The sequence below is a fragment of the Delphinapterus leucas genome, chromosome 12 (genome assembly GCF_059928025.1).
Source record: "Delphinapterus leucas isolate spDelLeu-1000000601 "Yukka" chromosome 12, BTC_Dleu_Yukka2, whole genome shotgun sequence".
In the NCBI taxonomy this organism is placed as follows: Eukaryota; Metazoa; Chordata; class Mammalia; order Artiodactyla; family Monodontidae; genus Delphinapterus; species Delphinapterus leucas.
The window spans coordinates 74,663,127-74,735,215 of record NC_143140.1 but is presented as its reverse complement, the minus strand read 5'-3'; positions in this window follow the sequence as shown (position 1 = coordinate 74,735,215).

Sequence of the window (72,089 nt, the reverse complement as noted above, 5' to 3'; positions counted from 1 at the left end):
CTCCATCAGAGGTTGCATCAGAGTTCCAAGCTGGACAATCATAGTTTTTCTCTTAGGAATTTGGAATTAAAGAGAGCTCGTTAGCATCTAGGTTTGGCTCAGACACACATTTTGGAGCAATGGTGGTCATCTGCGGGGAGAATTGGAACAAGTCAGTCTTGGGAGGCGGGGGGAGGAAATGCAAATATGCAGAGTAAAGCAGAGTCAAAAGAAGCCTGCTTACAGTTCCTTCCACTGGGTTCTGAAGGTGACTTTGGGTCTTTAAATTCCTATTGATTGATCAGCCTACCACCACTGCTTTCTGACACATGTAAACAAAAAGACTTTAAAAAGACAGTAACAAGTTTCACCATAGACATCTGTGGCTCTAATCTACGCTGCAATTCCTAACCCTAACCTTACCCTTTTTCATCATATCTTGACTCTAAGACTCTACTCAAAGTCAGGGCGAAGTTCCCAATTGCCTATGTTACCATGACAACGACGCTTTATCTAGCTCTCGGTGAACCCCCTGCCTGCCCATCCCAAATGATTTCCCCCTGCCACTGCAACGTGCAGCTTTGCTTGAGTCTCGGCATTTTTTCACACTTCTCTGAACACACTCCTCTGGTCCTTCCTCTGTTTCCACTGGGATTGCTCGCTAGGCTTAGAATGGGTTTCCCTCTCTCTGTGGCCATACAGATACATCTAGATTGGATACTGGATGCTTTTGGTTTTGTTTTGTTTTTGTTCTTGGCAAATGCAATGGTTTCTACTTGCTGACTTATGGAAACAGAAATTTTGGTGATGAAAAAATTGACAATAGATGGGGCACAGCACCTATAGGCACTTGGCTTTCACGTGCCTGGCACGGTATCTGGTCCCTGCTAATATCTGTATGGTAATAAAAGAATTACCCAATTAAAAAAATAGAGGAAATGAATGAGCTAAAAGGAGTGGTTGCTTGTGTCCTTGGCTTATCCAGGGATCCTGATTCTCCTCCAGGACGGGAAGACGTGACGGGTCTCCAGCCCCTGGGAAGTTAACTGGGCAGTGCCATTGTTCTCCTAGGGGTAAAGGGGTGAAGAGGTTTGAGGAAGAACACACAGTATATAACACTTCATCTAACTTCTTTTTCTGTTTGATGTCAATAAACTACATCATGAAATGAAAGCCCATGTGATGGGGGGAAAGACCCGTGAATGGCTGCTTAACCATCTGATGAAAATATAACCAAGGAACTTACAGAGATGCCCTGTTCTCTTGCTCAGAGACCCAACAGGTGAACATAAATGCTTCTTTCACACAGAGCACAGTTGAGGACTGAGCATTTCAGGACACATGGGGCTCTGCCATGAGTGTGGGTCACACAATATTTCATAATATTCATGATGATACTTATGGTGAGAAGCCTGAGGAAGCTAGTTCTGAGTTTCTAACTGTATGCGAAAGAAGCCTGCTCTGTGTCACAGGTATGCCTAAGTCTACCATTGTGATCCACCTGTGTTCACTGAGTGTAACCTGGGTGTACCGTTTAGCCCTGGGTCTTATTTTATTTTTTTATGTTTCTTTCTTCATCATATTCTTTTTCTTCTATGAGAAACACTCTTTGGTAATATCTGCAGGAATGGCAAAAAAGACTTTTTATTGTGAGATAGAGTTGTCTCCTGCATATGCTACATAAGGGATGGTAATAATTTTTTTAATGGCCACACATATGGAAAAGGTCTCTCATTGCTTTACACTCTCCACTGGATTTCTCCTCTACTCCTTCTGGCTTCCTGTTGTTCCCTGCCAAAAAGATGTTTTTCTGTCATTCTTTGAAGCCATTTAAATTTTACTTTGGAGTGGGCTCCAATTTGTTGAAGTGTGGTACACTGATACAAATCATCATAATTTTTAAGGTTTGAAATAGAGCCTATTAGGAATAAACACAGTTAAATAATTGTTTAAAGGATCCCACCAGGAGGAAAACTTTTAGGAGGTGGAAAACCCATATAACACTGAAAATTTACAATCATTTCCAAAATGCATTTGTGAGTCGCTGGCTGCCAAAATGCTGAGGGCACTGTGTATAAGCGATAAACATCGTGGACTCAGTAAATGAGCTCTACTAGAGACTTTCTAAAAGAAAACCCCAGAGAGTAATGGGTTCCACTGGAGAAAAGGGAAGTCCTTTTAAAAGAATGAAGCATTACATTTTCTAATTAGGTTTCAGGCCAAAGGTTGAGTAACTTAGTGGGGAATCCAGAGTCATCCCTGGATTTCTCATCCTCACACCACTTAGCTACTTTCTCTCTGGAAGTTTCTAACATTGTTAAATGAAAGAACAAAGTGGAGCAGGAGTTTTGAAAAACTGGATTATAAAAGACTGTGGCCTTCTGAAATATTTGAAACCTGGGACTCTGAAGAGAGGAGGGTGTGTGTCAAAAAGTCTCAAGACTGTACACACGAGAAAACAAGAAACTCATTAGAAAAGAAAGTGGCAGTATGCCCTGTAGTCCTCTGACCTGTCCTTGTGTTTAAACCTTTTCTTCTCTGGGTCCCCTATTCCAGGCAGGATGCCCCAGAGGCGCTCCTCCAGGTGGGGAGGTCACCGTGTGCCTATCCTGTGGTAAAGAGGACAGAGCAGCCCCGGTGGAGGACAGGCCTGGTTTGTGGGTGTAGGGGAGGTTTCTAGTAGCTCTTTTCATTCTTCCAAGTCATGACATTGGAAAACCAATTCTGAAGAAAGGGGACAGTAGCTGATTCAAATCACTGTGGAGAAGATGGCCAAGAAAATTCGGAATCTTCGTCCTCATGCACCCCCTAGTGTAGGATGAAAGGTAGTTCCTTGGTTACTGGGCTGAAGCTGAAAATCCTTCAAGCCATTCTCAATCACCCCCTTTGATAAATAGGACGTATTAAGGGGAAATAAATGGGAAATAAAGTCCAGTAATGAGTTAAATTTGCAACTGCAACAATTGCAGACTACAAACTAATAATCATTTAAAGAAAGCAAGCAGCTTTGATATACTCAGGACTCAAATGTGAAGAAAGTGGGCAGACTCTAACTGTTTAGACCAGCTTCTCAAATGTTAATGTGCATGTGGGTCACCCAAGGATCTTGCTAAAATTTTTGATTTGGTAGTTCTGGGTGGAGCCCTCAATTCTGCATCTTTAACAAGCTCCAAGTGGTATAGAGGATGCTGGTCCACAGACTACACTTTGCTAGCACTTCAAATAGCATGCAGGGCTAGTTTGTCCCCTCTGATTGGCCTGTGTGTTTTATAGTATTCTGAAGTTCTGCTAGAGCTGCCGTCTCCACCAACACTCCAACCAGCCCTGCTAGCACACTGCAATGATTCCCTCATTCATTCGGTGGCACTGTAAATTTGTCAGCTCAGAGATAATTCTTTTTTATTTTCTGAACTTAAATAATATTTACCAATTTGCATTTAACTGTTTGTAACGCTGGATTGTTAATGACTACATATTACTGTGTGATCTCATGATTTATGAGTTGGTTTTGTTTTCCCAGCTAAGTTGTCTGCTTATAAGAATAGGGGCTGTCATACCACTTTGTTTCTTCCATGGGGGCATGCACAGTGCAGGGCATATAAGAGACAATGACAAAATTTGTTGATTCCTACTGTCAGCTTTGTGTGTGTGTGTGTGTGTGTGTGTGTGTGTGTGTGTGTTTTGCGGTACACGGGCCTCTCACTGTTGTGGCCTCTCCCGTTGCGGAGCACAGGCTCCGGACCCGCAGGCTCAGCGGCCATGGCTCACGGGTCCAGCCGCTCCGCGGCATGTGGGATCCTCCCGGACCGGGGCACGAACTCGCGGCCCCTGCATCGGCAGGTGGACGCTCAACCACTGCGCCACCAGGGAAGCCCCCTACTGTCAGCTTTGATATGAAAAAATTTCAGATCTCTTTCCTAAGACTGAATTTTGATTCTTAGGTGGCAGAGAGAGGAAGAGTTGGGAAGGCACCATGTTCCTGTAAGAAGTGAACAGAGGATGCTGGGGAAATTTTGGACCTCTTCTAGCAATCAAGATAAATATATCCCGGACCTCAACACTTTGCCTAAGGCTTTCCTTAGAGTTAGGTGGCTTGTTTTGAATTCTATTTAGGTTTGTACTTAAGATGACATATGTAAAAATGTTCAGACATCCTGAGCAGAGGAAACAACAAAAAATAGATTTGAAAACAGTACACATGACATGACTGAGGAAAAAGTTAAGTGCTTTGAAGAAATATAAGATGAGATTTTCAAGTCAGGAGAAAGATATTGTATAAATAGGATAAATAACCCTTCTCTATTTTCATTGTGAAAGGTGAGAGAAGGGTTACAATGCCACAGGCTTGAGTACAAGCTATACTCTCATGCTTGAGAAATGAACAGATTAGGTGGCTTCACATTCCATAGGGCTGGGTGTTTTTAAGACAGAAATGTCTCACACTTTCCAGAGCAGACCATGCTGAAATGGGCAACAAGATAAGATGTGAGTTCCTGGCCATAGGCAATCACTGAGCTGTCCTTGTTGCCTAAAGACTTTTTAATTCTGCCTGTATGGGCTAGGAAAGATGACTTCTGAGTTCCCTGACAAATCTGAGAGTCAGAGAGTTTTAAAAATAATTAACACCTATTATTAATGACTATGTATTGTACTGATTGATAATTATAATAGTTATTCATAATTATTTTGTGCAATAGACTTTCAGAATCTAAAGGCTCCCTAGAGGCCAATAGAAGCAATACACATCTTTTTTCTATAGCAGCGTCTCTCCTTACGTACCCCTGAGAGCTACAACATCTATAGGTTCTGCTCAAACACCTCCAGCTAAAAGGAACTCCCTGTGTGCCAAGACAATCATTTCTGTGGGACAGTATTTTTCTGTCATTAGAAAAATAACTCATCTTCGCTGTAATAATTTTAGAAAACAAAAGAGAAAAGCACAAAATGAAATTTAAAAATATCTACAATACTATCACCCAGAGAAAACCACTATTAACCTTTTGATGTATATGCCCAGGTGTGTGTGTGTGTGCACGCGCGTGTGTGCACATGTGTATACTTTCATTTTGAAAAAATCATACTACCCATATTTTAGAACCAGCTTTTATCATCCTTTGTCATTAGTATTTTTCCATAACGTCAGTTTCAGAGGCTGAATAAGCATATATATATTTTTTTAATAGCTATAATTACTAAAAATTATTTTCTTTCTATCAAGTTGAAACTTACCTCTTTATAATTTATATACATTGGTCCTTTCTCTGCCCTCCAGAGCTACATGCAATAAAAAGTGTCATCCTTCTTTTCCACACAGCTCTTCAAATATGTGGAGACTGCTTTCAGATCTCCCTGAGTCTTATTTTTGGGTTTCGATCAGCCGCAGGTTTTCAGGCCTCTTTACGGTTCTCAGGCTCCACTATCATGAAAGCTCTCCTCTGGATTAATTTCAGTATGTCATTTTGCCCAAAATTGGATACAATATTTCAGGGAAGATTAAAAGATGACTATCACCTCCTTTTTTTGGTGGAATTTGGAATATTTGTATGTAGCCAGTGTCCTGTTCACTTTTTGAAGTCTCGACTTGTTGTTGACCTACTGTCTTCCATGTCTTACTCTCATACCTGCTGCTCTTGAGTTATCACAATCTCCACCACCACCCTGCTACATCTTCTAATCATGCACTCAGGTTGCTCTTAGCCTGAATGCATAACTTTTTGTATATTCTTTCATTAATCCAACACATACTCATTGAACACTTGTTATGTGCCAGGAACTGCTGGGGTACTAGGGATACGATGGCGTTCTCTGCCCGTCAACAGACTTAGCAATCTGTAATAAAGAAAGGGACAGAGCAAGATGCTACAGAAGCACACAGGAGTCCTTACATGGTCCAAGCCTTGGGTAAGACCTTGCTGAAGAAATATGATTTAGGTGAAGACCTGAAGGAAGATTGAGATTCATTCTTGTGAGATTCAGCCCATTTTCCCAGCCCACAGAGATAATTCTGGATCTCAATTTAATTATATTTTTCTTTTTTTTTTTTGGTGAAGGATAAAAATGGCAACTACATTATCGTATGAATTGTCAAGAAATGGTAAACGTAAGAGAGCCCAGGACAGGTTTTTGTGACACCATAGACCTTTCCCCAGACTTTTCCAGATCTATCTAGTTGTGTTTTGCATTAAGAAACTTTTCTCAATGAATCTATTTGCAGTGGGTAAAGAATATGGTTAATATGAATTTACTTAATTTTTTACTTTAGGATTCCTTGCTTAAATCGCTAATGTGCTTAGCCTCCAAAGGCTTGTTTTGGATGGAGTGTGGACATGACATTTCACACAAGCTCCTGATGCTCTGGAAGTGAGCTGTTGATCGCGAGCTCTGGCTTATGAAGCAAATGTCTGCCATTAAAGCTTCTTGGCTCCTTGCGTGGCGTTCCTAGAAGTTGCTCTCAGCTGGATGACGAGCATATGTTAAACTGTGTTTTCCTTCACATACCGCAGGCTTCCTCCATTATTCTTGTCCATGTTTCCATGCTCCTTTTTGCTCTTTTAAATAATCGTGGGCTCATCATTCCTCCAAGTCCCACTCTGGCTCTGCAATATCCAAAGAGACCAATTCAGTTCCCAAAGAGTCAAGCATTTGTTTACACCCCAAATACAAACAACTGAGAGACTAAATGAATCTTTCATTTTCCAACCTATTTTGACATTGTGGAGACACATATTCATCTTTTCTTGTTCTCACTCACCTTGAGCAACTACCTGGATAGAAAAAATGTAAAGCAATATTTTCTAACAGCAACATTGATTTCTTTTCCTGAATTGTTGCTTCATTTTATCATGTAGATGTGCTTTTGATACATTGATTGTAAACTCCCAGAAAGACTGGGTGGCTTGCTGTAAAACGTAGTGAGTGCGACCCAGGGCCTCTGGTTACTATCAGTGACCATCTCAATCTCAGGCATGGGCTGGGGACACAAGAAGGAATCTCTGTCCTTGCAAAGTAAATTGCTGTTGAACATTATATGGCTGATATACTTCTTTGTGTGGAATGGTAATTCTTTTTGAAATTACTTCCAAACTTGGTTTAAATACAGTCTTGCCAAAAAAGCCAGACTGTCCTTCCCCTCTCGGAACTCTGTGCCTTCATTCAGTTAAAGAAGCATTTTTCAGGGACCATCTCTTCTGTTTTGCTGCTGCTATTTGATATTATCTAATGTTTTTCCATGAACTTACTGGAAGATTAGGCTGTTTTCTTTTCGGATTTATGTTGTAATGCCATCATTTATACAAATTCATGGTAGGCCTGTTTTGGGAGTTTTTAATTTTTAATTTTGGCCATAATGTTACTGAGTTTCTGGGCAGAGAATGCCTTTTTTTCTGTCTGGCAGTGAGTCACGGTTTTAACACCTTGAAAGACTTACCAGAGGCTCCTTTCATACACGTGGGTGCACTTTGAAAAAGCATTGGGTTGAACTGGCTGATGCGACATTTAGGGTAGCTCATTGGCAGAGAGCTTAGAGAGCAGAGGTAGAGGGGTATTTTATTGGACGTCTCAGGTGAGGTGAAAGTTCGCCTCGATCTCCACTGCCGACTTTGATGACACAAAGAAAGTGTTTCTCCCAGATACCAGGCATGAGGCAGACCCTCAGCAGGAGACAGGAAGACTGTCAGGTTTTCACATTTAGCAAGAAATTTTTTTTTAATGATACTTTGATGTCATTCTTGGAGCTATCAGACACGTAGGATCACTGAACATTTCTGCGCTCTTCTGAACCTGTGATGTACAAACTAGCAACTATTTTCAGGTCACATTCTTTTAGCACAGGGTGCTACATTTTATTTTCATCTTAGCAATGACTGAGTCCTCTTGCACATTACTGAATGTTTTACTCATTTAGGAAAATAACTCTGGCTGGTCAAAAATACTCATTGAAGTGTTCAAGTGTGATATTTATTGATTCTCTAATATTTCACAAGTGCTCTGTCGAAACATTAGATTAAAATGCTACGAGCAATTAATAAATTCTTGGCAAAGTTTATTTATTCACCCATTTATCTATTCATTATGGAACACATACTTATTGAAAAGTTGTTCTGTACCTGGCATTGACGATATAAAGATGAACAAGACACTGGTTTGCCTTCAATGAGTTCACAATCTACTGGTACATCCAGGAATGTCAGAAGAAAATTACATTCAGTGTGAAGACTATCACTCTAGAGGGGAAAAGAAGGTGATTGGGGAAATCACAGAAAGGGTTCATTTTATTGTTTATAAGGGGAGGAGGCAGAGGACCAGGGAGGACTCCAAGAACTAGCTACATGCACACAGCCTTCTGGGAAATGCTAATGTAACTGGTGAGACCACAGTACCCCACCCAGAGCAGCAGGTATCAGTTTGACACAGGATCTGATTACGCGCTAACTGTGGGACACAGGGCATTGGTGCTGTGGGACTGCAGGGGAGATGGTGGTCCATGAAGGTGGGAGTCATCATGAAAGCCTCCACGCTGGAGCTTATGTTGAGCATTAAAGACGGTTAGCATTTTGATAGGCTTTTCACTTGTATATCTCATATAGGACAATCCAAAACAAGAACACTACCTATTGTAGGGGATGGAGGTACCATATATGTTTCCTGGAGATTATAGAGTATATGATACAAACCCGATTTCTTCTTAAGTGATAAACCCTCAGGTAGGGTTGGGGGACTCTACATGCACCACAAACAGATGCCTCCTAAGGTTGAAACTGAACAAATATTTATAGTGAAAGTAACAGAACTGTCACACATTTTGAAGGGAACAAACGTGGGGATACATTGTAAGGAAATGCTGAGAACGGGTCCGTTTCTCAGCAGAAAAAAGAAGTAGCCTTTCACAGTTTTACAATTATTTATATGTTTTTGTTGATCACATGAAAAGCACAAGATGGAAATTCAGGAATGTTGAGATGATATGTAACTTTCTGGGAAGGGAATTTAAGGACCTCTAGTTCACTGAAGGGGGCAAGGGATGTGATGATAGAGAAATGGAACACGGACTGCAGTACTCACGGACCATACATCTGTGCCGCAGGTAGTGAACAGATGAAACGAATTAAAATCATGTTTCTACTACTCATTTCAACCCACTTGCATAATTCTGAGCCAGCTTCTGAAAGGAGGCTTAGCTGAGCTTCCTCTTCTGTAATTCCTGATAAACGGCGATATGCTGGCTGCATACAGATAACTATGAGTTCTGAAGACATGAACTAAAGAAGACAAATCCCTGACAGCCAAGAGAGTATAATGGGGAATAAGCTGGGTTAAAGCAATTAAACCAGAAAATCCTTGTGACCAGAAAGTTCATGGTTTTACTCACAGCTGCTATCTTTCTGGGGCCATTGGCTGGTGAGATTCAGGAAGTACCTTGGAGTAATGGCTTCCACTTAGTGGGGAAGAATTCTTTAGGCAGAGCTCGTTCAGATGTTCTTTTCTCTCCAAAAGTCAGGGTGATCTGTCAAAGCCCTTCTATGGCTGTGGGACAAAGAAGAGAAGGTATTCTGTAGCAGGCAAGTGGCAGCAATCCCTCCCAAGCTGTAGAGTGGGCCCTGGAGACGAGCCATGCTTTCCACAGTTCTTGAATTTGCATGAGTCTATGCATTCACAAGTAGGAATCGAAATAGCTAGAGTTATATAAAGACAACTGATGCAGACTCTGAACTTTAATGTGTGAATATCGTGAAATCATAGAAGACACTAAGAATTCTCCAAATCAGTCTATAAAGAAGGTCACATACAGACTGGTACAGAATATTAGGAGGATTTTTGCCCTGTTCTGAACAAGGCTTACAAAAGGAAGATAAGGACAGGGCAATGATAGAAATACTTGCCTTCCAGGTATCCGGCTAAGTGTTTTATCAATACTTTAGTGAGGAAATTTTGGAGGTAATACAACAAACCACCCTATATCAGTATGTTAGTTGTTGTAACTCAGAATTTTTCAGCATAATATTAATAAATTATACATTTTATGTTTATAACATCAGTTCACGATCTAGCTATCTGTCTGTCTATCTATCTAATTTAAATAAAAATAATCCTATCTGAACCAGCTACAGAAAGATATTCTAACTAGGTGGGTCCAACTGATATTGGCAGAGACAATAAGCAGCAGACTTCACTAAATGGTGCCCGAACAAGGCGGATTCCCCGCTGGGTGTGCCAGATGGACAGCTACAGGTTTATGCTTGTTACATAGATCCACGGAGTGTTTGAGAGCCGGAACAGACCCCAAGTCCAATGCCCTTCTTTATATAGGCAAAGATGCCGCAGGCCAAGGGGACTTCCTGAGGAACGGAATTTCACCCCCAGGACTCGAACCCTGGGCCTCAGCTCCCAGTTGGGAGTACACCAAACAGTCTTGAAACAAAGAAAGGGGAATCAATGTTGATGTCCAGTAGGAAGGTACTGTGAAATATAAGCATTTTGATCCACTCTCCAAGGAATGACATTTCCCAACTTGATAAACGTATCCTGGATATTAAACAACCATGACAAAGAAGCCAGCAGAGAACTTAGTTAGAAGTTCTCTTGCTCTTTTCGTTTACTCTGACTACCAGAGAGAGTGTATATCTCTTCAGTTACTTCTCTTTCCTCAGCATGGCTGGGAAACAATGAATTTGAGAAGGCTGATGGTGAGAGCGCTGAGGGAATGGAGCCGTGCAGGGAACTGGGTGGCGGCGGCTCATGTGTCCCATTGTCTAGGTGGGCACAGCCGTGGCCTGACCAATCAATCAGCACTCAGGAGGAGCTGGAGTTCCTCCTGCCTGTCTTTCTAATCAGAAGTAAATCCTACTAGACTATACGAGTTCTCATCATAAAACAGGGGGAAGTCCACTTTTATTTATTATGAGAAAATAAATACCACTTTCTCTTTTGAGCAAATACGAGTATTTCTAAAAACACATCAGCAACACCTTTTAGAAGAGTTTTGAGCTTATAGGGATGGAAACACCTAGGGTGGAAATTCCTTACTGGGAGCGAGTTTATGAGATGCAACCTCTTTGCTTAAGAGCTTAAGGAAAAGTCTTGGGAATTCCAAGCTGTCAAACATCTCAGAACGAGGAGTGAAACACGGAGGGAAACATAAGGAGAAATGTCTGGGAACTCGTGGGTGATCACACTGCAACTAACCAGGTTCCCCCGAGTCTGCAGAGACTTCCTGCTCCCTCTACGATCCAACACTATTCCTTAAAGGAAATATTCAAGTTGAGAGAGATTCAGATTTAAAGAAGTTGTGTAGCGTTGTGTGGGGAAAATAGACCAAGGGCAGGAGATGGACCTCAGAGGCGCAACAAGATTCAGGTTGGAGAACCAGCATCCAAGCAGATGTCTGTGCTCGCCTACTGTGTTAGAAGATTCTGGAGCACAGCAAGCATTTCCTGCCTCAGTGCATTTGCATCTGTTCCCTCTTACTGGAATACTCTTCACCTAGCTCTTTACAGAGAGACTCTTCTGGCTGTATCATCCTTGTTCCCTGAAGTCCTACTCTTCTTTTAGAGGATGCCATTCACATCTTTAATAACATGAATCACAGTCTACGCTTTGATTTTATTGCAGTCATTCCACAAGTACTCGTGAGCACCTATTCTATCTCAGGCACGTTCTACGCATAGGGAATAAGGCAGAAAGGAAAGTGGCAAAAGACCCCTGATCCCTGGGCTCACCTTCCGGGGTGGAGCGCTACCAAGAGCCCACACTGAGGTAAGGCTTTCCCTGTGCCAGGCCCTGCCCTTGGCTCTGGCCCAGCAATTCATTTACCCCACACCGAATCTCAGAGGTGGGCACTTTTAATACCTTCCTTAAGCAGACGAGGAAATGGTGGCATAAGATGGTTAAGACAATTTGCCTTGGGTCACACAGTTTGTTCATCATTCCTTGGTTTAAGGACAGATCTTTGCTTATGATCTGTCTTTCCCAGTGAAATATAAGCTCCATGAAGTTAGGGACCATCAGTGTCTTGTTCCCTGGTGTATCCTCAACATCTGGTACATAGGAGGTGTTTATAAATACTTACAGAACGAGTGAAAGAAAAAGAAGTGTCCTTACAAATACCCATTAGGACCGTCTGGGCTATTTTAGTAAAAAGGCTGCACATTTAAGAAAATGCTATTTCCATCCCTGTTGGCTGTACAATGGCAAAATCGGGCCATCTTCATCCTTGCCTTCTACCACATAGAAATGCATTTATTGTATAGCCATGTTAAACTACTGTGTGCTTGTCGGTTAATACTGAAACTGAAGTTTAAATTCTTCCTTTATTACTGCCTCTTTTCTCCCCTATTTATTGATGCTGCTGGGTTTAGTCTTCAGGAAGCCAAGCCGAGTTCCTGAAATGAAAACCACCTTCCCTCAGCTTGGATTTGGGCTGCATGACTCAGGGGCTGGCTCCGACACCCTGACATCAGAACTCAAAAACCAGAAGTTTGGAAGAGGCTTTATTCTGGTATCTAAGTAAGAAGGAAATACCTGGTGCATCTTGTCAGCCTTGAAGAGGAAAAAGAGAGTAATCGTCCTAATAAAAGGGTGGTCTCCTGGGTGAAGGTGAGACTGTTTACAAGCATATGTCTTGTGCGCACTTGGCTTTGCACCGTGGGGCAGGATGTTCATTGTAGCTCCATGGAAGCTGCTCTCTGTTGTTTGTGAACTTTGACACCTTGGAGCTGCTTTGGAGTTGCTGATAATTATTAGGATTCCAAATTAGTGAATTAATGGAATTCACACATGATTGAACATAATCAAGAAGAGGCTAAAACCAACTAAACCAAAAGGAAAAGTCTCCATAACTGGTGTATTTATGGAAAGGTTTCTCAGCAAGTGGACAGAAGATGTTAATGACCACGATAATAGGCGTGCTGCTATGATTGTCTGACACTGGGCTAAACCTTTAGTGACACCTCCTTTTTTTTTTACAATATTTCTTGTTGTAAAGAGGATTATCCCTGTTTCACACTTCAGTAGGCTCACTCAGCCTGTCGAGATGAAGTTGGGATCCAAACCTGGTTCTGATTGACTCCAGGGCTTAGTTAGGGCTTAAACCACCATGTCATGTATTTTTGAGGATGCTCTTCAGGGCCTCAGGGAAAGGAGAGGGGGTGGGAACGGTGACCTCTCGTTCCAGGTATCTTCCTTTTCACCTGCTTGGTCTGGCACGTGGACCTTGCTAAGACATTGGGCTGGAGAGGAAGATCTTCTGGGATTTTTAAGATGTTCCCCCTGGCCTGCCCTGCCACCCTGCATCCTAGAGAGTCATTTGGTACATTTGGGAGAGGAGTCAAGAGAGAGGGGGGACCCATTTACTCCTCACGAGTATTTTGCAAGAAGGTGTTAACTACCCATTTTACGGAGAGAACACTAAGATGCAAGACAGAGATTAATTTGCACAGTGTCACATAGCTTCTCAATGGTAGAATTCCTATTTGAGCCCCAGTTTTTCTCAGTCAAAAGTTTTGTTCCTTCCAAGACTAAATCGAGTCCCTTTCCCGTGGAGGTTTCCCTTCTCGTGTCTGGGTGACTGGCGTGGGTGCTTCTTCCTCAGGGGAGGGACACAGGGTGAAGCCAGAGACCCCACTGCCCTGCAGTTTCTTCCACGTCATCCCCTCAGTGAGGCCTCTCATTCCATGTCTGGTTACTTGTGGAGGGATTGTTTATTGAGTTGTTGACTGTTATTTTGTTCTTGGGGCCAGGTCTCTGTGTTCCCTCATCTTGGAAAGGTGTGTGATACAGGGAGGAAAGCAGGAGTTACGAGGCAAAGAAGGCAATTCTTCTTCTTCGATGCTTAGTGTTCATTGGTGAAAACTCGGGCTTGTCACACTGGATGCTCCTGGAAGAGGAGTGGGCAGATGAATTATACTTCTCGGAGTTCAAAAGAAAGAATTGACTGGGCTGGAAAGGAGGAAAGGAAACTGGGGGCCCAAGAAAGTGTCAGATACTTCTCTCCATCACACACTTAGACACAGAGCCCAAGAAGGGGGGGATTTCTCCGGGGTATGGGGGTGAGGTGGGCGGACATATGACCTGAGCCCCTGGGAGTGTAGGCTTGGCTTGCAACTGAGGGATTCCTTGCCTCTGGGGGACGTCTCGGGGCTGGGAAGCAAGCATCTCAATGATGACCACATATGGACAGAAGACCAGGGCTTTCTAGCATTGTCTAATCCATAAGATTACAGGGAACTTTGCATGACTGGGGAGGTGGAACTAAAACCCCAGTAATGACAGTGATTGAATTTCTCACAGCCTCAGAGAAAAGTGAACTTGGAGCAGATTAAGACAAGAAATAAATGTGATATTTCTTGCACTCTAGTTTTGTGGACCAAATTTTATATCCACTACAGATCCATTTCTTTGGCTGAAGAAAAATTTTTCTTGTAGTTAAACGGACAAATATTCCTGGAAGGAGTTGTATTTATAATCTAGTGTTCCCACCTTGCTAAGGATAAAAATCTCATCCTCAATTGTCACAACAGTGACTCTTCCCAAACCTTGGCTTTGAGGAAGGCATGATGAGTTGACAAAATTCCATATGGTGGAAGGGATTCTTCAGTGCGATCTCTTCACTGTATAGGGAATTTGAAAGCAGAAAGGAGCAATAGCAAGAGCCTTTAAAGAAAAAAGGTAAATAAAAGTTTTCCTTAAAGGAAAAAGGTAAATACTCCTGTTTAGTGATCCTTTGATACGGCACTCAACTTTCTCACCTGCTGACCACTGATGGAAATACGGACTGTGTCCCTTCCTCTTTTCCTCTATCTATCCTGTTGTTCTTTCCCTATCCTCTTTCCTCTTCCTTTCTTATTTCATCATTCTTCTCTCTACTACCATTTTTTTTTCCGTGCTCTCCGTGAATGCCCCAGCCTCATTTGGAATTTCAGCCAGTTAATATGATAGATGTATTGCTTGATCAACTAATGTATGGATGAGAAATGGGAGAAATGCAGGGAGGGGTTAGAATAAGGTTAGCACATCACGATCCTCTCTCTAGAGGGGATTGCCCAACGTTGCTGAGATTTCTCACAGACCAGGTAAAGCAGGAAGCAAGAAGCAGAACTCTGTGACTTGCCTCAGTGTTCCCAAGACGAGAAGAAATTGGTACCTTGGGAGAAGAATATCTAGTGCAGGCACTGAGACCGGGGAGAAATTGCATTTTGGTGTTTACAGCATTGAGTGCACTCCAGGAAAATTTTGGGGAGTTTTGAAAAGGAAACAATTATGACATTGACTTCTTAATAGAGGGGCCAGAATTCTTACTATCAAGTCCCAGCATTTTCCGAGTTCTCCTGGCATGGAGATGAATGCGAAGTCACCTGTGGGCTTCCAAGCAGAGGCACAATAGACCATAGTGGTGTGCTAAATTCTACAAGAGCTGTTTGCTTTTTCATGGCAGTCAAAAGATCATTTAATGCCAGGACTTATTTGGATATGAAATAGTCATTTTGAAAATGTTCAGGTGAAGAAACAATGCCCTAACTCTCAACATGTGACTAATGCTTTGAGAAAGGTAATATTAACTTGCAGCATGTGATTCCAAGCAGAGCCGAGCCGTGGAGTGTCTGCTGGTTTCCTAACCATTCTTAAATTAAGGCGCTGCAATCTGTTACATAAATCTCTATTTTCTTATTTTAGGTTCAGCCAGCATTTTGCTAGTGAATAAATCAGACAGCCCAGATGTCATTTCTCCCTGACTAGATATAAATCACAACCAAAAGGCTCGCTAGGTTTGCCAAAAGTGCTTCATATGTCAACGAAATCTATCGTTACTGCCCCAGGATTCTCGCCTCCCCCCCAAAGGAATAAAGAGATCATTTGCCATCAATACAGCATCAAAGAATATTAAATTCCCCTGTTGAGTAATGAAATTCTCTCCCTGATGTTTTACGGTATATAAATGGACAAGATACATCCCTTTCCCAGTTGACGTGGAGAAGCTTCTAGAGCTGCTTGTTTTCTCCTTAGAGATGACCTAACGGAGCCTTGTTGATGAGGATCCACCACTTCACAGGACCAGAAGAAGATATGGAGTTCCTTACCAATTCATTTCTTTAGGTGCTGTATTGGTCAGGGTGCTGTATTACTGTAAGAGACACCTTAAAATCTTAGTGTGTTACCGCAGAGAAGATGTCTTTCTTATTCACAACACACATCCAATATGGATACTCTGTTGCCCTCACTCCCACTAGTGGTTCCGTCATCACCTGGAGCCTCCTGAGATAGCTTCCCTAATCCTCTGCAGCTGGCTGGCCTGGAAGAAAAGGGAAGGAGAATGTGCAGTTTTATTTGGGGAGTTTCATGGGTCAAGCCTGAAGGTGGTGAACACCACTGCCCCATTCCATCCCCTAGAACGTAGTCTAATGGTCACTTTCAAGTGCAAGGGAGATGGTGAATGTGGGGTATTTCTGAGCGCAGCAGGAGAAATGAGATTGTGAATATGTGGTCATCTCCACCACTGATTCCAGACTCCTTCCCTGTCCTTCCCTTCCTTCCTTCCTTCCTTCCTTCCTTCCTTCCTTCCTTCCTTCCTTCCTTCCTTCCTTCCTTCCTTCCTTCCTTCCTTCCTTCACAGAATCTATGGTGTTCTAGTTGCTTTGGTGACAGGTTTCCATGTTCTACCCCTCCTTGATGGTACCTTAAGTGGTCTGGGTACCACTTCTGTACTGGGAAACCTAACTCAGTGTTGGATGGGTGGTCTGGAAGGAGATTCAGAAACAAGTGCTTTAAAAAAATTCTTTTTAATCATTAAGAACGAAAAGGGTAAAAATGAATAAAGTATGGCTGACACATATATGTCTTCAGTATATTATTTTCCACAGAAAAGCTGCAAAACTCCTGACATGGCCTGACATCATAGAAGTGAAATATTTCCAAAATGAATTGAGCCCAAATTTTTTATATATGGTGGAAGCTCTATCTAGTCTAATTCAATATTTAGCAGTATTTATAATGAATAACAAGCAGTAACATTTTAAGTTCAAATTTCCTACTTTAAAAATAATTTTTCAAGTTAGTGAAGGATGGATTTCTACTCTCCATCTTTACCTACCACTGGTGATAAAGGGTACCTTCCTGATAGTGATTCAATTATAGCAACTTAGAAATTTAAATTTTAGAAAGAAAGAAACATTCATTTCATTGATAGCTAATCTCTGGCTCACTACACAGGGGGGAAGGGAGGGGGCTGAATGGTCATGGGGAGGAAGCTAAGAACAGTTAAACTTCTTTTAATTAACAGTATTTTATTCAGTAGATTACATAAGACATAAGTACTTTTTAAAAATTGGGCAATTATCAGTGTTTTTCTCATAAGAATTTTAGTGAAGAAATTAATGCATTGGTAAAGACTGCTAAAAGAGACAGAAGGAATTAAGAAAGGATAGCACATAAATTGAAGAAACATTGGCTTAAGGCACAGAATAAAATTTTATTCAAAGCACAGTTCAGCTATTTCTTTCTGAAAATTAAAAATTTTTATTTTAGTTTATTTAAAAAATGTCTCCCTTATGGGTGAACCAATAAGGTAAAAGAGAATTGTAATAACTTTTCATTTCTGCTTTTCAAGGAGTAATTCATTTTGCTTTATTCACTTGAGAGACTGAAGCCATTTTACTGTTGAATTTTATAAAGCTTGCGTGAACAAGTTCTGTTCACCTATAAGCCCAAGTTGACATGGTTGTAATCTTCCTTTTCTCACTGGCTGCTTCCTTTACCATAGAGAAATCCTTTCTTCAGCATTATTTTCTCCCTAGAATGTAAGCTTCTTCAGGACAAATTCTTGGCTTATTCATCACTGTATTCCCAGCAACTAAAACAATACCTGACACATACAGAGCCCTCAGTAAGTACTTGTTGAAGATTTGGGTTGATACAAGTGCAAGCAAGGTGCCTTTAGTCCCCTTTTATTGTGCCATAATGTCCTGGTTGTTAATCTGAAGATGAATTAGATCATTTTGTGAACTCCATTGACACTGTATTGAAAGTTTATTCACTTACTCTTTCACTCATTCATTCATTGATGTATTTTGTGTTTATGGCACTAAGACGGACATTGAGGACCGCAAGGATTTATAGGATGCAGCCCTTACTGAGCACTAAATTCACTGAAGATTAAAAAGCCTATTCAGGGCTTCCCTGGTGGCGCAGTGGTTGAGAGTCCGCCTGCTGATGCAGGGGACACGGGTTCGTGCCCCGGTCCGGGAGGATCCCACATGCCGCAGAGCGGCTGGGCCCGTGAGCCACGGCCGCTGAGCCTGCGCATCTGGAGCCTGTGCTCCGCGACGGGAGAGGCCACGGCAGTGAGAGGCCCGCGTATCGCAAAAAAAGAAAAAAAAAAAAAAAAAAAGCCTATTCAAACTCAGGTGATACGATGACAAACAATGTATTTGAACAGCCCAAGGTGGAATGTAGCCTTTCTTAGGAATGCTCTTTTATGAGGTATCATTACTTTGTTCTTTTAAAAGCTTCTGTTCATCTTGAAAAGCTAGGGACTCATAAATTTCTGCAACTGGATTGGCAACTCCTTAGGGGCAGAAATAATATCTTTACTTGTATCTCCTATAAAGGGCAGAGTCTTTCTTCTAATTGGAAATCAATAAATATATGTTGGATGATTGAGTTATACTACTAAAAACACACTAACCTGCTGAAGAGATTTAAAGTGGTAATAATGATTCTAGTTTGTCTTCCATATAGAGCAGGGATGGAGATATCTTGCCTTATGAAAACTGACTCTATTGGGTAGCCCTAAGATCTTTACAGAAAGGGATGTATTGCAGAGATTGTTATAATTCTAAAGTGACGATGAGTAGATGTCTCCGTGAATCTTTCCTGTGGGGTACATACAAATTCATTTCCCTGGACTTGTATATGAATAAACTGTGTCCAATTTGCATTGAGAAACCCACTACAAAGGAAATTACCCTACAGTTTGCAAGGCAGCAATAGAGACACAGATGTAGAGAACAAACATATGGACACCAAGGGGGGAAAGCAGGGGTGGGTGGTGGGTGGGTGTTGGGGGTGGTGGGATGAATTGGGAGATTGGCATTGACATATATACACTAATATGTATAAAATAGGTAACTAATAAGAACCTGCTGTATAGAAAAATAAATAAAATAAAACAAAAAAACAACAAAAAAGGAAATTACCCTATGGATAAAAGATGTGAGGAAGATGTTTTCCGAATGGATTGAATTTCTAGTGTTTGTCTTGTGTTATCTGAAGAAAGCAATACCTTCCTTCATCCTTTTAATACATGACAAGAAATTTGACAGGGGTTGGGAAATGATAGCCAAATTTTATTCAGCCTTCTGCCTTCCCAACAGTAAAATCCTAATTAAATAAGTATTAGATCCAGGATAGACTAAAGCGTGAGATAGAATAAAAGAAGACCCTTGCAATAACATAATGAGAAAAGTATTTTAAAACCGAATTAGCACTGTTTGAAAAATGAGGCAAACTTGATTCTTTCAAATGTAGGGCTCTCAAGAGATGAAATTTTGTACACACAGCACAGATGTGTGCTGACAGATATTCAGAAAAGAGGGAAGATCATGCTGTGGAAAAACTGACATGAGTTGGTCATATAAATCTTTGGAACAATCACAGATGAGTCATGGCAAATTCTTACAAAGAATGCATTTTAATAAAAAATGTATGATTTATCTAAGGTGTCTCAATTTTTAAAAATTGTACTGATTAGCAAGAAAGAGAGGGAGGTGATGTGAATTCAGTTTTTTTCAAATCAAAAGGGAAGCAAAGAGGGGAAAAGAGTCAGTCTCTGTAAATGTCTTTTCAGTGGAATCTGGAAAAACCAGCTAGCCATTTCTTTCACTTTAGGGTCTCTCAAAATCATAAATTCTTGGAGGCCTGAAACTGATTTTCTCTACGGATATCCTTGTTTCTAATATAGGCTATAAAAAAGATAAGTTGTAAGAGGGAGAAGAGTTAAGTTGCTGAGTTTGTTTAAATGTGGGTGGCTGGCTCTAAGAATTCATCCGGGACCTATGCTCACTCTGTCTTCTTGTTCGGTTATCCTCACCATGTGGCTTCCATCTTGTGGTACGTCCACACTTCAAGCCAGCAGAGCAGAGAGCATACCCCTTCTTTCTTATTTAGTTATTTGGATTCCTTTTTGTTTTTGGCCACACTGCACAGCCAGGCCCAGCAGTGAGAGCACCGAGTCCTAACTACTGGACCGCCAGGGAATTCCCATATACCCCTTCTGTTTTTTGTTGTTGTTTTTGTTTGTTTGTTTATTTTTAATAAATTTATTTATTTATTTGTTTTTATTTTTGGCTGTGTTGGGTCTTTGTTGCTGTGCGCGGGCTTTCTCTAGTTGCGGCGAGCAGGGGTCACTCCCCGTTGCAGTGCGCAGGCCTCTCACTGTCATGACCTCTCTTTGTTGCACAGCACAGGCCCCAGGTGCGCGGGCTTCAGTAGTTGTGGCACATGGGCTCAGTAGTTGTGGCTCGCGGGCTCTAGAGCCCAGGCTCAGCAGTTGTGGCACACGGGCCCAACTGCTCTGCGGCATGTGGGATCCTCCCAGACCAGGGCTCGAACCTGCGTCCCCTCATTGGCAGGTGGATGGCAGTGAAACCTCTGGTACTTCCTGAGAGACGGCAGGAAGATGGGTCCTTTCCCCACCTTAACCTGGAACCACTGACTGCCTAGCTGATGCCTCCAGGCTATAAACGGCTGCCAGGCTAGGGCTGGGGCTCTTGCTCTGCTAGGAGTTTCCTACTTTACCCAAGGTCCCTGTGGCACTGTTACCCTCAGAGAGGTCATAAAGTACCTGGGCCCTTTTCAGCAAGTGATTCTGGCCAGCCAGAGCAGAACTCTCTCTGTATAACTACCTGCTTATGTTAATTAAATTTAACACATGAGTTATGCATGGTAGGTCCTAGAAATATGAGTGAAACACAATCTGTGTCCACAAAAATCTTACAATCCATGTAGAAGGCAAGCCCAATAAAAATAACATTACAAGGGGGAATAAATTAAGTGCCAAAAGAGGTGAAAGGCAGTAATGTCATATCTGTGGAGGAAGCAAGTGTCCTATCAATCCACTTTGAATGAATTATGGCAAAGCTATATCATATGAGTAATTAATTGAAATACATGCTCTAACTGAAAGGGAGGGGGCAAGAAACAAAACAACTAAATTAGGGCAAGGCCATTTCCATCTGCCCTTCTGTTTAATGAGAATGCATCCTGGAGCGAGCGGGAGATGGGAGCTATGAATCTGCCCTTTCCTCGGTAGCCTCAGTCCTCTTGGCCGGTAGAAGTTTGCTATGACAAATCCGATACTGGACTTTAAATGTGATTTGAGGAGTTATACAGATGGACTGTGACTAAGTTGCTTTATGCCTATGTGTTGATTCTATGACCTAACCAGAAATACAAGAAGTTACTCCACTTTATAGGAGTCTGACAAACAGAGATGAAGAAAAGAACGTTCCTGGTGGAGGAAATGGCATGAACAAAGGCAGAGATGGGGCAGAGTAGACTATTGAGTGAACACAGGGAAGAGCTGGGAGAGGAACCTCAGGAAATGAACTGGAAGCTGAATATTTGCCCATCCGGACACCAGTTTTTCTATACTGTTCAGAATCCATCAGACTTAGGGCTCACTTCACATTCACACACGAGACGTCCGTTCTTGTGATGGGGAGTAAGTACGATGGCTTTCAGCTTTCTCCATCTCCCCAGCACTCCCCATGTTCCACGCCTTCATCCTTCCTGCTTTTTCTTTGAGATAATGAAGTGGAAGTTATGTGATCGTGAATTCAAATCCAGATGCTGTGAATCTGGGTCGTTTTGGGCTCATTTTCTCTTCTCTCCATTAGCATAGTAGCCCCTAGCCCTCAAGTTTGCCTTGAGGATTAAGTGAGACAAGATAATGTATTTGAGACCCCGCATGCTTGGCAAATAGTTGGTTTTCTCACTATCTCGCACCCGTTGGTGGCCCTGTCAAGGTCCTTCGCCTAGGCCTGCTCTTCCCTGCCAACAAAAACATATAGAACTTCGTGATTCCAAGAGTGGACTAGCTGCCCTAAAGCCTTTGCCCCTTTCTTTGACTCACTTTACCTGTCTGAAGTACCGTCTCATCCCCTCAGGGCTTTGCTGTCTGCTTGGGAAATTACAAAGCATTGAGCGCAGATCCTAAATAAGAGTCTGGTAACACACCTGCGTTTTAACTGAGCTTTCTGCACACAGATCCCTACTCTAGAGGGAAAGGGTTGGGATTTGGGAGGCTAAGGCAACTTTGTGGAGGGAATTTTAAAAATCAGAGATACCTTCTTTAGTTTTTTTTTGTTTTGGCCACACCGCACAGCTTGGGGGATTTGTTTCCCGACCTGGGATTGAACCCAGGCCATGGCAGTGAAAGCCCCGAATCCTAACCACTAGACCACGAGGGAGCTCCTCTGAGATACCTTCTTTTGTACTCCTCAAATCATATTGTGTTGAGAAGTTGCCAAATCCACCCATGGGAATGGCAGCCTGATAGAAAGATAAATTGAAATTTATCAGTGAACAGGGAGAATCTATATTCTTTTTTTTAAAAAAATCTTTATTGGAGTATAATTGCTTTACAATGGTGTGTTAGTTTCTGCTTTCTAACAAAGTGAATCAGTTATACATATACATACGTTCCCATATCTCTTCCCTCTTGCGTCTCCCTCCCTCCTACCCTCCCTATCCCATCCTTCTAGGTGGTCACAAAGCACCGAGCTGATCTCCCTGTGCTATGCGGCTGCTTCCCACTAGCTATCTACCTTACGTTTGGTAGTGTATATATGGCCATGCCACTCTCTCACTTTGTCACAGCTTACCCTTCCCCCTCCCCATATCCTCAAGTCCATTCTCTAGTAGGTCTGTGTCTTTATTCCTGTCTTACCCGTAGGTTCTTCATGACATTTTTTTCTTAAATTCCATATATATGTGTAAGCATACGGTATTTGTCTTTCTCTTTCTGACTTACTTCACTCTGTATGGCAGACTCTAGGTCCATCCACCTCACTTCAAATAACTCAATTTCGTTTCTTTTTATGGCTGAGTAATATTCCATTGTATATATGTGCCACATCTTCTTTATCCATTCATCCGATGATGGACACTTAGGTTGTTTCCATCTCCGGGCTATTGTAAATAGAGCTGCAATGAACATTTTGGTACATGACTCTTTTTGAATTATGGTTTTCTCAGGGTATATGCCCAGTAGTGGGATTGCTGGGTCATATGGTAATGCTATTTGTAATATTTTAAGGAACCTCCATACTGTTCTCCATAGTGGCTGTACCAATTCACATTCCCACCAACAGTGCAAGAGGGTTCCCTTTTCTCCACACCCTCTCCAGCATTTATTGCTTATAGATTTTTTGATGATGGCCATTCTGACTGGTGTGAGATGATATCCCATTGTAGTTTTGATTTGCATTTCTCTAATGATAGTGATGTTGAGCATCCTTTCATGTGTTTGTTGGCAATCTGTATATCTTCTTTGGAGAAATGTCTATTTAGGTCTTCTGCCCATTTTTGGATTGGGTTGTTTGTTTTTTTGTTATTGGGCTGCATGAGCTGCTTGTAAATTTTGGAGATTAATGCTTTGTCAGTTGTTTCATTTGCAAATATCTTCTCCCATTCTGAGGGTTGTCTTTTGGTCTTGTTTATGGTTTCCTTTGCTGTGCAAAAGCTTTGAAGTTTCATTAGGTCCCATTTGTTTATTTTTTTTAAATTTCCATTTCTCTAGGAGGTGGATCAAAAAGGATCTTGCTGTGATTTATGTCATAGAGTGTTCTGCCTATGTTTTCCTCTAAGAGTTTGATAGTTTCTGGCCTTACATTTAGGTCTTTAATCCATTTTGAGCTTATTTTTGTGTATGGTGTTAGGGAGTGAGCTAATCTCATACTTTTACATGTACCTGTCGAGTTTTCCCAGCACCATTTATTGAAGAGGCTGTCCTTTCTCCACTGTACATTCCTGCCTCCTTTATCAAAGATGAGGTGACCGTATGTGCGTGGGTTTATCTCTGGGCTTTCTATCCTTGAAAAGGGAGAATCTATATTCTAATGCTAAAAAATTTATGGTATGACTCTCCCCTAAATTTTTTCCTTTCTGTGTGTTTTGTACCTTAAAATGTTTTGTCAAGAATTATAAAATTTACAAAGGAGAAGTGAAGAATTAAGGAAAATCTATAGTAACAGCCTGTGATTGAGTTTCATGAGATTACAGATTATGTAAAAGATACCAGACTTATTTGCAGAAGACATGTTAGAAGTTTGGAGAAATGAAAGTTCAGGGATGCTGACATGAGTGTATTTCTTTTGGAAAAAATACACCATAACAACTTCAATGGCAATAACCAATTTATCCTTCATTTCTGGGTTTTAATGCAGATCTGATTGCAACGAAGTACATTGTCCAAGTTTCTAAAATTGGTCAGCTTAACAAACTGAAGTAATTGCAATCAGATGTAGCATAGGATAAGGTCAGCAAGTTATCTGAATGAGGGGAAAAAATCTGTATAGGATTTTAAAAGGCAATCCCAATATGCTAGAGTTTATTCTTCTGCTTCACACCCCCTCTCTCCTTCCCTCCTTCTACCTCTATGCCTTTCTCCACAAAATCCCCATTATTTGGGTCTAAATCATAAAACAGTTCATTAAATTGACAAACCATTCAAAAATCGAGACTCTGCCTCACTGGAAACATAGGGACACAGCAGGAAATACAGAACATGATCCAGGAGCACGAAGTGATATAAAATGACAGAGAAAATGGAAAGATTTGAAAATGACCTCTGAAGCGCTAGAAAAAAACTCACAGATCCTCCATCAATATGTTCATGAACAAAAATGAAAATTCTACTAAATGTTTTAGGAGGCAAATATTATCCAAGCCTACTGTGTTATAGCTCCAAGCCATCTTTCCTTTGTTCTTTTCATTTACTAGATGTCTCATATAGAAATGTTCAGATGTATTGATCTTGGTGTTGGATTTGCAAGTCCCTTTGCAAGACTATAAAAATAACAACCTTTAGTAGATTCAAAAGCAAATATGAGTCCCTTTTGCATTTGTGGAGTTATTATGCAAACAGGGTCAGTGAGTGGGCAGTGTACAGACAATGATCAATATTTTGGAGAGATGACATAGAGAACCAGAGAGTGCCTGGACAGGAAGCAGCTGCGTGGTCTAATCCAAATTCTGTCTCTGATTTCTGTGAACTGGGAGAACATTTCCCGGTTAAGGAAACTTAACTTCTTTTTGCCTATTATTTTATCTTTAAACTAGAGCGGACTTCATAAATGATTTTTCAACATGCTCCAGAGAGCTCTGGGGGCTCAGAGGAGCTGTTTAGGGACCACAGGAGTCTAAAGGCCAAGATGGGAGGGGCTGCTGAGCAAGAGTCCTGGTACTTTCCACCTGATTCAATCAGAACATCTCTACAGACTTGCTTTACTTCTTTATGTTTCCAGTTTATGGTGCTTTTGAACAAATAATTCTGTGGTAAAAATAAAAAATAGAAAATTGAAAAACTCTGAATGACAGTATCTCTGTTCTGGGAACCACTTTCCCACCCTGTGCATCTGTAAAAGTCTTCCAAAAACTTTACTAAGCTCTTTGAGGACATGAATTATAAAATCATAGATTTATGGTCTTTTACAACTTCAAGAAGACTGAGAGATTTTTTTTACCCATGAGAAAATTGGATCCTGGAAAGGTTTAGATTTACTGATGTCACATAGCCAGTTAGTGTGTTATTCATGTTTGAATGTCTCATGTCACCTGTATATTGTAGTTGTACAATATATACTTTTAAAATGATTCTTTGATTTTTCACATTAAAGCTGAAAAGACTGGGAAAATCTCTATTCACTTGGTGATTGTAGGTCTTTCTGTGTATGTGTGTCCTTTCTATTTTGGTACTTTCCTGTTAAAATGAGTGTATTTCCTGAATTCCGTATCTCTTGTGTTTCTTTGCTTCCCTCCTTTAGCTCATAGAGAATTTATCCAAAGACTGAAGAGTTTTTACAAAAGAACATTAAATGCCCTTGGCTTGTGCTTCTATAAATTCTCAGATTTTAACCTAAGTGGTTTCCTGATTAATGAGAGCCCTAGATTTGTGTTCACCAGTGCCCTGTAGCACATGCCAACTCCCTGCCACAGATTTACTATGATCTAGAAAATGGATTCTTTTTCAGTTTGCATGGTCCTGCATCTTGAGACATTCTTTCCATCTGCAACTTTTTGTTATATTGCAATTCATAATGTGGTGATGGGAAGGCAGGGGAAATTCTGCTATTTTCACTTCCTGGTTGAAGTCGATGCTAAAATCAAATACTTCTCGTGGAACTGTTAGAAAAAAACGTCAAATATATGAAAATTAGAGTAAAGGAAGGCTGTCATTGAGAGAAATGTCTAACTAAAATTTACCCAATCTTCTAGAGGCATATATCTTTGTTTGACTTGCTGTTTGTTTTGATTAGGACCTACCCAGGCACACAGTTTTTGCTTCCCAGAGTGAATTCCAAGTGGCCCTAGAACCTTTCCTTTGTTGAATCTTTTTTCTCTTTTGTTTTTATTTTCCTTCCTGTTTTTCTATTTCTTTCTATTTCTGCATTTTTGCTTCTGGATCTTGCCTAGGTGAGTTGGTCTGTGATGTTTGTCTATATTAGGGTTAGGACTCTGTTTCTTTCTATGGCTGGGACCAAGGATTGATAGTCATCAGATCAACTGGTTATAATTGTATAAACAATAGAAAAACCTGTATATAAAATTTATTGTTTGGGTATTGTGTCTTTCTACAACTTGCTCTGGAGTCTAGTGGTTATCAGACCATTAGGCTGGACTCAACTGAGTAGTCAGTCAGGAGATCACTCTGTATATAGTAATATAGTTTGTGCACAACTGATAAATTATTCCGTTGGAGACAGTGATAACTGGAAATCTTGTTTTATAATCTGATCACTTTGTGATCTCTCTCAGGTGAACAGTCGAGAGTTATCTTCTGTTGAGTGACATACCACAGAGAAATGGAAATTGTTAGTCTTTTTTTTGTCTGTTTTTAATGAGCTTAAATCAACTATGACAATGTTTCATGACCCATGAAAAGTAGAATTGTCCTTTGAGATCCAGACTAGTAAGATTTTGTGTTCTGCGGGGGGTTTTTTGTTGTTGTTGTTTTGTTTTTTGAGCTATGGCTAAAGTTGTAGAACTGATGCTGTAAGCTCTTTTTGTGCTCGTATGGCTATAATTGAGAAAAGTCTTTATCTCTCACTGTGTAAGTTTGAAATATTTTCCTACTTTCTGAAGGTATTAATAAATTAGATTATAAAACCCCTAAAATTGAAAGAGCTCTTTTCTGATTGATTTATGTATCTCCACTCATTTAGTTCTTTTACATGTCTCTACGTATCTCCATTCATTTAGATCTTTTAAATGTCTCTCTGCAACATTTTGTAGTTTTCAGTATACTGGTCTTGCATGACCTTTGTCAAATTTATATTTAAGTATTTCATATATTTTGATGTTATGGCAAATGATATTTTTATTAATTTCAATTTCCAGTTGCTTATTGTTAATATATAGACATGAAAATAATTTTTGTATAGTGTTCATGTATCCTGTACCCTTGATCAACTCCTTTGTTAGCTTGAATAGTCTATTGTAGATTACTTAAGATTTTATACAATGCCAAGTATGCCATCCATGAATAAAGCTTCTGTTTACCTCATTTTTCCAATTTATATGCCTTATTTTTCTTGCTTTATTGCATTGTCTAAAACAGTATTGAATAGAAGTGGTGAAAGCAGATAGCTTTTCTCAAATTATCCTTTCTTGAGGGAATATATTCATTATATCATGATTAATTATGTATGATGTTAGCTGTAAGTTTGTGGTAGATTGTCCTTAATCAGGTTGAAGAAGTTCTCTTTCTTCTTTATTCAAAGTTTTTGTCATGAATGAGTATTCAGTTTTGTCAAAAATTTTTTCATATGTGTTGAGAAGATCATACTTTTATTCAGTATGTTAATATGATGAAATACATTGGTTGATTTTATAATGCTTAATTCAACTTGCATTCTTGGGATAATATCATTTGGTCATGATATTACCCTTTTTATAAATAGCTTGATTCAATTTTCTGAAATTTTGCTAAGGATTTTCATTTCTCTATCCATGAAGGATATTAATTTTGGTATTCTGTTCTTGTAATGTCTTTGTCTGGTCTCCCTATTAGGGTAATACTGGCTTTGTAAAAGGACTTGGGAAGTATTCTTTCCTCTTCAATTTTCTGTAGACAGATATACATAATAGAATCAATATTATTTCTTTTTTTTTAGACATATGAGGAAATTCAGTTAAATCAACTTGGGAGGGGTGTTGCTGGAAAATTTTAACTACAAATTCAACTGCTTCTAAGCAATAAGCTGAGGCAATCATAGAGCTCACCTCATTTGTTTCTCTTCTCTTAGGAATCATGGTCCTGTGCTTGCTATTGTTCCATGTCTGAAGAATCATTGCTTCATATAATTTTATTCAGTGTTCTAGTTGTTTAGGGTGGGGTGATAAATCCTGTCTCTGTTATTACGTCATTGTTAGAAGACGAAGATTTTGTCTCATTCTGATGTGTTTATTCTTAAAAATGTTTTGTTAAAAAAAGATTAAAGTTTTGGGAATTCCCTGGTTCTCCAGTGGTTAGGACTTGGCGCCTTCACTGATGGGGGCCCAGGTTTGATACCTGGTTGGAGAACTACAATCCCATAAGCCACACTGTGTGGCCAAAAAAAAAAAATAATAATAATTAATTTTTTTTCACTCTTAAAGTCACAAATTAGTCATGGATTACCCAGCTGGTTCTCAACAAGAATTTATAAAATGATATTCTATACTCATTAGTAAAATAACTTTCTATGCTTTGTAATGACTTTGTTATATCTTTATTTGTTTAAAAAAAAGCAAATAAAAAAGTTTCTCGGGGGCTTCCCTGGTGGTGCAGTGGTTGGGAGTCCGCCTGCCGATGCAGGGGACACAGGTTTGTGCCCCGGTCCGGGAGGATCCCACATGCCACGGAGCGGCTGGGCCCGTGAGCCATGGCTGCTGAGCCTGTGCGTCCGGAGCCTATGCTCCGCAACGGGAGAGGCCACAGCAGTAAGGGGCCTGCGTACTGCAAAAAAAAAAAAAAAAAAAAAAAAGTTTCTCATTTCTAAACTGTTATGGTTTCTTCCAATTGTATATTCTTACTTCATATTTATTTTAAAATATTATAGTATCATTTCAATTTACGTGTAAACTCACCCAGTATTAGCTCAATCTCTCTCAGTATTAGCTCAGCCATTCATTATTCTTATGTATATGGGCTCCAACCTTAATGAAGTGATGATCTCTCTCCTAACATCACATTTCATTTTCTCTTCACAAAAGTAAGTCTTATATTAAAAAAAAAAAAACTATATCAAGATGTTTTTTATACCTGAAACTGTCTTTGAGATTTCCCAGATGAATATTAGAAAATCACAAAGATTTTGTCTTTCACCTTGTAAAAAAAGAGAGATGATAAAAATAATTAGGATTTTTGGTATGTTCTATTTTTCTTAATTAGCTCAACATCATTGAATTAGTTTCATAAGAAAAGTTGTTAAATGAAGGAAGAAGCTTTTATATGTTTTGTACACAAAAAAATTATTGATATAAATATGTTTTATTGGTTGTACACTTTATAAGATGCGTTAGAAGGCCCTGGAGATTTGTCAGTCTGTATTATGTTCTTGGAAACATGGAATCTAATCCTTCAAAAAGAGTTATATATCTTATTGACTTCAATAGAGAATTTTACTCTTCCCCTTTATGACATTGTTGGTTACTATAATGAATTAACTGTCATTCAGTCTTAACATCAGCAAGTTGTTTCTACTTTCCTCTCATGTTTGCCTGAAGTTATGAATCTGATTGTCAACAAAGGACAACCTGAGAATTTCTTGGTAAAGACTAATCCAGGTATACTTAATGTTATGGATGAATTTTATTCCCCCAAATTCATATGTTGAAATCTTCACTTCCAGTAATTCAAAATGTAACTGTATTTGGAGATAGATTCTTTACAGAGATAAGTAAGGTAAATTGAGGCCATATAGGTGGGCCATAACCCGATGTGACTGGTGTCCTTCTAAGAAGATGAGGTTAAGACACAGACACATGGAGGCAAGACCATTTGAAGACAAAGAGAGAAGATAGCCGTCTGTGAGCCAAGGAGAGTGGCCTCAGAATGAAACCAATCCTGCTAATACATCGATCTTGAACTTCTGGCCTCCAGAACCATAAGGAAATAAATTTCTAGTGTTTAAGCCATCCAGTCTGTGGTACTTTGTTCTGGTACCCTAGCAAACCAATATATTTAATGTGGTATATTAATAGTACAGGCTTTCAAACTGCCTTCACTTGGACAACTCTGACTGTATTTGGGGAGTAAGTGAGGATTTCTATTAACTCTTCTCAATCCAGCATGAGATGATTTCATGAAAGCAACTGGTGATCCAGGGACCAGTGGAAACAATTAACTAGGACTGATGAGGAAGGAAGCAGAATTATGGTTGTTTGTCTTGAAATTTTATTGGTATTGTCTTTAATGTTCTGTATTTTACTGGCTATTCCAGAAAGCCTTTTCTCCTTTTTCTTCATCTATGTTTACGCCTCAACTTAATAGAAAATACTTCTGAGCACACCCTCCATCTCTCTGAGCCGCAGTGTCGCATCCTGAGAGCAGGCAGGGGAGCCCATCTCTCTGCATGACCTAACGTGCTGCCTAATGAGTGCAGGCGGGTTCCCCATCCAGCTTGTCTCCAGGGCTCCTGCAGAAGCCAGCACTGTGGGGGGCAGAGTCCACACCATTGCTGCATCTGTTGGGAGAAGCTTTTGCTAACAAGTGAAATGGCAAGCTGGCAAGCTTGAAATGAAACGTTCTTTAAATGTTATTTCTTTCTTTTTGAACTCTCAGAATACAGAAAAAGATATTTTTTTACTAAGTCTCTACTTTTCATGGCAATATAATTATTTGCATAGGTTCAATAAGAATCTGACCTCTTTTTTTACTAGGATATAATTAGACAAATTGACTGTGTAACCGAAGACATGCTTGGAGTGTCAAGTTTGAGAATTCATCTTATTTAATACACTTATAGTAAGACCATAACTAAAGATCAAGGGTTTTAAATCACATGTGGAACATATGCCTGTAAAGTCCTCCCAGGAAACTGGTCTGACACCTGTTGTGTACTAACAGAATCCTTGCATTACAGGTAGGAAGAAAGGTCATTTCTTTGCAGGTCAGGTGTATGATCAAATATTAGAGACTTCGAAGAGAAAGGAATTCACCCATATTTATTAATAGTGCAAGTGAAACCTAGTGGAGAGAATTTCTTGGGCTTTGTTTCCTAGCTTCCGTATAGAAGAACAAGTAATGGAGGCTTTTCAAAGTCTCTTCAGAGTCCAGGATTCTTTATGAAATTTCAAGACAAAAGTTAATTTTATGACTTTAGTAACTAGCTCTGGATCTGATGATCATACAGAAGTTTATATAGTTAAATAACACCTCTTGTTTCACTTGTATAAAGTAATTGGGTAGACACATTATGAACACAGCTTTTTGTGTTAGGAATAATCTTTAGAGACTATTTAGGGAGGACTACTAAGAAAACACATCGAAAACATGGAAAGAAGGGAAAAGGTTGGTTAAATGTCCTTTCAATATCATATTTCTCCACCCCAATTAATATTTAATTATATAGGAGTATACAACTTTGACCTGCTGTTTACTACTGATTAGAGCACAGACTCTGTGAAGTTACCTGTCAGTTTCTGACTTTTGTCCAGTATGGATGTAAATAATTTATGTCTGGTAGAAAAGATGATCTCAAAGGTTGTGAGTCTATTGTCTATAGACCATTTTCCACTTTTGTCTCTAACTTAGCAAACTGATTTTGGCTTATCTTTGCTGAGGAATATACAAACTTCTGTTCCTCAAATGCTCTTGGAATAAGTTTCACCATTCAGCTAGTTCTCACATGAATTAAGTAAATTAATCTCTGAATAACATTCACTCTATATCAGTATCAACTTTTTGTCATTTGAAAATTATACTTGGACATGGCACAAATATTGATGTCATGCTGTTCCCTCTGTAAAATTATTAAGTATTCACCTTGACCATAGTAACCCATATGTCGTGGGTTAAATTTGTCCCCTCAAAATTCATATGTTGATATCCTAACCCTTTATTTCCACAGAATGTGATGTATTTACAGATAGTGCCATTGCAGATATAATTAGTTAAGGTGACATCATTATGGTGGGACCTAATTCAATATGACCAGTGTCCTTTAAAAAGGGGAATTTTGAGGCTTCCCTGGTGGCGCAGTGGTTGAGAGTCTGCCTGCCGATGCAGGCAACACGGGTTCGTGCCCCGGTCCGGGAAGATCCCACATGCCGCGGAGCGGCTGGGCCCGTGAGCCATGGCCACTGAGCCTGCGCATCCGGAGCCTGTGCTCCGCAACGGGAGAGGCCACAACAGTGAGAGGCCTGCGTACCACAAAAAAAAAAAGGGGGGGGGGGAATTTTAGACGCACACACACAAGGAGAATATCATGTGAAGATGAAGGCGGAGACCAGGGAGATGCTTCTATAAGCCCAGGAATGCAAACTGTTGCCAGCAAAACACGAGAAGCAAGGTGGGAGTCATGGAACAGTTTCTCTCACAACGCTTAGAAGGAACCAACTCTGCTAATACCTTCATCTTGGACTTCTAGCTTGAAGAACTGTGAGATGATAAATTTCAGTTGTTTCACCCACCCAGCTGGTAGGCCATTGTTCAGGCAGCCCCAGAAAACTAATACACTGTGGATATCATCAATGAACTACTTTACATCTGATATTCTATGGGTAAAAGAAAGTAAAATGCTTGACTCTGTGAGTGCTATAACGTTTTAAAATGTGGTTCTTATTGCTGAAAGACTTATGATTGATGTGGTGAGGTACGATATGGTCTTGAAAAATTAACAAAATTCTAGAGAGGTTGGGGTGAGGAGTGATTCACAGATTGTTTAAAGGCTTGATGCAACAGCTGGATCAGGTCAAAAAGAGAAAATTACCTAGCACAGTACAACCCTGGAAGTGATAAATATGGTGGAAGTATTGATTAAAGCACAGCTTGTTAGAGCACCGAAGTGAACATGCTCATATGCAGGTGAGGGCAATAGGTTGAATCTTTCAAACCCAGGGCAAGAACAAATCCATAGCCATAGGGAAGCAAGGAAGGACAAAAAGAAGGCAAAAGAAGGTGAACAAAGTGTTAACAGAGAGAGGGGAAAAAGAGGAAACTAACACATATTGATTACCTATTTGCTAGAAACCTTTGTAGACTTTTTGAAAAACATTTTCTCTCATTGAATCCTCAAGGCAGCCAGGTTAAATATTCATTTAGCAGTTAATATATTTGAGGTTCAGAGAGGTCAAGCATATTGCCCCAGGCCACAAAAGGCTCAGCTAATGAGTGGCAGAATAGAGTTTTAAACCTAGGCTGCATGCTCATTTTAATGCCTTCCAGTTACTCTCATAATAATATAATGATATGGAATCGATATAACACAAGTGGCTTAACATTAGCTATAGTTATGGTAGTTATTAGTGCTGCTCATTAATTTCATCACTTCTTAGTTCGTTTCTGAACTTTCTGGCTCCTTTGGGCAGGTCATGGATTGATTCTTGCCCATTGTTTTGGCTTGTTCAGGGGGAAGCAACAGATGTCAATTCTAGGCCCTTGGAGTCACTAGGGAAAGACCCTCCAGAGCCCTGATTTCTTTGCCCTGAAGTAGAAATGTGTATTGAGATGTAGATTCAATTAACCCACGTTCCGCAAAACTGCAATGAACAAACTCCTCAACTGACCCACGCTGGATACAAAATATGAGTGAAAAGTAAACTTTGTTGGTTTAAAGTGATACTGACTGATAAAATAACATACAGTAATTTTTTTTGTAAAATGAGGGATGTAGGAACTAAAGGTCCTTCATGTCTAAAATGTTATGATTCTAGGCAGGTTTTGTCACAATAATTGCATTTAAAAAGCTAATTTGCAGTCTATTTTTAAATTATGAAACAAATTCATAAGTGTGCAAATGAAGTGAGTAAATTACTATTGGGAATGAGTTCTGATGTCAGTTTTTTTTGTTTCTAATCATCAGATGTGTGATGGTGATTATAAATCTGTTGTTTGGGTACAAGGTGTTGGCCAGCCCCTTGTAGGGTTCACGCTTGTACCCCATGGTGGTGATGAGCAGGAAGGACTAACACAATGAGAGCCTCTCGTATGGTACCAAACAGTAACAGCAAGATATTTGAAAGGGCAGGGAATTCACTGGAAAGTTTCACAGAATCAGAGCTATTACATGTTTCATTTTTGATCACCTGGCAGAGGTAATACATGGCTATGGCTATGTAATACATAGCCTGGCTATGCAGAATCAGAAATCACTTTGGGCTGACATGCCTAGAGACATTTCATGAGAAAGACAAGACTTGAACAGAAACTTAATGACTTGGAAAGAAAGAGACTGGATGGCTTGTGGGCAGGAGGGGGTCAGGTAGAGATAGATAAACACATAGAGATGGCAAAAGCAAAGGGTGTATTGGTGTGGCAGGATCAGTGAAATACTGTGGCTGTACATAAGTGTGAAAAATTTTATTTCTAAACCAAAGATAGAACCCCAAATGTATGCAACAGTCAACATATTCACAATGAGATAATACGTGCAACGGTGATCCCAGCAGGCACTGGCATCTAGAGTGGGCGTGGTATTCAGGGCTATGTGGATGCTTGGTGTGAGCTTCAGTTGAAGGTGGGGAGGAGGCTTTGCCTGATGGAAGAGAAATAACGGTGTGAAGGACCAGCGGGAAATGAGGAACTTGCTAATCCATCCTCCCAAACCTGGGACACAGGATTTAAAGGTTCTACCTGGAGAAACTTTCTGGGAACAGGCAATCCTCAGGGCAGTGCCGGTCTTCAGGAAAGGCTAGGAGGCCAAAGGAATAATCATGGGATTAAGAGAATTGGCCCCCCCAGTTCCAGGGAGCACTGAGGAAGTGTTAGGAAGAGAAGATAATTGTAGAAATCTGAGTAAGAAAAGAGCCAGCTCAGGGCAATATGAGGATAAAATATTGAAAGAGGAGAGATGATCAGAACCCAAGGGGCAAGGGAGGTGAGCAGGATGGGTTCAGCTGGCCACGAGTTGCCAAGGTTACACCCAGGGTTTCCCTGGTGGATTCACAGGTGGTGGCCCTCAGGCCTGTCCATAGTCAGCCTGGTGACACTGCCCTTTCCAGAAAGAGAGAACCTCCAGGGGGTGCGTGCAGTCCTACCTTTTTGGAAAGAGTCATCTGAGGCTGGGTTAGACTGCATCTTCCAAGGACAGGCTAGCTGTCCTTGAGATTTTCCACATTATCCGTAAGTGGGGTAAGAATCTCCACACCGTTGTAAGCAGGACTTGTGATCCAGCAACTGTTGCTCACCGCCATCACCAAGAAGCAAAGATGGACTGAAAATCTTTGCTGGAAACTTTGCAAAAAACACCTCTGAGACCTTCTTGGGAATCTAGAAGGCCTCATCTTCAAGTACCATCCCCTGGAGAAATAACTGTAGCTCTTGGGGATACCAAATCAATGACAACTCAGTAGAAACAGAAATAATTTAGGTTTAAAATGATTTTTGTGTCTATGTTAAGTTCATTTCCTTTTCAGCTATCCTGGGGAATGGCCGCCTTCTCAAAATTGTTAAATTGTAGGAAAAAGGCAATGACTTAGGAGAGGTTTTTCTTCCACTGTCTATCCCCTAAGGATCATTGCAGAAAACAAATCCCACTCAGTGCTGTCTGGGGCTTTAGGCTGAGTGGAGCAGAGGCAGCTCTGAGTGGGAGCTGATACAACACAGGGGACTCACTGAAATGCTGCCCCACATGTAGAACCAAGCCCAAGTTTAACACGGGGATTATATTTTGAGAGGCCCCTATTCCAGTCTCCCTATGACCTCCAGAAGCAGCGATAGTAATTCAGGTGCCATATAGCGTGCACAAAGGCTGAAATCAGAGATGTTTTACTCATCTGTTACTGCCACAGATTTGCTTTGAGCTCACTCTTAAATTATTTAAAATCTTTCTCTGCTCTCTTTCATATGGCCCATGATTCAATTATCCAAGTTAAGCAGCCAAAAGCAATCAAAAATGATGGAAATAAAGACAAGAAATGGTTTTATTTACAATGCAAATGATCTGGTTCCTTCTCAAATAAGAGAACAAATCAAATTAGCTGCTCTTCAAATTGAGAGGAAGGCACTGTACAGAGCTGGCACTTATCAGAGCAGGGTTCTCCAGCGGCTCTTGGCTCTGGAGAGGGCTTCAGATGAATTTCACCATAGCAAGGGTTTGATTCAATGCATGTAATTGGAATGAAAAAAAATATTGCAGGCAGTGGAAATGTACTCCGTTACGACCTGACAAAATGCAGGTGCCAAATGGCTGTCAGAATGTCTCAGTGTCCAAATGACAAATACCCAGGGGAAGCGATGCAAAGCATTTATTAGCACTTCTACAACCTTGGAGGCTCAAAGAACAGCTGTTTTACCTAATTCAGTGTTTTCCCCTCCAGTGGGAAGACGGGCACAGCAAGAATTGCTCATAGCAAGAAGGCTGGGGTGAGAGGTTAGGTGAGGGATAGAAATACTCTCTTCCACCTGGTTATTTTTCCACCTCAGTGCCAACTATTTTTCTCCCTGGAATTCCTCAGAGATGCTGACCATCACTCAGTGCTTCATCTTGCTTATAATAAGCTCTCCGTGTGTTCTTTTACATCTCTTTTATAGCTTAGCAACCTGGCTTGCTAGTTACACCAGTCATCTAGATGCAAGAATGTAAATATACAGTGCTCTGACAGCCAGAACATCACCCCACAAAAAGGAGTGGATAGGGCTTCCCTGGTGGCTCAGTGGTTGAGAGTCCGCCTGCCGATGCAGGGGACACGGGTTCGTGCCCCGGTCCGGAAAGATCCCACATGCCGCGGAGCGGCTAGGCCCGTGAGCCATGGCCGCTGAGCCTGCGCGTCCGGAGCCTGTGCTCTGCAACGGGAGAGGCCACAGCAGTGAGAGGCCCATGTACCGCAAAAAAAAAAGGAGTGGATAAGTTCATCAAAAAACAGTGGGTGAATAGAAGACAGAGATCCAGTTTTCTAAGGAAAACACTTCAAAGTAAAATAGTTCCCTAAAGAAAAACTGTCCTCTTTTGCAACCTACAGAGTTGTTCAGTTGACTGCAGCCTCTTTCTCTCCTAGAGAAGCAGCAAGCACAGCAGAGTAAGGTGCAGTGGTTTTCTGTGGAGCAGTAGGGTTCCTACCTCGGCTCATAGGGTAGGAGTCACATTCCAGAAGTGGTGAGCATCTACCTTCTCCTGCAGCTGAGCTCCCCGAGCAGCTTGGATGTGGGAGTCCTGAATGGAGCCCAGACTTTGGGAATTACGGCAAAGTGATAACTCCCAGCAATAATTTTACCTGGATAGTTCCCCATCTTTCTAGTGCTGAGTCCAGTGTTAGGCACATAGTAGGTGTTAGTAGCGTCTTTAATGAGAGAGAGGGAGATGGCTAGGATCCTAAAACCCTGAATCTTCCACTGCCTGCCTACCACCTTTGCAGGTCCTCAGGGAAGCAAGAAGATGGGACCCTCCAGGAAAAATACCACTCTATTCCTAGCTGAGGTTTTGGCTGTAAACTTTTATGTAGCTTCCTATTGAGAAAATGATTTGCACAGCACATTATCTATGAGGTATCTGTTACCCAGACTAGACGTTGGAGAGCAGAGCTGTCGACAGTTTTCCCACCTTTAACCTCTTCCTGAAGCTTCTTCTTTTTTTTTTTTTTATAAATTTATTCATTTATTTATTTACTTTTGGCTGTGTTGGGTCTTCGTTTCTGTGTGAGGGCTTTCTCTAGTTGTGGCAAGCGGGGGCCACTCTTCATCGCGGTGCGCGGGGCTCTCACTGTCGCGGCCTCTCTTGTTGCAGAGCACAGGCTCCAGATGCGCAGGCTCAGTAGTTGTGGCTCACAGGCCCAGTTGCTCTGCAGCATGTGGGATCTTCCCAGACCAGGGCTCGAACCCGTATCCCCTGCATTGGCAGGTGGACTCTCAACCACTGCGCCACCAGGGAAGCCCCTGAAGCTTCTTTTACAAGGTCTAATCACTCAGCAGTTGAGAGGTCACTTTCTCTCAAGAGACTGACACCACCATTTTCCTATTGTAAGAAAAAGAGACAATCCAAAGGAAAATTCCCTAAAGTGGGATTCCACCAAAGCAAAAGAATTTTTTGTAACTTTGATCCTTTCTGCGAATGCTCCAATCTCTAGTTAAGCTTGCCTAATTTTCAAATCTTTGACCTTCGTCCAAATTTTTCTCAATGTAGATTAAGCAGCTGGACAAAAGTTCTACCTTTAGCTCTTTGTTTGTGGAGGTTGGAATACACATCTCACATATGATTTGCATGAATCAATGAAGAAACGCAGAAACTCTGCCTCTGCACTTCTCTTTCCAGATCTCGAGATCATATCTGTACTGGCAGAGGATCTCCAAGCTACTGTTAATACAGTATCCAAGATAGCCAAGTCGGTGTCATCCTTCCAATAATTACACTAAGTGCTGGTAATTCACAAAATGTTTTGGATCATTCATATAGCGGTGACTGACAAATTTACTTCAATCCTGGGTGTATTTGGGGATTCTTAATAAGAATTACTTTTGATCAACTCTTATATTAACATTATTTTTAATAATCAAACACCTTACAGTACATCTAAATTATCTCATTATTATAAAATGGGAGTCTCTCTTGGTGATGTGAAATATGTTTTATGTCAGATTCAGTCACCCCCAGCTTTGCATGAAAACATTGGAGGAGATACAGTTCATTTTAAACATGATAAAATGTAGTCAATTTAAAGGATGAGAAAGCCCAGGCAAAAATCCTGTTTCAAAAACAGCACCATAGCACAGGTAGCTTTATGAGAAGTAGGAACAACTGAAGATACGGTTAGAATAAAGAAAAACAGTGATGGAATCCTTAGGGAGTAGAGAGAAACTTATCGATGAATACATATGAAACACCTTAGGAGAACTCTCAGAAGTAGCTAGGAAATTTTTGAATAGTAGATGCAACGCTTGAAAAATTAATTTTGGTTATTCTTCTGGGGACCGTACGTAGTCTAGAAAGAGAAGGTAGAAAAGAATCACACCACAGAAAGGAAAGGTCAAGGTCATCAAGTTCAATGCTCTCATGTTAAAAATGGCAACTAGAAATTTTTAGAGAAGGAAAGTATCTTAAAGGATCATCTGATCTTATACTTCCACCCATTTTACAAATGAGAAAACTGAAGCAGAAAAAGGTGAAGTGGCTTGCTGGAAGTTACATGGTTGTATTTGGAAGCATTACTACCCAGCTTTGGAAGGCATTATGTCTACTTACAGGGATTCAAAGATTGACAGCTGCAGTGCCCTGTCAGAGCAAAAGAATAAGAGTTTTCAGCAAAATAAATTTTCATTCTGACTTCAACTATTATCTAGTAACTTCAAGACAAAAATTTTTTTACTGAATTGACATATCTAAGTGCTAAAATTAAAAAAATACTAAAACGAAAACCTCCTTTCCTTGGATTCAACAAATTAATGTATAAACCATATGGCACTATTCTACAGTGCATGCATATTCATTCAACACACATTCAAGAAGTATTTTAAGGGAGAACATTTTGCTTCCTGCCCTCCAGACAGTATCATTTTAATTAGAATGATCAGATTTGGGCAAAAAACAAAACAAAACTACAGTACAGGGCAATAAGTGACAAGTGCTATGTGAGGTATATAAAAAAAGTGGCACAGGATTGGAGATTATGGAAATTCACTTCTAGCTTCTGGGATTGGAGAAGGCACCATGGAGAACACATACTTGAGAAAGGACATTGGCTAATAGGTGAAATTTTGTTACCGAACCAAACTTGGGTCTGCTTGCCCAAAGCAAAACAAAGCTAATCTACTGACACTGGCTTGTGGTGAAGGAAAGCACAGCACTTATTTGCAGGGCACCAATCAAGGAGAATGTGCAGCTTGTGCTCAAAAAATCTCTGATGGATTTTAGGGAAGGGTTTTTAAAAGCGACATTAGGGGTGAGTGTTGCAGGGTGCCTGATCAGCTTGTGGACATTCTTCTGATTGGTTAGTGGTGAGGTAACTGGGTGGTATTTTGGGAGTTAATATTATCAACCTTCTGGTTCCAGCCAGTCTATGATCTACATTCTTGTGTCAACTTCTTCCATCTGGCGGGGGTTTTAGTATCTGCAAAACAACTCAAAGCTATAGCTCAGAATATTATCTATAGCCCTTGAGGAGGAACTAAGGGTCTTTGACTTTGTTTTATGGCTAAACTATTATTATTTTGTCTTGCTTGACTGCTTTCCTATGTTTCTGCATTTTCTCGCTTCTCTAATTAAATTTGCTCTTTGGAACTTGGGAAAAGCCGAGGAGGCTAAAGCTTTTCTACAGACAAGAGGCAGGGGACATGGGGGCCTGTCCCTGGGAATGCCCCATAGGGTCCTGCTTGGTTTCAATTTCAATGGATGAAAATATAAGAAACTAGAGAGGGGTTTTTTTGGCAGAATAAATTAATTAAAAGAGGAAAAGGATAATAACAGCAATACAAATAAATTACCATTTATTGAATGCCTACTATGTTACATATGTGAGTTCATAAACTCTTCATGACAGTCTTCAGAAGTACTTATTATTATTCCTATTTAACAGAAGAGGAAACTGAAGTTCAGGGAGGAAAAATAACTTGCTCAAATATATACAGTTCGTAAGTAGTTTGACTTTGGCTCTGTTTGATCCCAAAGCCTCAGTTATGACCTCCAAAGACCTCTAACAAATTAGGAAAACCACAGCTAGTATCCACAAGTCCTTAAGAAATCAGGATGGCTCTAGTTAGGTGCTAGCACTGGTGAGTCAAGGGGAATATAGAGACAAATTTGACTTGGTTAATTCCATGGCCAGTAGTGAAATCTCAGATCTCCTGACTACTGGGCAAAGTTCTGTCCATTAAATACTTTTCAGCTATTAAAACCAAGAGAGTTAGAAAAAGACAAAAGGTCAATGCAGAATACATTTCCCTTAATAAACATGTATTTAGAATTGTTAAGTTTTTAAAAAGTACTTGAGTCATAACATTATGAATTTTAAGCCAATATGGATGTGTGGAAAAGCTTAATACTATTTAAATGTTTTCTTTTTGAAAATTAAATATGTGTGAAAGCTGGCTTCTGTTTCCCAGTGGCCTCCCACAGTATTCATCCAAAAAATATTGGAAGCAATTTTATTTGCCTTATTCTTGTGGAATAAGCCTCACTTGCCATACATGTGCTCAAGGGACCAGGGAGCAGCACTCAGCATCCTGTAAGTTAAAAATTTTTGTTTGAAGTCCACCTTCTGAAAAGAGACCTCAACTTTGCCTGATAGAGACTCATCTCTAAGTCATCAAAATGCTAACTGAAGCACCCACAGGCAATATCTCTTCCATTTTCCAACTCTTGAATTATGTCTCTGACATTTCCCTTCCATTGAGATGAAAGGCCAGATTGCCATCTGGAGTCTCTATGTTAAGGTTAATAATTACTCTTTCTATTTTTACTGCTGGTGCCACCTGGGGAGAAAACTGTCTGATTGACCACGTTGAATCTCCAAGGGGATCAGGGGTGTTTCCTTATCAGAGTGTCAAGAAAAAGACAGACAACAATCTTTCTGGTTTGGTTAAAGAGCAGCATTTTCCAGAGGCCAGAGGTCCCTCCAGCTTATGGTCGAATGACTTCTCTTGTGAACAGAGAAACCAGGAGTTGTGTCTGACTAGTCATTGCTTCAGGCTGCCCTGCTCTTCCTTGGCAAGGAAAGACATCATTAGCTAAGGGCAGGAAAGCCCCGAGAAAGTAGGTACACTGATTTCCAGATGGTAGTGAGGATGTCTGTGCAAATAACTGGTTATGGGTGATATTGCTGTTTGAAAGGAACCTGGATTTCTGTCTTAAATAAATACTGCTAGGACTCGCCCTTGATCAGAATGAACTGTCGGTTGTGTCCCAGAAGGACAAGTTTCAGCAACTGTGGAACAGTGGAGTGAGCTCTTCAGAGACAGAAGACCAGGCTGACTTTTACAGAATGACCTCAGAAAAGACCAACATCCCTGGATCCCATTTTCAAGTGAAAAGTTGGCATAGAATACCTAGACCACTGAGTAATTTGGTGGATTAAATATGGCAGTGCTTGAGAAGCATTTGACACATAGCAGGCATTAATTCCTCCACCCCTTGGTTTAATTGAATATTGCTCACATTTTGACCCATTCACAGAGGCATATGGGTAATTCCTATGTCTTTCATCTTTTATCCACAAAATGAAATATTTTACCCCAACGCTCTCTTGACCCGGGGCCATAGCTCAGTAGCCACTCATGTGGGTAGGATCTTCTCTTTTCCTTTCTCTGACTTTGGCTTCTTTGCCATAATTATTGCCATCTCTATCAACGCCATTATCACTAAGACATCTGCCACAAAACTAGCAAAAACCACTTTATCATATAACATTTATTGAATTTGCTTTGAGGTAACATTGTTAGGTTTTGAGGATTTAAATGTAAGGGGAATAGTTTTCTCATTCAAAAGACTTGCAGTCCACGTAAGAAGCCCACATGTTTCTTCTTGCTTCTATTCAGCCAATCCTTGGGGAATCCTATTATTAAATGCTGATCCTTGAGTACATGTCTTTTTAATATCTAATATAACAAAATGGGAAGTGTATATAAAGTAATTCTGCTAGATACCAAAGTATAGAAAGTGCTCGTGAGGTGCTTTCTGTTGCAAGCCCAACTAGCTAGTTCTTTTGTGGAATGCCAATTTTTTTCTTGAAAGAACAACTGACAGACTAGTTACGGTTATTCAGATTTGGGTATTTGGCAGACATTTTCTTTAAAATTAATAAAATCAATTAGTTCAAGGAAAATAATTATCACTCTTGGTTGCTAATGGTACAACAACAGCTTTCAAGCAAAAATTAGAATTTTTAAAAACTTGTATCTGCCACTCTTAGCATGACAGTTTTTCAATACTTAGAAAGTTCCTGATGAAATCAGTGGCGACTTTAATGAATGTGACTTTTAAAATATTGATTGATAAATATGTCAACGTTTAGAAGATGTGCTAACTAACCCAGGGAACCAATATGAGTTTTTGCAGATGAAAGATCCATTTAAAGTGAAGTTAGATTTATGAATATTAATGCAATGGATCATGAAACTTAATTGATATCATTTCTGACTCTATATTGCAACCAGCCTTTAAGAAAGTGCCACTTGTCAACTTTGCCTATTGTAGCGAAGAAGAATATTCACAATTATCGAAAAGACCATTAAACTACTCTTCTATTTCCAAAGGCATATTTGTATAAGGCTGGATTTTCTTCACATACTTTAACTGAAACAACATATTGCAACACACTGAATGCTGAAGACATGAGAATCTAGCTGGCTTTTATTAAGCCAGATATTAAAGTGATTTGCTAAAAATATTTTAAAACGCCACTCTTCTCATTATTTTTTCTTTTGGAAAATATGGCAAACTAAAACTATATTACTTATATTACTATGTAATGTGCTTATTATTTTAAGATGAATTAATAAATATTTTCAAATTCTCAGTTTTCATTTTTAATACTGTTAGTATTGATAAATACAACCCATAAGCAGAAGTTATTTGCAATGCTTAATAATTTTAAAGAGTATAAAAGGAAGCTTAGACCAATATGTTTGAGAACCACTTTTACTGCGTTTACTCCATTTTAAAAATGAGACACAACTACATACAGAAAAGTGCAAAGCATATAGATATATAATTTAACAAATGCCATTAAATGACTTCTTCCATATAACCTCCCTGTGGTCAAGAACGATGCTGCAAGCCCCCCAAACCCCCGTCTGCCCTTTTAAATCACATACCCTCCCTCCCATCTTTCATTGCTTTATTCTCAAATAAATTTAAAATTTTATTTACACTTATACAGAGCTTACTATGTGCCAGACACAGCCCTGAATGCCTTAATTTATTTAATCCTTCTGTCCAACCCTGTGAGGCATTACTATCATCCCAATATATTGTTGAGAAAATAATGGCACAGTGAGCTTAAGTGGCTGGCCCAAGGTCAAGTGATGACTCAGCGTTTAAACACAGACAATCTGGCTGTAGCATCTAGCTAGTGGAAAACTTAATTATTGTATTGTCTCCCTCTAAAACTTTAGATTCTTGGCTTGAGGTTCAGGGACCACTCAGGTGATGTGATTCTGTGCAGCAAATCGAGAGCAGGCTTGTGAATAGAACTACTGAAGGTGGAGATGATGGGCTTTATCAACTCTGGGTCACCCTCACTCTGAGACTGTAGCCCTAGTGGAGAGAGAGGCTCCTCTTAGACTCCCCATCCTAGGCTTGTTTTGGGCTTTGACTTCTTTTTTTTTTTACATCTTTATTGGAGTATAATTGCTTTACAATGGTGTGTTAGTTTCTGCTTTGTAACAAAGTGAATAAGTTATACATATACATATGTTTCCATTTCTCTTCCCTCTTGCGTCTCCCTCCCTCCCACCCTCCCTATCCCACCCCTCTAGGTGTTGACAAAGCACCGAGCTGATCTCCCTGTGCTATGCGGCTGCTTCCCACTAGCTATCTATTTTAAGTTTGGTAGTGTATATATGTCCATGCCACTCTCTCACTTTGTCCCAGCTTACCCTTCCCCCTCCCCATATCCTCAAGTCCATTCTCTAGTAGGTCTGTGTCTTTATTCCCATCTTGCCCCTAGGTTCTTCATGACATATTTTTTTCTTAGATTCCATATATATGTGTTAGCATACGGTATTTGTCTTTCTCTTTCTGACTTACTTCACTCTGTATGGCAGACTCTAGGTCCATCCACCTCACTTCAAATAACTCAATTTCGTTTCTTTTTATGGCTGAGTAATATTCCATTGTATATATGTGCCACATCTTCTTTATCCATTCATCCGATGATGGACACTTAGGTTGTTTCCATCTCCGGGCTATCGTTGGGCTTTGCCTTCTGACTACTACCCACCCCCCCATAGAATCATCAAAACCAGAACTCAAATTCTCAGAGACTGGCAAATATTTTCAGGGCAAAAGTATCTTGCTAGTTCTTCAGTGCCTTCTAGAAATATTTTAAAATATGCTTCCAGGCATTTTTAGATGTTTTCAGTAGAACATCTGGTCTGATTACTTAGCTTACCATATTACATATTAATACAAAACTCCATGCTATATTAAATTGAAACTCTATAAACATAATAAATGTTAATAGATGTGCTTTTGGGGTTTGAGAGTTTGATGATATTCAATGCTTTTCTGGGCTTTAAAAATAGCACCTTGACCTGTCAGTAACTTAGCGTTTTATCCATTTATTTATTCCCTGCCTGTTGCTAAAAGAGCTTTATGCATGTTTTCAGAATACCCTTCACAACTTCCCTAAACATTTTCCTGTGTTGTAGAGTGTAGCTCAGTGCCCATCAGTTTATATCCATAGCTGTGGTACTTTGCACTTACCCACAATGAACTCATCTGCCATTTTATCCCCATTCATTGGACCAAGTTAAATCTCCATGTACTCCTCATTAATTTGGTGTTTTCACTCTTCCAAAGAGTTTAACGCCGTCAGCATCCCTCCCCAACTTCTCCGTGGCACTTACTTATTATGTAAGATTAGTGAGAGTACTGATCTTTCCCGTGGTTTAAAATCCTTCATCCATTGGGGTGCTCATTTATTCCTACCCAAGGCATTTCTCTGTTCTTGATATATCAACTTCTTTTCTAGTCACCAGGCAATGGCAGGAATAGTCATATTGTGACTCAAGTTTCATGATGGTTTTTGAGCAAACTTTTTTTTTTCTTTATATCATTATTGAGCAAATTTTTTGAAGGTTTTTGGATGTTCCGATTATATTTACTGAGTTCTATTTTACCTAGAAATTGATTTACTGTCAGAGAACTCTCTGATGTGTTAGGAAACTATGTTCCTTTTCACTCTATAGGTAAGGTTTTAGTAAATATTTCATCATTCTCTCATTTTTTATAGATTCCTTTACAACAGAAAATAACAGTTTGGTGTTTGTAACTGCAGAATGGGCTCCAAAACGGACATCAAGAAAGTAGCTTAGACTGAGGCACAGCCCCTGAAAACCCAGCGTGTCACTCTGGCGACCTCACAGTCACCAGACACCTGAGCTCTTCATTGTGGTTCTCTTCTGCCACATCTAAATAGCATTGAGAAGTCACTGGGTTACCTGCACTGCTACTATCTTTTACCTTTTCTGGAAGTAGTTTGATCAACATTTTTTGTTTGTTGGTTTCTACATCAATCTGGCAGAAACAGGCAAAGGTCAAGAATCAGAGTTATCCAGTGACCTTTTGAATAATCCTAGCATCAAATTGTTTCCTTAAATGACACAAGTGCAGCTGACCTCTCCAGAGTCAGAGGCCCCAGACGTAACAGCCTCTGGGAGCCCGCCCTTCCCTGGAGAGGGTCAGGGCTGAGGCAGGGCCCTCAGACAATTTCGAGTGGCTGGTGATCTCAGCTCTCATTCCCTTCTCATCTGTACACGTCTACAGTTGCAAGTGATTAGATGACTCTTTAAACAAAACTATTTTGCACTGTACATTTTTGTCCAGGTCTGGGTCTCAAGAATGCCAGGCTCAATATTTGTGAGAGGAGAAGACGCTTTTTTGTAATGCCAGTGTTGGAACACCCTGCTGAGCAGGACAGATAGTCCACTGACCGGTATTTTTCAAAACCTCTTATTTCTCTTAAAGGAAAAGATTAAGGAATTATCCCTTTCTCTTCTAAAGTGATAATTGGAAAAAATAAAGGCTTGCTCTGAGTGGGCAGAATTGTGGGCAGAGTATAGGAAAAACTACACCTCTGCACATAATAGTAACTCAGGAATGCCTGTTGGAGGAATCCAACAGATAATAATAATAAAAAAAAATGATCCTCTCTCCAAATCTGGGTAATTTACGGACATAAATGGAAGGTACCTGTGCTAGTTAATTTTATGCGTCAACTTGACTGGCCCATGAGGAGCCTAGATATTTGGTCCAGCATGACTCTGGGTGTGTCTTTCAGGGTATTTCTGGATGAAATTACCTTCTAAATCAGTAGGCTGAGTGAAGGGGATTGTTCTTCTTAATGGGGGTGGGCTGCTCCTCTACTCAGCTGAGGGCCTGAATAAAACCAAAAGGTTGACCCTTCGGCAAGTAAGGGGGATCTCCTTCTGCCTGACTGTCTTGAGCTGGACATCAGTTCTTCCTTGCTTTGGACTAGAATGCAAGCGTCGGCACTTTCTGGCAGCGCTTGGATGGAAACTCAACCATTTGCTCCCCTAGGTCTGCAGCCTGCTGACTGCAGATCTGGGCTTGTCAACCTCTGTAACTGCATAAGCCCATTCCTTATAATAAGTAAGTAATTTACTTGGTTGTGTTTCTCTGGAGAACCCTGACTAATACAGATTTTGGTAAAGGAGAAGAAAGGACACCAGGACTTGCTCTCCCTCTCCCTCTCTCTGCCATGTGAGGATGCAGTGAGAAGTCACCATCTACAAGCCAGGAAAAGAGCCTCACCAAAACTGGTAAAACTTCAGCTGGTACCTTGATCTTGGACTTTCCAGTCTCCAGAAATGTGAGAAAAAAATTTCTGTTTTTTCAGCCACCCTGTCTGTGGTATTTTACTACAGCAGCCTGAGCAGACTGAGGCAATACCCATTGCAATTCTTCAGAGAATCTCTAAATAGTCCAGAGGTAACAAGATAGCAAAGCATATGCTCACTGCCTCATGCAGGGTACCTAGAAAGACTACATTCACTTTTCAACTTCAGTAATGTCAATGCAAGTGATCTGTACAAGGCATTGACAGTTGAGAGTGTTTCAGTGTAATTCTACTGTACAGTTCTTATTTCAGAATGCTTGGCAAGCAAAACATAACTACCTCGAGAAGATGAGCTGTCCTTTTGGTGACTGTGAGAAAAGAAAATTCAATTTGCTTTTCAAGGGCTCTTTAAAGATTGTTTATATCAGAACTGTAGCTTAAGTAATGATATAAACAATCTTTAAAGTCCTTGTACAGCTATACGAGGACTCTGCGAAGACAAAATGATCAGGTGACTTGCAGAGCTGAGAAGCGGAAGGACTGATAACTTTCTTTCCAGAATTCTGTTTATAAGCCATCCACACTGAATAAAATAAGCAAGTTACGCAGCAAAAATGGCCTTTGCGAATCCTCAAATTTCTGTGTTCATACAATGTCCTCTATCCAACTTTTAGTTTTAGAGCCTAGGGAATATGAAGAGAATTTTCCAAGATCTTAGGAGATGGAGGGGAAAAAAAAGACCAAAGGGCTGGAAAATAAAGAAGAGGAACAGTTAGAGAAATCAGAATCAGCTAAGAAAATTCGTGCAGCAATAAAATGTCTTTATTTATCCAAAGGCCTATTTTTAGCAAGGTGATGGACAGTCTGTTTCTTATTCTACCTGAATAATGAAACTGGAATTTTTGAAGTTGAAGAGATTTAGATTAGAAACAAAGAGAAATGATCTCACTAGAAGTGGCAATATCTACTCACAAGATAGAGGCATGGTCATCTGAGTCTCCAAAAAGAGTCTTGGGGGTTTCCCTGGTGGCGCAGTGGTTGAGAGGCCGCCTGCCGATGCAGGGGACGTAGGTTCGTGCCCCGGTCCGGGAAGATCCCACATGCCGTGGAGCAGCTGGGCCCGTGAGCCATGGCCGCTGAGCCTGTGCGTCCGGAGCCTGTGCTCCGCAACGGGAGAGGCCACAACAGTGAGAGGCCCGCGTACCGAAAAAAAAAAAAAGAGTCTTGGTCTTAGGGTTTGTTATGGCCTCAGCACAGTCCTCTGGCCTGCTGAGCCAGAGCTGCCATGATGGTCTGGAGTAGCCAGTCAAAATGACCACTGGACAAATGTAGAGATAGCCCCTGTCAATGCTAAGTACAGAATTATAACTATTTTCTCACCATTCCCCCAAATCCCATTTTGTTTAAATTTTCAAGAAATGTTAGTTAAATAGTAGATATACTGGCCTGACTTCTTTACATTATTTCAATTTTCCAATTGATGGATACATAAACCGAGTCCAATCTATGTTAAATAATGCAAAGAATGGTTAAAAAGTCTATGTGAGGACACTTCACACAGAGAGCTGGCTGAATTTTGGTCTGCAAGGATTTAGACAAAGCCCACCCAGAGACTGAAGACTGGAATAAACGACCCTTGCAATTCCTACTAGCCTCATGATTCCATAGTTTATATGGTAGTTTACAACAGGGCCCCAACCTCCGGGCCATGGACCAGTACCAGTCCGTGGCCTGTTAGGAACCAGGCCGCACAGCAGGAGGTGAGTGAGTGAAGCTTCATCTGTATTTACAGCCTCTCCCATCACTCGCATTACCGCCTGAGCTCCACCTCCTGTCAGATCAGCGGAGGCATTAGATTCTCACAGGAGCAAGAACACTACCGGGAACTGTGCATGCGAGGGATCTAGGTTGTGAGCTCCTTATGAGAATCTAATGCCTGATGATCCGAGGTGGAGCTGAGGCGGTGATGCTAGCGCTGGGGAGCGGCTGCAAATACGGATTATCATTAGCAGAGAGGTTTGACTGCACAGAGACCATAATAAATCAATTGCTTGCAGACTCATATCAAAACCCTATCAGTGAGTGGCAAGTGAAAAGAAGCTCAGGGCTCCCACTGATTCTGCATTATGGTAAGTTGTATAATTACTTCATTATACATTACAATGTAATAATAATAGAAATAAAGTGCACAGTAAGTGTAACGCGCTTGAATCATCCTGAAACCATCTCCCTCCCCCAGTCCGTGGAAAAATTGTCTTCCACGAAACTGGTCCCTGGTGCCAAAAAAGGTTGGGGACCGCTGATTTACAACACAAATAATAAACAATAGTTTTCTGTAGCGAGTCAGTTAAAAGGAGAAGTATCATGCTCTACAATAGTGAGTGTTAAGAACTGTTGTTTTCGCAGATCTTTTCATCATAAGAAAATAGCAGAGACTTTACATAAGGGGAAAATTAAAGGCAAAGGGATTTAGAAATTTTAATATTCAAGACTATGTTATTCATTTAAAAGAAAGGTTTAAAATGAGTTGTGGTGGCTTTGTAATGCATCAACTTGGCTAGGCTGAACTACATTTCCCAGAATTCCTTTTCTTGTAGGTTTTCTGCTGTTGAGCCCCAAGGGATAATCTTGGAAGATTTAGAGAGCAGAAAGGAAGCAGCAACCATTTTGTACTTCTGACTCACTGATGCGCTGACTTAGCCTTTTGGCTTAAAGAAGCATCTGGGTCTGTACCTGCTTTACCTTTCCCAAGATTCTTCTCCACCTTCTCTGACTCCTGGGCCAGGTATAGGTGTTTATCTTCATGGCTTCTGCAGGATATCCATACCATTAATGCCAGAAGCAATAGGAACCAACACATTTCAGTCCATCCTTCTGCGTTCCAGACCCAGTTCTGTGTGCCTGAGCTCCAGCTGGCTCTTGCTCTCTCTGACTTTATGACTGTTTATCTTTCCTGACTGCCTGCACTCTGGACTTTGAGCAACCACATCAGACATGAAGACAATAACCTTGCAAAAACCGCTTAACCAGTTCCAACAATTGTGAAATCCCCTAAAACATACTTACATGTGTAAATCTCCTAACCCTTCTGCTTCTCTGGTTGAACCCTGGCAGGTACCCATCCATGATAAAACTCTTCCAAGAGCGTTAGACATTAGGTGAACATTTAATGAAATGAGTAAATGCCTCCACTAAGATTAGAAATGTGCAGTCAGTAGAATCTCAGCTCCTTCTATAATCAAATCACTTCCTTAAACGTCATTGGAGCCAAACCAAAAGAGATGAGCTGATACAGAAAACTATTTAACTATACTCAAGGTCATTTGGTATTCTCTTTTAAATACGGATGGAGAAATACTCCCATCTCACACATAGGGAAAACTGAAGTTCGAAAGCTTAAATAAACCTGGGCCCCTGGTTGTGCTAGAAGGCAGTTCAAGGTTGAGCTTTTATAATACCCAGATGGTTCCATTTAAAGTTGGATGAATGGAGGAAAACTGTGATGGTTATCAGACTGACTTCCTGGACCCAGATGGAAGGAAATTGTATGCATGGTGTATGCTAGACACTTGATGATTTTGTTCTGTACCACAGGGAGCAGTGACTTCCCACAGAATGTATAACAGAAAGACAAACACAGAATAATGTCACATATAAGTCAGTGTGTATATATACACACATACATATACACAATTATTATAGCTAACATTTCTATAACACTTTGGTTGTATTAACTCAATTAGTCATCAACATATGCTGTGGCAAAGATATTATTATAGCTATTTTTCAGAGAGGAAAGCAAAGCACAGTGGGATTAAGTGACAGGGTCACACAGAGGTATACGGTGGAGCTAGAGCATGATAACCAGTGGAGAGCAGCTCCAGGGCTTCTGTGCCTATGGATTCACCTCTGATAACTCACTTGCAGTTGTATGATACATGTGGTTGTGTAGCTTTGTGAACCTGATATTCACCATTCTTAATAATTAGGCTACAAATTCCTTTTTCAACCCTATCTTTCTCCTCTCTCTTAAACGTTGCATTCCTTATGTTCCAGCAAAACTTTACTCTTTTCATAGTTTAGTATTTCTTTGTCTTATCACAGCATATAGAAGCCTCAAGTGATTCAGATAAATAGGCTAAGGTCAAGATACTTCCCTAAATTCCTAAAACCCACCCAATCCTTTCTTCCCTTTGCATCTTTAGTAATGCCATCCTGCTTCCTGGGATGCCTCACTCTATTCCACCCTCACCCACTCTGTGTTACTGTGATTTCTAGAAAATCTACCCATTTCATGTAGCACCCATTTGTTATAGTTTGAATAGCACCCCCTTCAGAATACATTCTGAGTCCCTTCTCAGAAGACAATCTCTCCTTCTTCAGAATTTTCACAGCCCTACTTTTTATGGATCACAGCATTGTGAAGCAGTTTATAAACTTGCTTTATATTCATGTTAGCAGATCGTACATAGACCTACATCACAAATTTTAGCCACATTTAAAGACCCATCTTGGCACACGGGGATTGTACTCTTTTTGTCTATGGTTGCTCACTGCCTCTGCTCTCACTTTAAGGAAGACAAATTAAAAGTGCCATCGAGTGCTCTGTATGTGAAACCATTCCTCACTGAGCTCCTGGGGAGAGATGTGACCACTGCGGAGGCCAGTTAGTTTTACTTTACACTGTGGACACAGCCTTCTGCCTTCTCTGTGCAACTGCTTTAGATATTCCCAGATGAGAATCCCTGCTGTTTCTCACCAAGCATTTTATTAATACCTCTTCTCTACTATTTATCACATTCTGATAGTCCCCTGAGTACATCATCCATCCTCCAATAAAGAGTAACGTCCCTGAGACTAGAAACATGTTTTATTCATCTCTACATGATTCCTGGAACGGTACATTGCATATGAGATGCTCACTGATTTTATTTGTTTAAATTTAAAATCAACTGTCTTCAGGTTTAATTTATCTAGAACAAAATACATCAATTGTAAGTGTACAGTGCGATGAGTTTTGGTAAATGTATACATTCATCCCCCAGTCAACATTTCCATCACCCACTGGTTTAGCAAGGGAGGAGGAGGTTGGTGAGAAAAGCTTGGTGGTAAAGAGAAATTTGTCACAGACATTCTTTAGATATAATGATTTTAAAAATCCGACTTTTTTTGGTACGTGTTATTCTTGTTTTAAAATCTCTGCAGACAATATACCCACTTTATGGCCAGTAACCAGGGTAGATCATGCCCACTGCCTGCCCTTGGCATACCACTGCCCTCCCTCCTGCTGCTCTGAGGGTCCTTCTGCCTCCCTACCTCCAGGAAACCATCTGCCTCCTTTCTGCAAGAATAGATTATTGTTTTTCTGTTCTAGAGCTGCATATGAATGAAATCATACAGAATATACTCTCTCGTGTCTGTCTTCTTTATTCAGCATGCTTTTGAGATTCATCCACATTCTCATGTATTATTAGTCTATTCCTTTTTATTTGAGTAATAATTCCATTGTATGAATACGTCACAAATTTCTAACTATACTCTTGTTGATATACTTTTAGTTTATTTCCATTTTTGGCTCTTAAAAATAAAGCTTCTATGAACATTCTTGTACAAGGTTTTTCGTAAAATTTTTGTGCACATTTAAGAAACTGCCAGTTTTTCTAAGTGATTTACAAATTTTTTTTTTTTTACTTCCACAATAATTGCATGAGAATTCCAATTGTTCTGTATTCTCAGCAACATTTGGTGCTCACTCTTTAAAAATTTTAGGCCTTCTAGTATATATAAACTGGTATCTCATTGTGGTTTTAATTTAGTGAGCTGACGATTAATGATGCAGATTATTTTTTCACTTGCTTAAGGCCATTCATTTATCTTTTTTCATGAGGTGTCTGTTCAACTATGTTGCCAAATTTAAAAAATTAGGTTGTATTTCTTCTTACTACTGCGTTTTAAGAATTCTTTATATATTTAGGATATGGGTCCTTTGCATTTTTATATGTATTATAAACATTGCATCCTAGTTTGTGATTTGCTTGTGCATTTTCTGAATGATATCTTTCAAAGAGCAAAAGTTTTCAATTAGATGAATTCAAATGTTTTACTTTTTTTCTTCAGGTTTACTGCTTTTTGTGTCTTGTCTAAGAAATGTTTGCCTAACCAATGTTGAAAAGAATTCACCTATATTTTCATTGAGTCGTTTTACAGTTTAAATGTGGTCTTTACCACATTTAGCAATAAAATTTATAAATGGTATGAGAGTAAAGGTTAATTTTTGCTTTCTAAATTTCAGCACTATTTGTTGAAAATGTAATCTTTCCATCTATTGAATTTCCTTGGCACCTGTGTCAAAAATCATTTGACATTTGTGTGGGTCAATTTTTGGACTTCCTTTGAACTATATGTTTATTCTTATGATATATTATCATGACTCAGGTAACATTTTAGTGATTCTTAAAATCTAGTAATGTACACTCTCTAATATAAATCTTATTTTTTCAAAATTGCTTTTTATATCAAGGTCATTTGCAATTCCATATAAATTTTCAAATCAGCTTGACACTTTATACCAAAAAACCACTGGGATTTTGATTGATACTGTGTTGAATCTATGTAAGAATGTGGAGGGAACTGACATCTCAATATCAAATCATTTGATGCATGAGAATGATATATTTCTCCATTATTTAGGTCTTTGATTTCTATAATCAGTGTTTGCAGTTACCAACATACAGCTCTTGTACATAATTTTTTTTTTTTTTCTGTGGTACGCGGGTCTCTCACTGTTGTGGCCTCTCCCGTTGCGGAGCACAGGCTCCGGGCGCGCAGGCTCAGCGGCCATGGCTCACGGGCCCAGCCGCTCCGCGGCATGTGGGATCTTCCCGGAGCGGGGCACGAACCCGTGTCCCCTGCATCGGCAGGCGGACTCTCAACCACTGCACCACCAGGGAAACCCAATAATTTTTAAGCTTTATATTTATGCATTTCATGGTTTTAATTGCTGTCATATATGGTACTTTAAAGTTTGACTTCTAAGTGTTCATTGCTAGTATCTAGAAATACATTTGATTTGTGAATATTGGTCTTATACCCTGAGGCCTTGCTAAACTCACTTATTAGGCCTAGGAATTTTTGTAGATTCTTTGGAATATTTTATGTAGATGATTTCTTTTCTGGTGACTAGATACATTTTATTTTCAATCTCTATAATTTTTATTTCTGAATCTTGGCTTATTGCACTGGCTATCACCCCCAAAATAAGATTAAATTGAAGCAGTAACAGTATACTGCTATGTCTTCTTTCTGATCTTGAGGGTAAAAAAACCAGTATCTCATCAAGTATGATGGTAGCTATAGTTTTTTCATAGATGGCTTTTTTCAAGTTGAGGAAATTCCCTTCTATTCTTACTTTGATGAGAATTTGTTTTTGATCAGGAATATATGCTCAATTTTGACAAATGCATTTTCTGCTTTATTGAAACAAGCAAATAGTCTATTATTTTCAGCATGTTGATATGGTAAATTACATTGATTTTTGAATGTTGAACCAGCCTAACATTCCCACATGATTGTGATATATTTTAAAATACATTTTTGGACTTGATTAGCTAACATTTTGTGGAGTATTTGTGGATTTATATTCACTAGGATTTTGGCCTGTAGTTTACTTTTATTGTAATGTGTTGGTCTGGTTTTGGTATGTGAATAATGCTAGCATCATAAAATGAGTTGGGAAGCTCTCCTGTTCTTCTACTTTCTGGAAGAGTTTGAACAGAATTGGCTTTTAACAATACTTAAAAAACTATATCTAAATTCTTTTAGCAGTTTGTGTGGTTTCGGGTATCTCTTCCTCTGTGCTCTGTCCAAAGGAAGCAAGTGCTTGCATCCACCTCTACTTACGGTGCTTATCTTTCCTTAGATTTTAGGTTAACTGGTAATTATGTGACCTCTGTGATGGCTTCAAGAAAAGTAAGATTGTATAGATTATCTGAATTTTTCTTTTCTTTTCTTTTTTTTTTTTTTTTGCGGTACGCGGGCCTCTCACTGTTGTGGCCTCTCCCGTTGCGGAGCGCAGGCTCCGGACGCGCAGGCTCAGCGGCCATGGCTCACGGGCCCAGCCGCTCCGCGGCACGTGGGATCTTCCCGGACCGGGGCACGAACCCGCGTCCCCTGCATCGGCAGGCGGACTCTCAACCACTGCGCCACCAGGGAAGCCCTGAATTTTTCTTTTTATTAAGCAGGAGCACTGTTTACTTTCTTGGTTTCTGCCTCCATCATCTAATTGTTTACAGCCAGAAGGAAAGCCTGATTCCAGTTATTCCACTGTGACTAGAATTAGTCCAGTAGTTTTGTTATAAATTAATTATAAATAGATACCAATGATCAAAATGAGACTGGGTATGGATGGATTGGAATAAAACTACTTTGACTAAAGCTTTATGTTTGTAAATGAAAAAAAGCACATATCAGTATGTCCGGCTCAGTTTTTATTTTCTAGGTTCTCAGTAGGATTGTGATAATTTTCACGTTTTTACAACCTTTTCCCTAATATATATCATCAAAGGTCCCTGATACACAGCTTTGTAAGGCACATCTGTGGATTTCTGTAAATAGTTCAACCATAACGGTGAGTTTCATTTCATGCTCAGATCAACTGTACATACACATAATGAAAATTTACTGGTATATATTTGTCTCTCAGTCCAGCCTTCCCAGGGGACAGATGAAAAAATGAAATAAATCCTATCAGCATTTTTACAACTTTTAAGGCAAAACCCAGTATACTTTAAAAAAAAATAGGAAGTATATTATAGTGATCAAGGGACCAGAAGAGATAGAGATACCCAAAGAACTGCAGATACCCCAGGACACAAATGTTCTGGTGGCACATCTTTTCCAGGCATTTTTAAAGTCTAATTCTTGAATACCACAGGGGAGTTTCCTAGCAATGTGACCAAATTTATTATTCACAAGTTACGGCTATGAAAGGAAGTCATGTGTCCAGGAAAATCTGGAACTGATTGTGAATTTCACTCCTACTTTGGGTGGGAGTCTTCTTTGTATGGAAAATACTTTGTTATCAGCTTTGAGCATTCAGTAGGTGCTTGATACATGCTTGTTAAATAAATCATTGTGAATGTTGAATGCAGAGCTTTGAAGGCTTCTTCCAGCCCAGTGCTTCGCCCCTCTTAGGCTGTGCTTTCTCTCTCACCAAACAAGTACAGAGGCCTTTTATGGTAGGGTCATTTCCTGGGAAACTACCTAAAAATCAAGCGTGAAATTGATGCTTTAGTTGGTAAATGAATATTTCACAGTATCGTAGGGCCAGCGTTCTTTATATTTCAAAGTCAAACTGTTTCTGTACAGAGTCGGCCCTCTGTACCTGTGGGTTCGGCATCCATGATTCAATCAACCACGGTTTGAAGATCTTTGGGCAACCATGGATAGGCAGGGCCGACTGGACTACGCCCTTTTATATAAGGGACTTGAGCATCTACAGATTTTGGTAACTGTGAGGGATCCTGGAACCAGTCCCGAAGGGAGACCTAGAGAGGACTGTATTCTAACCCCAGACTATGAAGAAGAACTGTAATATGTACTGTGCAGCATCTAGCACATTCTTTCCAATTTGCTGTAGGTACATTAAAGGCATATATGCAAGCAGTTTAGATGCACAAGTCAGAACGACCAGGTCTTCTGTCATTACTCAGAGGTGAGGGGGCAGGGAACCACTCGGTCACAAAGCACTTCAGAACTCCCAGGAGATATCAATAAAATGAGACATGCCATATATAAAATATAATTATACAGCTCCCAATAGTGTTGTTTTGAAAAGACAATAACCCATTTAATATTCTGAAATGGCTTTGCCCAGACAGCATTCTTTGGAACATCTTGCACTTTCCTTGACCTCAGTCTCTAAGGTCTTCCAGCTTTTAAAAAAATTCTGTAATTCTTTGGACATTGTGAGGAAAACAGTGAAGACTTCTAATTGTTGAAATGGGATTTGCTCAGAATTTCAAATTGCTTAACCAACTAAAAGGGATAAAACTTGTTCTCCACTGTTCACTTTTTTTTTTTTAACTTTAACACCTTTATTGGAGTATAATTGCCTTACAGTGGTGTGTTAGTTTCTGATTTATAACAAAGTGAATCAGTTATACATATACATATATCCCCGTATCTCCTCCCTCTTGTGGCCCCCTCCCACCCTCCCTATCCCACCCCTCTACCCGAGCTGATCTCCCTGTGCTATGCGGCTGCTTCCCACTAGCTATCTATTTTACATTTGGTAGTGTATACATGCCCATGCCACCCTCTCACTTTTTCCACTGATCACTTCTTCCCCTTCCACCCTTTTCTTATACAATGTTGTAAGCAAAGCATGGTTGTGCATCCAATTAGAGGGGCCTATTTCTTAACCTATGTCATTTACCTTGGAAATGAGGAAATGTACTCCTATTACTAATGATAATGACCTCCTTTTACAAACATTTCATTTACCTGACACATGCTCATAAGTCATTTGAGAAATAGGAATTAAATAAACTAGGATGTGTGGTAACATAGCATAGAGTTTTAATCAGAAGGCCTGGGTCAAACTTCTGGAATTTGTAGCTTTGTAATCATGGAAGGTGGTTTCTTAAATTACCTAACCATGGTTTCTTCATTTATGTAACGGGCAGAATATTATCTGCTTTACCTATTTCATGGGGTTAATAGAAAGATCAAATAAGATTATCAATATCTATCTATCTATCTCTCCCCTACCCACGTTAGCTAGGCGATAGTTTCAAATTCTTCCAGAAATTTTATACAATGTATAAATGTAATATAATGTTTTGATAGTAAAGTGAATAAAAAGTAATAATACTAATAATGAATAGCAATCACTTTTGTGACACCTCTTTTGTGTCACATTTAATCCTTACACCTGTCCACTTGAGGAAACTGATGCTCAGAGATTCCTTTGCCCTAGTCATACAGCCAGAAAGCCCAGCAAAGTAAAGCTCATGGTTCTATACATCACTGTGTCCCTCTCTAGCTCTCTGGATGGCAGAGTCAAAGGGACAATCAAGGAAATAAAGAAAACAAGTGACATGGATGGACATAGAGATTGTCATACTGAGTGAAGTAAGTCAGACAGAGAAAAGTAAATATCATATATCACTTATGTGTGGCATGTAAAAAAATGATACAAATGAACAGAAATAGAGTCACAGATGTAGAAAACAAACTTACAGTTACAAGGGGGGGAGTGAGAGGGAAAAATTGGGAGATTGGGATTGACAAATACATACTACTAAAATAGTTAACTAATAATGACCTACTGTATAGCACAGGGAACTCTACTCAATTCTCTGTAATGACCTATATGGGAATAGAATCTAAAAAAGAGTGAATATACATATATGTACAACTGATACACTTTGCTGGAAGGCAGAAACTAATGCAACATTGTAAATCAACTATACTCCAATAAAAATTAATTATAAGAAAAGAAAACAAGCGATAGGCTTAGATTTTAAAATAACCCAGTAATAAAACCCTACATGAATAGGTGATGTGGAAAGGATTTCTTACCCAGATCACTGGAGAGATTATTGCAGGTGATTTATAATCTTAAAAGTCTGGTATTTATGTATCTGACTTGGAGTGATAGGGACTTTTCAGAGCCTAACCCACTTCAGTTATAGCACACTCTATATTAGGACAAACTGGAGGAGAAAAAGCTTAAAGTACTCCCCCTCATCCCCAAGATCACCTCCAAGCAAGGAGGCAGGCAGAGCTTGAATATGCTCTCTAGAACATTTGTCTTTATAGCCCTGGGGCAAAGGGTCCCAAGATTTTGGAGGAAAGTTAAAAGAGTTACTGTCCCAAGGGCACCAGAATACTGCATCTATTCAAACAAACAAGCTGACAAATAAAAATTTTGTCTGGACCATAGCAAATGTTGAAACTTGTGATAGAGATTTAACCTCAGTGGCAGCCCTAGAATAAATGAAATGACACCAATAGATGGTCTCATCAGATAAGAACTTTTAAGCTAATAGTCAAGAAAAAACAATGAATTTTTCAATTATTTTATTTAAGAAGAAATTAAGTGTGAAGCATGAGATTGTACAAGCGCCCATTTGGCAGGAGTTTTGGAATAATATTTGTAAAGATCAGACGTCATGTTAGATTTCAAATTAATTTTTCCATGTAAATTTAATTTTATATGGAGAGACATTTTCCATGTTTTACTGGTACCGTCTGGAAAAGACTGAATTTTAAAGTGAATTCCAAAGAGATGGTAAAATCTTCAAGACGAGGGTTTGGGGTAAGCATATTCTTAGGGCTGCTACTGCTTTTCTTGTCCACTGGCAAACTGTTTTGAAACAGTTTGTCTTGTTTGGTCTGATTTTTAATATCTTATTAGAGAATAATGTAGGGTCTTGAGCTGCAAGAATATATAGACTGTCACTGTCAAAAGAAAACTGCACTTTTTATTTACAATAATCTTTCTGATTCCAATATATATTCTGAAAAATTAATACCCAGTCATAAATACGACCTATTCTCTTTTTCTTATTCTGTCTATCATCTATCTATCTATCTGTCTATCTATCTTACGCTCAGATAGAGCATTACCTGACTATGCGTAGAGCATTACAAGCCTCTAGCCAGAGTTTTTCTTTTTTTTTTTTCCATTTTTATTGGAGTATAATTGCTTTACAATGTTGTGTTAGTTTCTGCTGTGCAACAAAGAGAATCAACTATACGTATACATATATCCCCATATACCCTCCCTCTTTAGCTTCCCTCCCACCCTCCCTATCCCACCCCTCTAGGTGGTCACAAAGCACGGAGCTGATCTCCCTGTGCCATGCAACAGCTTCCCACTAGCCATCCATTTTACATTTGGTAGTGTGTATATGTCAATGCTACTCTCTCACTTCGTCCCAGCTTCCCCTTACCCCTCCCCGTGTCCACAAGTCCATTCTCTCTCGGCCACTAGCTTCACCAGTATCGTTTTTTAAGATTCCATATATATGTGTTAGCATAGGGTATTTGTTTTTCTCTTTCTGACTTACTTCGCTCTGTATGACAGACTCTAGGTCCATCCACCTCATTACAAATAACTCAATTTCGTTCCTTTTTATGGCTGAGGAATATTCCATTGTATATATGTGCCACATCTTCTTTATCCATTCATCTGTCAATGGACACTTAGGTTGCTTCCATGTCCTGGCTATTGTAAATAGTGCTGCAATGAATATTGTAGTACATGTATCTTTTTGAATTATGGTTTTCTCAGGGTATATGCCCATTTGTGAGATTCCTGGGTCATATGGTAGTTCTATTTTTAGTTTTGTAAGGAACCTCCATACTGTGCTCCATAGTTGGCCAGAGTTTTTAAAAATGAAGTTGCTTTAGAGAAGGAGTAGCTCATTGGCTTATTATGATGCTGCTATGGGTTATTTCTTTATCAGAGTTTTTATGTTGTACTGGATGACTTGTGGATGCAAAAAGACATGGTCAAAGATATACAGAATGGACTTTGGTGTGAGAAGACTCACACTTATTCATGCCATTGGGCAGAACTCTGGCCCTGAAAGAAAAGCCAAAAAATTCTCAATAAGCCATGTAGCCATGAGGTGACTTCAAATCACCAAGATCATCTATTTTATTTCTCTCTGGATGGTCTAAGGCAGGGACCACTACTAAGTCAAGTATTTAGGGGAGACTCAGCAGGTGACATTCATAAGCAAAGCGAGCCTTATAAGGCAGTGACAAACTTGAGAGTACTTCGGATGTGTAGTTCTATTTCCTTAGGTTAAAAAAATAAAGGTGGAATTCTGTTTTACGATGTGAAATCTTCCCAATGTAAGATCTTTGCTCTATATTTTTATTAATTGCATAATAAAATCAGATCATCAGAACAACATTATGAGGCTAGCATTGGCCTTTGGCTTCAAAGTACCTTGTCTCTAAAATGCTTGATTCCTGTGCTTTATATGTGAATCCTAATCTGCCAGTTCGTCCCACCCTTCCCTTCCCCCACTATGTCCATATGCCCCTTATCTATGTCTGCATCTCTACTCCTGGCCTGTAAATAGGTTTGTAGGTTCATCTGTACCATTTTTGTAGATTCCACATATATGCGCTAATATACGATATTTGTTTTTCTCTTTCTGACTTACTTCACTCTGTATGACAGACTCTAGGTCCATCCACATCTCTACAAATGACCCAGTTTTGTTCCTTTTTATGGCTGAGTAATATTCCATTGTATATATGTACCACATCTTCTTTATCTATTCATCTGTTGTTGGGGACAGGAAGCTCAGCTCGGTGCTCTGTGATGACCTAGATGGGTGAGATGGGGAGGAGGGAGGGAGCTCCAAGAGGGAGGGGATATATGTATACATATAGCTGATTCACTTCACTGTACAGCAGCAATTAACACAACATTGTAAAGCAATTTTACTTCAAAAAAAAAACAAACTAAAAGAAAAACTAAAAAAAATAAAATAAAATGCTTGATTCTAGGTCTTTCTATATAGATAGAGTGAGGTAAATCAAGCAGCATGGGATGTGTGTGTTTATTATTCCTTCATTTATTTTACATTTATAGAGAACATACTATATCTTAAGCCCCAGTTTTACTCATTTGGTATACAGTTGTGAACTAAACAAAGTTCCTACCTTCATAAAATTTATATTCTTGTGAGTAGGAGTGGTAAGACTGCTAAAAAAAAAAAAAAAAGTAAAGATTGGAAAGAAATGACATGAAGAGCAAAGATCCATAGAATTTTTGAGTGGTGTCAGAGTTTCTTCCTTCTTATCTCACAGACAAGGAAATGACTCCCATAGAGGTAAATGAATTACTCAAGATGTAGCAAGTTACTGGGAGAATCCAGGTGAGAGCCCGGGGCTGTCTTTGTAAGCGTGCAAACTGTGCCATTACACAGGACCCCATGCTTGGTTTGATGCTCTGTTGTCACTATTCAGAAAGTCTTAATCATTTTATCTTTGAACTTGTGATTTGTAAGAGAAATGCATGGAGTGTGTGTTGTTCTTTGTTACTTCATTTGCACATAGCATGTTGTATCCCTGATCACAGACTTCTGGTAGACCCATGATGCATGGAGTTCAACAAGACTCAAAGCAAGTGCAAGATACGCATGTTAGCTCTACGACTGAGTAACTGTGGGTGGTGGTGGTGGTGGGGATCCTGACAGCCCTGAGAGACTACCCATTCCATTCCAATGAGAACTGGCTTTGAACACAGGAAGGCTCTGGCATTCTAAGAAGACACAAACAACCAAAGAACCCTATCATATCTTTTCTTAGTCATGTGAGTTCCTTGTATTAGTTAACCACTTATGCTGGACATGATCACACAGAAGGAAAGGTAAAGATAGTGTAACCCAGAGTTCCTCTTCTTTTTGATCTTTCCTTACCTCTAAGGTAGAGAGTATTGGTAGGGCATGGGTGTATCAAGAATTGAAATAAAAACAGTTGAGTTAAAAAAACAAAACGAAACAGTTGAGTTAGTTCTTTGCAGAGTTTCCACTGTCTGGTAAGAATGAAATACATATGCATGTAAAAAGTATTAAATATGAATTGTGTGATTTCAGTGATTTTGCATATGACTTATATGCCCTTATATTTGCATAAGGACAAATTAAAACTTCCCATGCACAATATAATGGTAAACGGCAAAATTCATGCCAGTCATTTAGAATGTTAATTTTTCTTTACTTAGCACAATATTAAATAGAAATAAAAACACCATGATGCAGAAGAAAGGAAATAGCTTATATTTTATTACCTTCAATTACTCTTTTTTTCCTGCTTTTTGCCAAGGGTCCCTGCATTTTATTCTTGCACCGGGCCCTGAAAATTGTGTCGCTAGCCCTGCTACACCTAGGTTAGAATCCTTTCTCCTAACTTCTAAGTCACTATACCTCACTATGCTCTGGTTTGGTGTTCCAGATTTTAATGGTGATGATTATAAGCCTAGAAGCAAAGAAACAAGGAAGACTTGTTTAAATAGTTTTCAGTTTACATAAGAGTGATCATAACCAAGATTTCCTGGTTAAATATTAATGCATCCAAACTTGCCCATCTTTGGTCTGTTCTGGGCTTTTAATTCATTAGTGCCCTGCTCATGAGACAAAATAAGGTAGTGTAAAATGACAAGCAGCACATACAACAATTTATGTAAATTACCACTTCTTTTAGTTAGATCATTGAAAATGTGATTATCTGACATGGAAATAAAAGAGCAGTTCTTTGTCTCAGTTGGAAATAAATGATGAGAATGTAAGGTGCCCTTTTCCAAAGAGAGGGTCTTTTCAAATAGCACATTGTCATCATTTTTGTAGAATCATTCTGAAGAAATAATATTTTCTCTTTCTTCTTTTCATTTTCAAAGCTCTTAACATACAAACTTGAAAAGATTTCGAGAGGCATTTATATCTCTTAAGAGGCTGCATATGAACCTAGAGACAATTCAGTACCTTGAACAGTGTAAGGCATTAGCCCTGTGTCTTAGTTTGCTGCCGTGATATAATATCACAAACGGAATGGCTTAAACAACAGCAATTTGTTGTCTCAGTTCCAGAGGCTAGAAGTCTAAGATCAAGATGTCATCAGAGTTGGTTCCTTTTAAGGGCTATGAGGAAGAATCAGGTCTATGCCTCTTCTCGAGCTTCTGGTGGCTTGCTGGCAATGCTTTGGCATTCCATCACATGTAGAAAGAAACATCATTCTGATATATGCCTTCATCTTCATTTAGTGTTCTACCTGTGTGTGTATCTGTCTCCAAACTTTCCTTTTTAATAAGGGCACCAGTCATATTGGGATAGGACCAACTCTCACAACCTTATTTTAATTCGATTACCTCTGTAAAGATCCTAACTCCCAGTAAGGTCACTTCTGAGATACTATGGGTTAGGACCTCAATCTATGAATTTTGTGGGGGGGGACACAATTCAACCCATAAAAACCTGACATCTCTGCAAATATTAAACATGGTCAGACAAGGAACGAAAGTCTTCTGTGTCCAGTCTCCATCTGGATCCTGCTTAATATTCAATTCTTCAGTGGACGCTGAGCCGTAGAGGACTCAGAGGTTGACATCAAGGTGAGGGAGACCAGCAGAAGGATGTGTCCCCTGCACCCCAAGACATCAGTTGTCTGAGCAGAAGGACATGTCCCTTCACCCCACCGCATCAGTAGTTCCAGACATGTATGCCAGGGACAATCATTGATAATAAGAATGGGAAAAATGAGATCTTTGTGGAATCAGCAGTCACAGTTACACTTTTTTCCTTTGTCATAGAACAAGGTTTTAGCCACTGGTGACTTTGTGTGTGTGAGAGGGGATATTTGAAAGGAGTCAGAAAGATGTGAAAATGTTAGAGAGGCATGCTCTCCAGAAGACAGTAGAATTGATGGATAGCTAAATACCACCCCTACCATGTGCCGTGGTTTAGGTATCTGACAATGCCCGAAACATGGTGGACATTCAGGAATTTTTGAATTTTTGCTGACTAAACTAATAAAACTAATGAATGAGGGCTATGTTTCTTACATACTATTTTCAACTTCTTACTTCCTGATTTTTTTTCTCTGTAGTCTGGATCATAAAAATGAAGGAAAGGGATATTACATGATGGAGGAAGGGGATATTTTCATATGCTTAGTTCATGGCCCACTGTCATCCCTGACCACTTTTACCCACAGCTCACATGCTTTTAATAAAGAAGGTTGATTCCTGCAGTGCACAGCCAAGTTTACTAGATGTGGATTGTTTAACTTTCCCCTGCTGTCAGAAATTCATTTGACTTAGAGACAATCATTATGCAGACGTGTGTTTGTGACCGGTTGTGACCGAGATTGATGACCTCTTTTCCATCCTACCGTTTGTTGCCTAAGCCTTTTTATAGACTTTGTATGGTAGGGCAGACTCTTCACCAAACCCACTTTTGGACATCTATTCTAAACTGAAGAATGAAGTCATAATTCTATTTTTCAATTTAGTTTGACTTTGTGGGTAGGGAATAGTCATGGCATTAAATGAGATTACCAGGAAGAGAGTGAAGAGAGAAAGGCTGAGAAAAGGGCCAAGAGAGAAACCATTATGTATGGCCTAAAGAAGCAAAATTCTTCTTTCAGCTGATCCCTGATTTAGGATTTGATGTCCCTTTCTGAAATATAAACAACTTTGATTCAGTTGAGGTAAAATCTTGGTCATATCATCTGTAAATTTATAAATCCATGAGAAACTTCTACTGCTTTCCATGATCGACATTCTCATATTTCTCAATTTCTGCCCTGCAAACCAAGAACCCGTGCTTTTAATCAATGCATCAGACTTCCTCCCGTGTCTGTATTCCTCTAGATGGTAAGTCTCATTCACTTTTCTAATCTCTTTTCTCAGACATTACGGAAACCAGAAAATGGTTTAAAAGATAAGTAAATCATTCAATAACTATTACCCAGGGGTCTGTATTTTAATTTTAAAAGGTCCAAGTAAGCATGGACCTTTGAGTAAACTAGCATTCAGGTTTTGAGAAAGAATAGGTTAAATAACCTATTAAGTTAGTAGATTAGGCTTTTAAAAATGTGCTCATATTATCTTTTTTCTTCCCATATCAGCAACAACTATCCCAGACCTTTTTCTCATTAAAGTTCCCAACTTCATCCATGTCCCCATCACGCTTACTGTTCACCACAGATCCCCTTACATTGCAGGCTGCCAGTAGACAAACTTTTACGCTTCCCTCATATGCATGTTAGGACTTATTTAGAGGGTTACCCATCCTTCTGACTTTCCTACATTTTTCTAAAGAAGAAATGTACTTACCCAATTCCAAGGCCAGACCTTATTAAAAATTGCATATAAGCCTATGATCCTTTCTTAAACTAAGATGATAAAACAATCATAAAGTGTCAGTTGAATGGAAGTTCAAAAGGAGATTCAGTGACTTTTCGAAGGTGTGATATTCATGTTTGTATCCTCAGTACAGGGTCTGGCATACAGTAGATATCCAATGTGTGCCTTCTCAAACAAATTGGAGTAGGATGGAGGATGGATTTCTAGCTCAGATTAAAGAGGAAAGGCTATGTAACACAACCAGAATTACAGGAAGTACAAAGAATGCTGGGGACCACAGGGCTCTTATGGGGGAGGAGGGAGAAAAAGGCACTGGACCTCAATGCTTCTCCCTTGAAGTTTGGTCTCTGACAGGTGTGGGGATCTATGGTGTCGCTCTCCACGGATGCCGACAACTAGCTTCTGCTCTTGTTCAGATTTATTTTAAGGTGTCCTTAGAGATTCTAAGATGCCATGGTTCTTACAGTAAAAGAAAAGGTAAAAAGCTAATTAATGCGTCTTAATCATTTCAAGCATCTCATAAGAGCCCTTCAGTTTTCAAACTTGCATAAATATTTAGTACTCTTGCCATATATTTCAGCACTTAGCATATTTTGCATGTATTGGGAAAGTAGTGAGCAATGATCATTTGTTAAATGAACTCAAAAAAAAAGTGTGTCTCTGAGAGACAAACTAAGACCAGAAACCATTATTCTATAGTATAACCAACCAGCTGAGTAATGCAATTTGATTGTCTCAGCACCTAGGGAGTAGATACAAGAAACAAACAGATGGCTCAGTTGACCTGAGAGAGAGGATTGTCTAGGTTTGGTGGGTTGAGGCACATGAGGGTTTGGTTAAGAATGCAGAGGGAAATGTTTGTCCCTGCTGGATAGGGAGTTAGGCAAACCAGGAGAGCCATCATGGAAGGACTTGGGGACTGAAGTGTGACACTATCAAAGAGAAGATTTGATGAGAAAGATGAGTGGATTGAGGAGTAGGATTAGAAAGTCATGGCCTCAGAATTAAATATTTTAAAGTAGAAGAGTTCAGAAAATGGATGAAGGGCCAATGTTGCTATGCATTGTTTGATGAAATGGAATGAGCAAAGTCAGTTGTAAGATTTATTTGAACTCTCCTTGTGATTCTCTGCTGTCCCATAGCTGAGGGATTAAAGTGGCCGGTGGAGACACATTTCTCTGCCTCCAGTGCATCTCAAGTCATCTTAAGCAGGATGCCGAAGAGCAAGGTGTAAGAGAGGCTGTCTTAGGCTCAGTCCTCATATTCTCAAGGAACCTCTTATAGGAATATGCCCATTTGTGCTGGGCTCCGAACTGACTGCTCCCAGCTAGCCCATCCTTCCTGTCAGTCCTGGTCTATTCTCCCCAGACTATGCTGATCTTGGAATATGCCAACTGGCCTGTGCTCTTAGAATCTAGGACATCTTTAGTCCTTCTCCTAACTCTTAGGTGTTGAACCTAATCTCTGTTTAGAAACTACTTATCTACTTTCCCCACTTATATTTTGGCCTTAACTCTTCTCTCTGAACTATCGTATTTTTGTTCCCTTCCCTACAGTAGGTGACCTCACAGCTGTGATTCCCTCCCCTTACAGGATGTCAATGTCTGTCAAACTCTTTTGGTTTAGCTAGACATCAGGCTCTCTTTTCTTTGAGTCTATTCCATTTAGTTGCCTTTCAAGACCTTATTTAACATCTCTCAGGGATCCATTTCCAAAAGTATCTGCTCTTTTCAGTCTTAGTTGGAAAGATCTAAGAAATGAGTCCACACTTAGAATATTATATCTCATCTTATTTTTACCTAATTTTTCTAAAATACGGCAACAAAGACACCACTTAAACAAGTGGGATAAATTTTTTAAGGCAGAAAGATCTTTCCTTGTGTCCTCAAATCATAATAGCTAGAACTCTAAGGGTAAGGAAGAAAGCCATCGCTGCCTCTCCCTCGGCTATTTCATAGCAAGACCAGACTAGCCTAGACAAAGAATAAGTCTGGCAGATAATATTCCTTACTCAACACAGTAGCTCAGAAGGTCTGATAAGGATGTTCATGGGCAATTTCTCTTCCTTGAAAACTGCTGTTTAATCTTGCTGACCTTTCTTGGAACGCTTGGGAAACATGTCCAGCAGTGGGAACTCTCCGCAGTTATGGGAGCAAGGAGACTATGCTATCGAGTGAGACTGACTTTGGAACGATGCCTGGGACCCCCCAGAAGGCACTCAGGATCCTAGAGTTAGCAGCTCTCATCCATGTCTTAAGAGACAGCTGGGTTAGGGGAGTGAGAAGTATTTTGTTCTCTAAGCAAAAAGCTTCAGGCTTTGGAAATCTGTGAGTATATTTTGCATATTCAGAATTGCTTTTACTTTCACAAGAATTAATTTTTTATTCTATCATAGTGTGTTTGTTTTGAAGATTTTGTCTTTTTTTAAGCCTCTTTTTTTTCAGTTATTGTTTTTAGGTACTGATTTTAAATTGTTTTTATTCCTAACCAAGTAAAAATATTTGTTTCTTCAACTTTTTCTATGCCACTGGGGAAAATAATGCTTCAGATTTATGGACATTTGGCCAAACACCCCACCAATGCTTCTTCATATAAACACATCTACTGGTGACAAGTTTCCAAGGATGATACTCAACTCTGGCCCACGCACGAGAAAAAATGCCCTCTGGTGTGGAGCCCATGCAAAGTAGCCTTCCTATCGTGCGAGTGCAGGAAATGAGGTTGCTCTGCCCTCTCTCATATTTCCACCACCACAGTTCCTTCACAATGCAGAATCCTCAGTTTGACATGAGCCTCAGCACTTACATAGATATATTATTTCTTTGGACCACCTTTAATCAAAATGTCTTAGATAAAACGCTCACCCCTACACCCTACAGATACTCCGAAGTAAAGTACTCGCCACAAAGTTAACTTGGGAAACACAGTGGGGAAGTTAATTCCTGGCAAAATAATTTGATACTACAGGAAATAATGTCATTTTTTTTTGGAAATTCACAGTATGTATTAATAAATTAAAACCTCTGAAAAGTCCTATAGCAATGAAATGTCTTTCATATTTTTAATCCAGTGTCTCTCAAACTAAGATATGATCCCTCTTTCTTTTCTTTTGCATAGCACCTGTTCACCTCAGGTCAAACCCAATCATGACAACCTATGGGACCTCTGTGGAATATGCTTGGCTGAACAGCCCTTTGGCTTTCTTCCATCTGCCCACACTGAGTAGCATGCTGGGATGTTGTCTGGGAAGCTCCTTATTAAACTAATTGAAAGGCTGCTGTTTATCTTCACGACTGTCCAGTTTTCTCTTCATGAAAACTCAGGCAGGATTTTTTCCCATCTCTCAGTATCAGAAAAATCATGATATCTTTGGGTAACAAATACTCTTTTATTTTATGGACTCTGTCTGTATTTTGTCTTCTTTGTGCTGATAGATAAAAAGGTCAAATTTTGAGCCTCTTGGACTGGACTCTCAACATGCAGTTTATTTACTAACCTATTTCCTTACTTAATTTAATTTTCCCCAAACACTTTTTTTTCTTAACATTCTTGCTTATTTGGTTATTATAATGTTGCCCTATTCTAGTGTATGCATTTTATAAATTAATGTGCATTGCCATTATAACAAGGAGGGATATAAAACATCATTGTTTAAAATTTCCATTAAGGGTTATGAATGAATGAGATACTTAGGCAGATCAACTTTAATGTAACTATATTAGACAATATACTAGATGCTTTGAAGACTATCAAATTCAGGAAAATAGCTATCCTAGAAGATTTACAGTTTTCACTTTTACATTTAAGACTGTGATCCATTTTAAATTAATTTTTGCATATAGTGTGAAATAGGGATGAGATGCGATCTTTTTCCATATAGATATCCAGTTGTTCCAGTACAATTTTGTTGAAAAGAGCTTTGTTTCTCATTAAATTACACTGACATCTGTCATAGGCTGAATGGTGACCCCCCCCCCCGCAACAATATCAAGTTCTAATCCACAGAACCTGTGCACATTATCCTATGGTAAAGTTGTTTTTACAGATGTGATTAAGTTAAGGCTCTTGAGATGAGGAGATTATCCTGCATTATCTGGGTGGACCCTGAGTGTCCTAAGTGTCCTGCTAAGAGAGAGGCAGAGGGGGACTTCCCTGGTGGTCCAGTGGTTAAGAATCCTCCTTCCAATGCAGGGGACTCGGGTTTGATCCCTGGTTGGGGAACTAGGATCCCACATGTCGCGGGGCAACTAAGCCTGCGTGCCGCAACTACAGAGCACGTGAACAACAACTACTGAGCCCACGCGACACAACTAGAGAGAGAAGCCCATGGGCTGCAGCAAAAGATCCTGCATGCCACACTGAAGATCCCGCATGCATCAACTAAGACCTGACACAGCCAAATAAATAAATAAATAAATAAATAAATATTTAAAAAAAGAAAAAGAGGGAGAGAGAGAGGCAGAGGAAGGTTGGACACGGTCAGAAGGCAAAAACAGAGAGAGGTTGAAGCTGGCTTGGCAAGTGGAGGAAGGGACTGAGACAAGGAATGTAGTTCCAGAATATGGAAGAGGTAAGGAATGTATTCCCACATACACAGTTGTGAGAGTGACCCTGTCAACACCTTAATTTCAGCCCAGTGATACTGATATCGGACTTCTTGTCTCTATACATGTGAGAGGATTTAAAGAAAGCAAAAATCTTTGGCGATGGTATAAGTCGTAGAGCAGGAAAGAAATGAAGCCTAGCATGAAGGAAGTCTCCTCTCCCACTTCACGGGGCAGGAAGCAAAAGACCCTCTGGATTTGGGGGAAGCATTTGAGGAGAGACTTAAGGAGGCTAGACTAAAGGTGGAGATGCTACCTGAGGTCTCTTGGGACTAGCATCCTTCATTCCCTGGGCCTGCCCAGGATGGAGAGAGGTGAGGCAAAACAAACCTCAGACAACGTGAGGTGAGAATCCGAAAGCATAGAAGGCTGTGCTCCACTTTCTTTTTTGGAATACAAAGGCTCTGGAAGCCAGTATAAAGTGGGCATGATCAGGTAGCCATAATCCAGGGAGATTTCCAGGCAACTGGGCTCAAGAGAAGATCCACAGAAAGCAGCTTATAGTTTCTGAGCACCTAAGGAGGATGAGGGGAAGTACAGAGGTAAGTGGCTGACTGAAGTTTGAGTTTGAGACAAAGAAGCTGAAGAAGGCAGGGAACTCTCATCCGGAGGCAGTGACTAATTTCATTGTCTTTTGTGATGGATTTTGGCACAGTGCCCAAAAGACCAACTTTAGTGGGTATTGGCTGAGGATGCCTGGTGATATGGCGGGCTCATGGCCAGAGATTATGGGCATGAGATATTTCCAACCAATGCCC